Below are 72,089 nucleotides of genomic sequence, written 5' to 3'. Positions count from 1 at the left end.
AATGCTATCGTGGAGTTTCACCTCTTAGTGAGACAGTGCACTGTTCTTGTATTTTCAGTTACACAATTGCATCAACCCACTGGTGTTTGCGTCATTGTTACTCATTGCATCTCAACAGTTCCTCACTTTGTGTTAGCATGTTGCCACCATTATATTAAACTCCTACATAGCAATATAGCGTTCCCACCTTAGACTAACACACCATTACACAATCCCACACCTCTATCTATATTCCTACCCTCACATTCATACATCCATGCAAAGCTGCACACATATACATCACAAAATGTGCAGACCCACACTTTCCTTTTTTCTGCAACAGCTGCTACAGAATGCCTAGCAAAAAGGAACTCTATAGAAAACAACGCAGGCACAGACCAGCTGTACCTAAAAGCATAGAAAGTAACCATCCACCTCTAGCAGATTTTGTAGTGAAAGTTGAAAGGGGAAAGCTAATGCAGTCACAAACGAAAACTAAAGCACCTACCAGCAAGGAGAATGTAATTCCTCTCTGAAAATGTACACATAAAAGAAAGTTAGTAAAAAGAATGCAACTGTCACTACTGTTAATAGAGTATGTACAAATACTAATGTCACCACAATGAAGCATGTCAAAAAAGTAGTTTTACAAGAAATGTTCCTCCACACAGTCCTTTACCCTTATAAGTAGAGGGCTAAAATGACGCTCTGCCCTTAAACCTTACCGCAGAACAGTAATCCTGGAAGCTCTGGTAGACAGTGCAATGCTCTAGAAATGAAAAATGTTTCTATTAATTGTAAACAAAATGAAACCACTGCCAAAATTAATTTGTAAACTACAACCACTACTTTGAATCAGACGCAACAGCAGTACAGGTGAGTACAGTCACACCACCAGCATACAGCTATACTTCAATGAAGAATCATAGAAACAAGAGCAAAGGAAACAAATGGTCATACATAGCACTGTACGAGGGTATGAAAAGGAAGACAATAGCATAATGGGACAAACAACACTCCTTTCACAAATATCCCCATCACACTTAAATGCCACGGTTGATGGTACAGAACCAATATGGCCCATCTACAAATGGCCTTACACATCAATGTGTAACGTTCGCCACACCTCTATCAAGTCATCCCAGCAGTTCCTCGACTACCATGTGAAAGGCAAGGAGAAAGGAAAAATGAAAATACTACAAACTATGAACTTGTGTCCATTGCGCAAATACACAGGAGTACCAGGACATTTGTTAACCTGCATTTCTGGACCTGCTTGCAAAAGTACCTTCCACCATATGAAAATGTTAGCACCACACCATTTCAGTGTAAAAAATCTTGTTTACAAAGTGTACTAAGCAAAGGGTACTCAGACACAAAACTGCCAGTTCCATTTAAATTGTCCAATACAAGTGGTGTAAATTACTGTGCAAATGTAGCAATCAATTATGTTTTACAAATGCCACCAATTGTTGAAAACATTTATGAAAACGGGTCACACCAGCTGTGCTTACAAATGATAGTCCTGCACACAAATGCTGCAAACAATCCTAGAAACAGTTACAGAGTGTCAGCAATAAAACAGAAATCGCGCTACTGTGCTAGAATGGTAAATGCACGTTAAACAGAAAAGGAGATCCACAGGAAGTTGTAATGTAGTTAGTACAGGTATTGGAAAGCAAAAACATACCCACAAATGAAATCTTTCACACTTTCTACATGTGGAAATATACATGCACTCTCTACAATCATGTCATTCAGGAAAATGTCCTTAACAAACGCTTTCTCTATGTACCTATACCTAACTGTGATTCCATTCCATTTTAGCAAGATGTACAAAATGCAAAGCATAGCATATTGTGTAGGCCTTGCAATTCTGATAATTGTTCCACCTTACATATAAAATCAAATAGGCAATACGTAATATGAATGATTTCAACATACAATGCAGATGGAAACAAAAATTAGTGCAAGCTTACATCCTTCACACACTGACAGGTATCACTTGCCAACAAAACCTTCCCACCAGTGGCCATAATCTACCACACAAGCGGCACAACCAGTTCAGGCCACTATACTGCATACATTGGAAAGGACTTACAATCTTTGAATGAGTTGTAAAGTAATTTGTTTCCTTTCATGAACAAGAGGGCCAAAAATCTCCTTGCCAAAAGGTACTAAAGTCCCTAAAATGGCCATGCCACCCACGTATGCACAGCCACCGCACACACAGTCTGCCAAAATACACAGTTGATTTGTAAGACACTGCATATATAAATAGTAGATGGGGCCTGTCAATGTACATTTATATATTGTGGCTGCTGTACATTCATTGCACCATGTGTAAGGTAGTAGCATGTCTCCATGTACGTAAAAGTAAGTTCTATGTAACTGCAACTATATGTGGGTGGCTGTGTACATTCTCCATATTTTTAATGTGTGATGCCGAGCAATTCCTTTCATGTCGCAGTAGCTTACTGCACTTCCTAAACAAAGGGTGTCTTCAGGGGCTAACCATAGCAAACACAAGTGGTGGCATGTTGCTTCCTAATGTGGAACAAGTGCTATAACCTACACTATATGGAAGTGTACGCATAACAGCTCACTTCTCGTGTTCTACCAAGTGTAAAATGTCCTTCACAACCATTCTATCTCCTTGCTAAAAGGCACTAACATGCGCAAGATGGCCATGCTACCCAAGTATGCGCAGCCATCGCACACACAGTCTGCCAACATACACTATTGATTTGTAAGGCACTACACATATAAATAGTAGATAGGGCCCATAAATGTACATTTAAATATTGTGGCAGCTGTACATTCAGTGTACCATGTGTAAGGTAGTAGCATGTCTCCATGTGCGTATAAGTACGTTCTACGTAACTGCAACTATATGTGGGTGGCTGTGTACATTCTCCATATTTTAAATGTGTGATGCCGAGCAATTCATTTCATGTCGCAATGCTTACTGCACTTCCTAAACAAAGGGTGTCTTCAGGGGCTAACCATAGCAATTGCAAGTGTTGACATGTTGCTCCCTAATGTGGAACAAGTGCTATAACCTACACCATAGGGAAGTGTACGCATGACAGGTCACTTCTTGTGCTCTGCCAAGTGTAAAATGTCCTTCACAACACTTCTGTAAAGCTGACCACCCTCGGAGAGATGCAGAGTTGTAATTGTGTGTGATGCAGCAACATATGGTTATAACAACTTACCCAAAGGAGCGAAGGACAAAAAAAAAAGAGTCCGTAAATATATTTGTGACATCCATATAGCAGTATCACAGTGTTGGTATGCATGGCTGCATTACGCTGCGGTGGATGTGGCCAAGGCCTACCCTCTTGGGGGCATGGCATACGGCCTACGGCACCCAAGAGCCTAGGCCTTGGCCACACCCACTGCAGCGTAATGAAGCCATGCATGCAAGCATGTGGCCAGGTACCAGAACCCACAAACGTAACACAGCCACCAGCAGTCCTACACTACCCCCACAACATAATACAGCCATGCATGCAAACATATAACCAGTTAGCAGAATCCACAAACATAACACAGCCTCCAGTACCCCTACCCACTTCCGTTCACATACCATTTTACTACTTCCAACCATACCACAAATTCTTCACAACATTGCACCTGCTCCCAACACTCAAAATGCTCATGTCATGTGCTATCCACTCGCCATCTACAATTGAGCCTGCCAGTAGTCACCACAGAAAGAGGTCTCCTCAGGACCTATCGTGCCGTAACAAACGCTACCTGCATTCACCAAACAAGGTACTCGCCTGAGGAGGTACCCGCAAATTGGTGCAGTACGCACAGAGACCGCTGCCACACCACAGTCTTCTTCAACCTAATAAAATACATATTCTAACTGATTACGTTTATGCAGAGAAATGATTGCTCTATTTGAAAGGTGTCACTTACCCTATGCATATGGATCACATGATTTGACTGGACCCTAAAGGAATTACTATAAGAACATACTTGAAGGATAAGTCTACAAATAGAGTACCTTTTCAATTTTTAATTCCTGACTGTTACTGAAGAAAACCATGTGGCCAAGATATTGCAATAAAGGAAAAAAGGGCGAGCCAGACATGTGATGTCATCAGTGATGTCATCAGTGATGTTATCAATGACATTTGCGATGTCATCTTTGATGTCCTGGGTGTTAGCCTTAGCAATGCACGGTGGTGACGCAAGTTATGGTTGCTTAGCTTACCATAACTGGCGAATTTCAGGGGTTTTTCGGTTTTACTTGGAACCATAACGTCCCTTTAACAACGTTTTTTTACTTAATTTCATAGGTTTTTATTAGTGCAACTTTACCATAACGTCCCTTTAACAAAGTTTTTTCATTGAATTTCATAGGTTTTTATCAGTGCAACTTATCCATAACATCCTTTTCAATAGATGAAGACCACTAGCATCCTAGGTCCTCAAAGTGCCAACCCCGGGTGGTATAAAAAAGATGTTTCTTCCCAAACCGGTACGCCTGCGGCGTCCCGGTGTAGGAAGGAAAATCTTTTACAAGATGGCCACCATGGAAAGGGAAGGCGGGGTGTATAAAGAGAACACAACAGGGCATCAGCGGGGGGTGGGGGGAACAAGAGGTCAACAAGGGGCATCATAGGAGGGGGGGACAAGAGGAAGACACGGGGCTTGAGTGGGGGAACAGGAGGAAGACACGGGGCATGAGCGGGGGTGGGGATACAGGAGGGAAACACGGGGCATAAGCGGGGGGTGGGGGGAACAGGAGGGAGACACGGGGAATGAGCGGGGGTGGGGGGTACAGGAGGGAGACACGGGACATGAGCGGGGGTGGGGATACAGGAGGGAAACACGGGGCATAAGCGGGGGGTGGGGGGAACAGGAGGGAGACACGGGGAATGAGCGGGGGTGGGGGGTACAGGAGGGAGACACGGGACATGAGCGGGGGTGGGGGGAACAGGGGAGACACGGGGCATGAACGGGGGTGGGGGGAACAGGAGGGAGACACGGGGCATGAGCAGTGGGTGGGGGGTACAGGAGGGAGACACAGGGCATGAGCGGGGGGTGGGGAGAACGGGAGGTAGACACGGGACATGAACGGGGTGGGGGGTACAGGAGGGAGACATGGGGCATGAGCGGGTGTGGGGGGAACAGGAGGGAGACACGGGCATGAGCGGGGGTGGGGGGAACAGGAGGGAGACACGGGGCATTAGCGGGGGGTGGGGGTACAGGAGGGAGACACGGGGCATGAGCGGCGGGTGGGGGGAATGGGAGGTAGACACGGGCATGAGCAGAGGGTGGGGGGAACGGGAGGTAGACACAGGGCATGAGCGGGGTGGGGGGAACAGGGGAGACACGGGGCATGAGTGGGGGTGGGGGGAACAGGGGAGACATGGGGCATGAGCGGGGGATGGGGGAACAGGGGAGACACGGGGCATGAGCAGGGGGTGGGGGAACAGGGGAGACACGGGCATGAGCGAGGGGTGGGGGGAACGGGAGGGAGACACAGAGCCTGAACAGGGGTGGGGGGAACAGGGGAGACACAGGCATGAACGGGGGTGGGGGGAACATGAGGGAGACACGGGGCATGAGCGGGGGGTGGGGGGAACGGGAGGTAGGCACTGGGCATGAGCGGGGGGTGGGGGGAACAGGAGGGAGACACGGGCATGAGTGGGGGGTGGGGGGGAAGGAGAGAGACGCGGGGGGTGGAGGGGAACAGGGGAGACACGGGCATGAGCAGAGGGTGGGGGGAACGGGAGATAGACACAGGGCATGAGCGGGGTGGGGGGAACAGGGGAGACACGGGGCATGAGTGGGGGTGGGGGGAACAGGGGAGACATGGGGCATGAGCGGGGGATGGGGGAACAGGGGAGACACGGGGCATGAGCAGGGGGTGGGGGAACAGGGGAGACACGGGCATGAGCGAGGGGTGGGGGGAACGGGAGTGAGACACAGAGCCTGAACAGGGGTGGGGGGAACAGGGGAGACACAGGCATGAACGGGGGTGGGGGGAACATGAGGGAGACATGGGGCATGAGCGGGGGGTGGGGGGAACGGGAGGTAGGCACTGGGCATGAGCGGGGGGTGGGGGGAACAGGAGGGAGACACGGGCATGAGTGGGGGGTGGGGGGGAAGGAGAGAGACGCGGGGGGTGGAGGGGAACAGGGGAGACACGGGGCATGAGCGGGGGGTGGGGGAAAAGGAGGGAGATACGGTGCATGAGCGAGGGGTGGGGGGAACATCAGGTAGACACGGGGCATGAGCGGGGGGCGGGGGGGAACAGGGGAGGCATGGGGCATGAGCAGGGGGTGGAGGGTAACGGGAGACAAGGGGCATGAGCGGGGTGGAGGGAACAGGGGAGACACGGGGCATGAGCGGGGGGAACGGGAGGGAGACACGGGGCATGAGCGGGAGGTGGGGAACAGGAGGGAGACACAGGGCATGAGAAGGGGGTGGGGAGAAAAGGAGGGAGACACGGGGCATGAGCGGGGGTAGGGGGAACAGGAGGGAGACACGGGGCATGAGCGGGGGGTGGGGGGGAAAAGGAGGGAGGCAAGGGGCATGACGGGGGGTGGGGGAACGTCGGGTAGACACGGGGCATGAGTGGGGGGTGGGGGGAATAGGGGAGACACGGGCATGAGCGGGGGGTAGGGGGAACGGGAGGGAGACACGGGGCATGAGCGGGGGGTGGGGGGAACAAGAGGAAGACACAGGGCATGAGCAGGGGTTGGGGGGAACAGGGGAGACACGGGCATGAGCGGGGCGTGGCGGAACGGGAGGGAGACACGGGGCATGAGAGGGGGTTGGGGGGAACAGGGGAGACACGGGGCATGAGCAGGGGGTGGGGGGGAACAGGGGAGACACGGGGCATGAGCGGGGGTGGGGAGAACAGGAGGGAGACACGGGGCATGAGCAGGGGGTGGGGGGAAAAGGAGGGAGACACGGGGCATGAGCAGGGGGTGGGGGGAAAAGGAGGGAGACACGGGGCATGAGCGGGGGGTGGGGGGAAAAGGAGGGAGACACGGGGCATGAGCAGGGGGGGAACGTCAGGTAGACACGGGGCATGAGCGGGGCCTGGGGGGGAACAGGGGAGACACGAGGCATGAGCAGGGGGTGGGGGGGAAGAGGAGGGAGACACAGGGCCTGAGCAGGGGGTGGGGGGGGAACAGGGGAGACACGGGGCATGAGCGGGGGGAGGGGGGTAACAGGGGAGACACCGGGCATGAGCGGGGGGTGGGGGGAATGGGAGGGAGACACGGGGCCTGGGTGGGGGGGAACAGGGGAGACTCGGGGCATGAGCGGGGGGTGGGGGGAATGGGAGGGAGACACTGGGCATGACCGGGGGGAGGGGGGTAACAGGGGAGACACAGGGCATGAGCGGGGGGTGGGGGGAACGGGAGGGAGACACGTGGCATGAGCGGGGGGTGGGGAGAACGGGAGGAAGACACGGGGCATGAGAGCGGGGGGTGGGGGAGAACGGGAGGAAGACACGGGGCATGAGCGGGGGGTGGGTGAGAACAGGAGGAAGACACAGGGCATTAGCAGGGGGTAGGGGGTATTGTGAGGGAGACACGGGGCATGAGCGGGGGTGGGGGGAACAGGGGAGACACGGGGCATGAGCGGGGGGTGGGGGAACGGGAGGAAGAAATGGGCATGAGCGGGGGTTGGGGGGAACAGGGGAGACACGGGCATGAGCGGGGGGGTGAGGGGGAAGGAGGGAGACATAGGGCATGAGCGGGGGGTGGGGGGAACAGGGGAGACACGGGACATGAGCGGGGGTGGGGGAATGGGAGGAAGACACAGGCATGAGCAGGGGGTGGGGGGGAAAGGAGGGAGACACGGGGCATGAGCGGGGGGTGGGGGGGAACAGGGGAGACACAGGGCTTGAGCGGGGGGTGGAGGAACGGGGGGACACGGGGCATGAACAGGGGTGGGGGGACAGGAGGGAGACATGGGGCATGAGCAGGGGTGGGGGGACAGGAGGGAGACACGGGGCATGAGCGGGGGTGGGGGGAACAGGAGGAAGACACGGGCATGAGCGGGGGTGGGGGAACAGGGGAGACACGGGGCAGGAGCAGGGGGTGGGGGGGAAAAGGAGGGAGACACGGGGCATGAGCGGGGGTTGGGGGAAAAGGAGGGAGACACTGGGCATGAGCGTGGGGTGGGGGGAACAGGGGAGACACGGGGCATGAGCGGGGTGGGGGGAAAAGGAGGGAGACACGGGGCATGAGCAGGGGATGGGGGAACAGGGGAGACATGGGGCATGAGCGGGGGGTGGGGTGGAACAGGGGAGAGACACGGCCCATGAGCAGGGGGTGGAGGAACAGGGGAGACACGGGCATGTGCAGGGGGTGGGGGGGGAACAGGAGGGAGACACGGGGCATGTGCGGGGGTAGGGGGAACAGGAGGGAGACACTGGGCATGAGCGGGGTGGGGGGACAGGAGGGAGACACGGGGCATGAGCGAGGGGTGGGGGGAACAGGGGAGACACGGGGCATGAGCAGGGGGTAGGGGGGACAAGGGGCATGAGCAGGGGGTGGGGGGAACAGGGGAGACACAGGGCATGAGCAGGGGGTGGGGGACAACAGGGGAGACACGGGGCATGAGGGAGGTGGGGGGAACAGGGGAGACACGGGGTATGAGCGGGCGGTGGGGGGAATGGGAGGGAGACATGGGGCATGAGCGTGGGGTGGGGGGAATGGGAGGGAGACACGGGGCATGAGCGGGGGGTGGGGGGAACAGGGGAGACACAGGGCATGAGCGGGGGGTGGGGGGAATGAGAGGAAGATACGGGCATGAGCGGAGTGGGGGGAACAGGGGAGACATGGGGCATGAGCGGGGGGTGGGGGGGAACAGGAGATAGGGGAGACACGGGGCATGAGCGGGGGGTGGGGGGGAACAGGAGAGACACGGGGCATGAGCAGGGGTGGGGGTAACAGGGGAGACACCGGGCATGAGCGAGGGGTGGGGGGAACAGGGGAGACACGGGGCATGAGCAGGGGGTGGGGGGAACAGGGGAGACACGGGGCATGAGCAGGGGGTGGGGGGAACAGGGGAGACACGGGGCATGAGCAGGGGGTGGGGGGAACAGGGGAGACACGGGGCATGAGCGGGGGTGGGGGAACGGGAGGGAGACACGGGGCATGAGCGGGGGTGGGGGGACAGGAGGGAGACACGGGGCATGAGGGGGAGGTGGCGGGAACAGGGGAGACACGGGCATGAGCGGGGTGGGGGAACGGGAGGAAGACACGGGCATGAGCGGGGGTGAGGGGACAGGACGGAGACACGGGGCATGAGCGGGGGGTTAGGGGAGAACAGGGGAGACACGGGGCATGAGCGGGTGTGGGGAGAACAGGAGGAAGACACGGGCATGAGCGTGGGGTGGGGAGAACGGGAGGAAGACACGGGCATGAGCGGGGGTTGGGGGAACGGGAGGAAGACACGGGGCATGGGCTTACTATGCAGGCGGCAGATCCCGCTCCTCGGCTCTAATGCAAACGATAAACAAAGATGACGGGCGTCTTTCAAAATACGACGCACTGCACGCTTCACCGCAGCCAATGGGAGAGCGCGTCACATGTCCGTGGACATCATGCAAGCCGCTTGCCCAATACCTGTCCTGTCCGCGGAGCGAACAGGGAAGTGTGTCTGCGAAGCGGACAACGATATCACTTATTTTTTTCACTTACATTTTTGACATTTTAAAAAAAACTACTGGACGGATTTACACCAAATAAAAAAAAGCACGCTTTCGGGACCAAACCGTCGCTCCTGCTGCAAATTTGGTGTAAATCCGTCCAGCGGTTTGGGCTGCAGGCGTGAGCAAAGTTTTGCATACAAATTCAGAGTGGGCCATATACTTTTTTTGCAAAGTTTGGTGAGGATTCATCCAGGGGGAGCGAAGTTATAAGCCGTCCAAAAAGTGCTCTACCTATGGAAACAGCAACTTAACCATAACTACATACTACATGGCCACTACGTGGCCATGTAATATTGTATATAATAGTCTATTGCCTTCATTCCATGTTTCATTTTGATCCCTTTCCCTGTCTAGTCATGATCCACCATGATTTCTCGTGTGTAAAGCACGCAACCATAGGTTAGCTTTGCCCTCTGCTTTAATTCGTTCTGATCGAAATAACATGGCGTGAATCAATAGAAAAATGTCAACCTTAAACTGGCCTCCCAAAAGCATTTTACTTGTGGGCAACCGAGTCACTCCTTGAGGATGCAGCTCTGAAACCGGGTGATACAGCACCGTTGAAAAAAACAGGCACCCAGCGGCACAAAGAGTCCCTAAACAGTGTCCACAGTGCTGGACAGCAGCACCAAACTGCTTCATGAGAAATGTCTGCTGGACATGCTCCTCGCCACCCACCAGCATTTTCGATGTTGGTGTCCCACAAGGCTCGGGTGAATCATTGCTTCCCCATGAGCTGCACCTTCATCGTGCTCCTTCATGCATGTGCGCAGAGTCTGTGCACCATGCACAGTCCTCCTTCTCACCAGAGTACTGTCACAAAGTTGAGTAGGCTCAACATGAGGCAGGCACAGAGTAGTATATTTAAACCAGATGTATAAGCAATGCTGCTGCACATGAGAAAGGCAACTTGCATGTTCCAACAATATGAGGGTGGCTTCTCCGTAGAACTCAACAATTCCAATCTCTCAGTCCAGGTTGCCTCGTTGGTAGATGGAAAGTTCACAATTACTCACAGTCCTGGGTTTTTTAAGTGCCCCCCTGCACTTTGTTCTTGTGTGATGGATTTGAGGACCTTTGCCCTCTACATCTCACCTTGCTGATGAGACTCATCCAACAGGTCTCGGAGCCCACATGCACAAGAAGCCTAGCCCTAAACACAGGGTGAATGTAGGACTGGGGAAACAGTTGCCAACCCCCACAGCTTGCAGCAGGAAACCTACACTTACCTCCTACTTTACTTGACTCCTTTCACCACCACCCTATCTCATGGTCCTGGCTCCATTCCCCATAGCCCTGCCATCATCTAACTCCTCAATGATTTGCAACCTCTGATCTCTTCTTTCAGTTCCTCTCCAAACTCCTGTGCCTTCCCCTGTTCCTCCTCAATGCCACACAAAATGCTTATACCTCTACTTCTCCTGAGCTCACCCTGATAATTCTTTTTTTTTTTTTTACATTTGTATAGCGCACTAAACCCTGGGGCAGCAAGGCACATCTGAAATAGAGAGCAAACACCTACATTCAGTGTGGGCTTCAGGTAAAGACGTACGTGGGCAAAGTCGTAATGTTTTATTTGAAGAGCCAAGTTTTTAGTAATTTGCGAAAGACCCAGTATGATTCCGCTCTCATTGCTGGTGGAAGTGAGTAGGCAGTTCTGGTCAGTCTGGTGGACAGGGCTCTTGTGAATTTCTGAGCAAGATGGGAGGGTGGGGCGTCTCGGAGAGGCACCTGTTGGTGATCTACAATGTTTTGTAAGTAATTCATTCTTGTATGGGGAGCCAATGAGCCTCTCTTCTGGCAGTGTAGATATGGTGCCATTTAGGGATGTTTAGTGCTGACCGGATAGTGTTATTTTGGATCACTTGTAGCTTGTGGATATTGCTCTTGGAAGTGCCGGCGAATAGTACATTGCAATAGTTCAGTCTTGCCCCTATGACGGCTCAGGCAATGGTGAGGCAGCTATTTTGAGACAGGTATGGCCTACAGGTGTTAATGAGTTTGATAGTGTGGGCTGCTGAGGAGGAGATTGCATTGACTTGGCAGGTCAGAGAGAGGGAAAAGTCAAGGTAGACTGCCAGGGTTTTTACGACTGGGAGACAGGGATGCTGCAGTCGATGGAAAAGGAGGAGTAGAGCTTGCTGTGGGTTTTGATCACTGTGGGCAGGCCAACGATGTGTAGATCTGTTTTATCATCGATGAAACAGCAGAAGTTGTAGGCCATCCAAGTTTGAATGGTTAGATAGATGGAGTTGAGTTTCTTTGTGTCTCGGTGCTATTTACCTGGGAGGGGAAGTAGAATCTGGGCATCATCCACGTAGTTAATGTAGGAGATACCCATAGATTCAAGGAGGTCGAACACTGGTTTGGTGAAGATTTAGTAAAGTGTGGGGGAGACACAGGAACTCTGGAGGGCGCAGCAGGCAATCGGTGCAGGGGGGCATTAGCATTGTCAGAAAATACTTTAATTTATCTACCTTTCATAAATTAGGCGATCCAGTTGGACGCCTCTGGTGAGAAATTGGCTGCATGAGTCAGATGACAAAGAATCTTGTGGTCCACAAGGTTGAACGCTGCAGAGAGGTCTAGTAGTAGCAGGAGGGCAGCTTTTCCTGAGTCTTTGATTTCATCTAACTGTTTTTTTAGGTTAAGATGGGCAGATTCTTTCCCATGTCCTGGGTGGTACCTTGATTGATGGTTTCCTAGTATGCAGTTAGACTCCAGTACTGCTGAAATTGGATATAGGCTACTCTGTCCAGGATCTTCAGAAGGAAGGGGACATTTGTGATTGGTTAGTAGTTCATGGGGTGGTGGGGTCGAGAGAAGATTTCTTTAGCAGAAGAAGCACCGAGGCTTCCTTCAGGCTGATGGAGACTGTACAGGGTGTGAAGGATGTGTAGATAAAGGTGGTGATGAAAGGGACTAGGGCCTCTGCACAGTCCTTGACAATGGTGGCAGGGCAGACGTCACCTTTGCATCTGGTGGGCTTCGGCCTTTAAGTAAGGAGGTGACTTCATCCTCCGAGCTGGCCTTAAAGCTGAAGAGAGGGCTGTCATGTGAGGCTGGTAGTGACTTGCTTGTCTAAGATTTCTTTGTGTAGTAGGGACATTTTGTCCTTCAGGGCATTTTGGACATCGGTACACCAGGCCACGTCTTTGGAGTAGGGGTTGCAGCTGTTTCAAGTTCTTTGCGGATTGTAAAGATCTCTTTAGTGTCAGACTTAGCATTCATGATTCTTGAGTTGTATGTGTCTGCTTTTGCTTGTAGCATGGCTATTTTATACGTTTTTGCTGAACTGGTGAATGTGCATTTGAGTAAGATAGACAGGGGGCCTCATTACGAATCAGGCGTTAAGGGGTTAACGGCGCCGTAAACGGCGCCGACCCTTAACGCCTGATTCCGAGGTCCCTTTGCGCCATGGTGAGTTTAATACCTGCTTTTTGCAGGCGTTAAAATCCATGGCGCTAAGGGACCATGGTGCTAATTACGCCACCGTAATTTACGGTGGCGTAATTAGCACCTTCCCCACTCCCATTATGCCCTATGGGGCAAAAATGGGAATGGGGAAGGGTAAAATGGGAAATGGGGATTTACCGCCCCACTCACCTTGGAATGGGGCGGTAAATCCGCCATCCACCATGGTGTAAACATAGTTTACACCATGGTGGTAAGGGTACGACCCAGGCGGTAACTTACCGCCTGGGTCGTAATGAGGCCCAGGGTCTTTCTCCATTTGGCCTCAGCCTCTTGTTTCTTTGCACAGACTTTAGTGAAGTTATTCATTAACCAGGAGTTCAGATGTGTGGTGGGTTTGGATTTGTGAGGTGCAAGAGGTGCAACAGAGTTAACTGTATGCAGCAATGTGTTGGAGTACAGGTTGGTGAACATGTCTGATAATGCTTTTGGGCAGCCTTTCACCTTCCAACTCCCTCTTGAGTGTTTTATGTCACCTTCTCGTCACTCTCCTCTCACAGCTGAGTTCTTTCCCTTCCTTCATCCCGACAACCTCCTCTAACCCCCAACCTCTTCCTTGATAATTGCACCTCTCATATTTGGATAGTTTTCTCTGATCTCTTTGTTGATGTTATTCTCTCCAACCTCCTGCACTATACCCTCTCTTCCTTACAATTCCCTTCAACCGATTCACTCTCTCTAATGTTCCTCCTAACCTCCCAGACAATGATCTCTCCACCTTCCTATTCACACCACAAATCTCCTCTCTCCACCTTCCTCTCTCATCCACTTCCTGTCTTCTCCTCAAATGCATCGCCTCTCTCCTGCCATTGCTGCATCCTCTCTCCTCTTGTAGTAATCTTCATGACTATTCCAATAACTCCTCAGACTTACATTCCTACAAAGATACTGGTCCATGGCTTTTGGGGGGGGGGGGTAGCCCCTCCACCTGGACAGTGTGAGTATTCACACCTGTTTGTGCTCAAGTCAAGGTGGTCAAAGAGGGTCCCCTTTATTATGAGGGATTCATCTTGCACACTCCATATTGATGACGGGGATGGCAGAAAACTGGGGTGGTGTTGCAAACCCATATGAATCGAATGTAGTTAATTATATGTTACTTTTAGTGTTACAATCATTTAGAATGTATACATATTAGATGTTCACATACGTAGAAAGATGCGACATGAACACACATCCACTCAATGGAGTGCTTTTCTCCATGGTTAGCTGTTACACATGCATTCTAAGTAGCAGAGATATTCCTGACAGAAAAGAGAATGAGTAAGACCTTCGTACAACCTTCTTACCTAGTAAGAAGGTTGTACGAACAGGGAAAGGTCTACAGTCCCAGCAAGGAAACAGATGTTATCTTGCCCATTGTATTAAAATCTTTACAGGGGTTTAGTCATTTGTTTGGTGGTAATAAATATGAGGCCCAAGGTCAGGGTCCGATGGTTAAGTGTTTTTCCAGGTCATCAGAGGCTGTATGCGGCCGCATAAATTAGAAGGTATTTTTTAGGCACCGGGAGTCTGTGGAATGGAGATTGCAATCTGTAGTTCAAAGAATATCCTGTTTATGCAGACCTTCCTCTATTCGCTAAAATACATCAGCAGGACCATGTGCAATCATACTTAAAGTTAAAGGCGTTAGGCCAGTTATTATATTACTTGCAATGAATTATGTTTTCAATACCAATGTTTAACCATCTACTGACATCATGACCTACTACAACGAATCCCAAGGAGAGGTGTGTTTTTAATATGATCTGAAGATAATGAAGATAAGCCTGGTCAGTGAAAATGGAAGAATTGGGAAAAGATGGGAATTCTTTGAAGACGTTTTGACCAATAATATTTGGGGGTGGATGGTAATAAAGTATCTGTGAGTGTTTTAAATGGTTGCAAAAGGTATATAAGCTGCCAACTGATGTTGTATTGGGTTAGTTTGGTCCTGCAACATCATCTAACTGCTTCCTGGGGCTTTTGTGCAATTACTTGCTTCTTAAGTGGTGGACCTGTCTTGAGTTAAGGTGATTAAAAGCCCATCCCCACATTTGGTGAGCCAGAGTAGGAGGCCAGGCCTTCCCAGATGTTGGGGGTCTTCTGTCCACACCTCTCAGCTATGGCACCTCACGACGGGGACCAGTCTTCCGTGCACAATGAAAAAAAAGGTCTACGGATGCCATATTAGCTAAAGGTCCGGCTGCTCCCCAGAGATGACGTGTCATGGCTTAGCTGTGCAGAATGATTTGATGAAGCACCACATCGGAGCACCTTGGGTTCACGTGAGTACACATTTGGGGGTATAAAACCAGGGGGAAAATGGGGATAAAAAAGGGGTTTCCTTGCTTTAAGTTTTTTTGGGGGGTTTAAAGGTAAACTTGGAGTGTGGATGTAAAATTAGTCCAGGTTGCAGGGTTTTGAAAAGTGGATGTTTTTTTGATAGAGTGGTTGAACTGTTCTGCGTTGTAAGTCCTTTGTATATTTTTTTTAACCGAGTTTGTTATTTTTGAGGTTTGATGGGGTATCTTACCCCACACATCCAGTGTGAAGCTTGTCCTGGTACCCTTTAGTTTGCTTGTCTGGTTGGCGGGAACCCTCACCTGAAGGTGGGGTGGTATTTTAGGATAAGTCCAGCCGTAGATACCTTTTTGAATTAGGCCTTGACATTCTTTTGTATTTGCCGTGCGGGTAGAGCCCCTTACCTCGATTTTCTTGGTTAGTCGACATAGTGAAGGGAAACTTCAGGAAAAGACGGTTTTGTAGTACAGAAAATCATACTAGTAACGAAGAGAGCGGGAGCAGCGGTGCTGTAGTGGAAAGCATTGTGCCCCTCCTATGCTCAAGTGGTGGGGATATCGCTGAAATTTTGGTTGGCAAGTGTTTTTGATAAGATGCTGTCTTCTGTGTATGAGTGAGAAGTATAATTGGAGTCAATTGTGAAGTGAAGTAATTGTGGTATAGGTGAGTAGGGTGAATGAGTGTGGAGTGCGACTAAGAAATTGGGTAAGGGTAAAAAAGGGAGCTCTTGGGTGAACATTGTTTTGTGCTGCAGATTTGGCTTGGTATCGGATTTTTGTGAAGCTAATTTTTGATAACTTGGATTGGAGTATGGAGACTCGGTTGAATCATTTGTGCCATGTGCTGCCCGGCTATAAGGCGAACACTTTAAAATATCATAGGGAATGGTTGCGGAGGAATAAGGGGAAAATTATACATTCTTGGTCTATTGAGGGATCCATAGTTGAGAACCTACATACCTTTTTAACTACAAAGCACAAGGGCTCGAAGTTAGAAAAGTGGTTAAACATCTTGGAATTATGGAGGATGTATGAAAAAAGCAAGAAGGGGCATAATGCTGAAATTGTGGGGGGAGGGCCAAAAAAGAAGGGTGCAGGAATTTCTTCTCCACCACCCCTATATGGGTGCTATCCGTTATTATCCGTAGAGGGGTACACAGACCCTGAGTTCGTACCACTGTTTTACCCAGCAGCTAGTCCAGTGGTCCAAGACGGACACAGGGAACACCTCCATCAGTCACGATCTCTAAGAATTAGGATTTTGAGGAAAGTGGAAGGGTAACTCCTTCAATGGTCAGGGCTGCAGGGTATTACCCGTTTTGATCGAATGTTTTTGATTGCATCCCTCATATGACCTAATTTGCCCTGTACTTTTCTTTTTACCTTTTACCCTTTTGTTTGCACATAATGAACACAAGGAGCGGGGGCTGCAGGGGTGTCCCCCACTCCCCATGTTCCGTATTTTGGGGTTTCGGGAGTACAGGGGTGTCCCCTGTTTCCATAGCATTAGTGGTGGGGGGCAAAAAAAAAATTACAAAACAAATGGGGCCCAAATAGGCTGTGAGCTGTTCGGCCACAAACAAATGCGGCAAGAACAACCAAACCAGATAACCAGATCCGAGCTGCAGTGTGGTTGAAAACAGAGAGTGGGAAGGAGATAACTCCCCCCAACTGCGTGGGTAGCAGATAGATTAAGGGTGGAGGAGCAAGAAAGAGTGAGGCTGATAGATGAGCGCAGGAAGGATTGAAAATGAGAGAGAAAGAAGAGGTTAGGCCTCTTCCTGTGAGGATAGAGGATAGACTGCGAAGAGTGGTAGATGCGCAAGAACAGGAAATGATGAAGAAAGCGTTACTTCTAGTGCAGTAAGAGGTAATGCTTTTACGGCAGTAGAGAGATGAAGAGCGGGAGGAGGTGAGAAGACAGACAGGTAAGGTACATAGAAGGAGGAAGGTGGAGACACGGCAGGTTCTTAGATTGCACAACTCGGTTATCAGAACGGTTGAGGTGGACATGGAGTACAGGGATGCTGCCATGGGTACAGAGGCTCAGTAGGGAGGACGGGAGATGATACCCTATGGTAGTGCTTATTATGCTTCCGTGCCTATAGAAGGGTTAGGGAATGTAGTAGCCGCAGTAGATGATGAAGGAGGAGAGGAACGGGATGTTGAGCAGGGTATAGGCACCCTACCTCCTGCTCCAGTAGCAGTGATAGAAAGCACACCATGGAATCATAGGACATGCCAGGGTATTCGCATGGCTTTAGTAAGATGGGGGAAGCCCCAGTAACAGGTATAACTCAGTTTCCGTTGCTCCAGAAGGGTCTGGGAAGGGTGTATTTTGTCCTGTGGTCCCATAGGGACCGGAATAACTTGATGAAGACATTCCCTTCACTCACTGCATGGGCGGGGAATTGGATCTATGCATTGGAGAAGCACACTACTGGTGTCATATTGGCCATAGGGGACATGAAGACCTTATTCACAGCCCTAATGGTGGGAGCGGTCAGATGAGCTTTGGAAGAGATCACAGTATCCGGGAGTTCAGTTGGATACAAATACCCATGATAGAGCGGTTTTTAATAATCTTAAGGCACAGGTATGGGGGTCCTTGTGGATTATGTTTCCCGATACGCCTGATATCAATTCGATTTTAGCTGAGACAATGACATTGAAAGATGATCCTGCCACACACATCCAGTTAATTCAGGAGATGTGGAGGGCACAATCGGGAGAAGCGTGGGACAAAAAATGTGATGATTTTTTACCACATACTGAAGAATGAACTTTCAAAATAAGTCGAGCACGATTTAGATAAACTAGTAGGGACAGAGGCCAAGAGTTGGCCAGAAATCCAAGCACACATTGTGCATTTTTGCACGAGAAGACAGGAAAAATAGAGGGAGAATGTAGAGCGGGCACAAGAAGCAGAGGCTTAGCTTATTCAAAAGAAATTGGCAAAGATGTATTTAGAAGGGGCATTCATTACAAATTCTATGGAGGGAACGCAGGGGCAACTGGGACAACAGGGACACACTGAACTGTGCAAGACGCAGGGTAGGTTGGATGGGTATGTTCCTGGTCTAAGGCAATGAGAGGGTTTCAGAGGGGCAGAGGATGATTTCCATGGGGAAGTGGGCCATTTGGTAGGTTCAGAAGAATGGGTCCCTGGTTTAATAGGCCAACAGCAAATAATGATGGAGGATTTTATGGCATTCAGTGTTATTTGTGTGGAAGGTTGGGGCAGGTGCAACTGGATTGTCGTGAACGGCTACAGTATTTTAACATGGGAGCTCAGCATATGCAGGCCCTGACCCATATGCAACCTATAAAATAAAGACTCGGTGCTGGAAATTACTATTACTGGAGTCCACATGACATAAGGAGAAATTTATACAGAGAGAACAAATATTCAATTTGCTCTCTTACATTACAAAAGGTCAATTGATAATTTACTAATATTTGAAAAACACTGTACTAATCACAGTTAAAACTATAATTAATTGTTCATGATAAAACTAGCAATTAATAACTTGTACAAATATTTGATACATAAACATAGACAACAATTGTAATCAATCATTAATACACAGTCAAAATATAGGCTCTTGACTGAAAGGACAGGGATGCTGGATGGAGGCATGAATGAGAGGCCTGCATTGTGTGAACTTCTCCGATCAGCATCGTATGGAGTTTCAACTTATCTGAAACTGATGCCGGCAGATGAGAGTGATGTGAGAGCTTGGGATAAGCTTCGCCAGGCCTGGGTGGATGATCTTGGGGTGGACATCTCGGTTCGGGAATGGACGTATTTACTTCATGTGGGAGTACAAGCAAAGATGGACATGCAACTGCGTTATATCAGGCAAAGGATCCTCTTTAGACTATATTGGACTCCGTCCAGGATGGCCAGATTGGGTCTATCGGACACTGATTCATGTTGGGGTTGTGGATGTGGTGTGGGCTCTTTGATGCATATGTTATGGACGTGTCCGAGAGTTTCTGATTTCTGGACTGGGGTATTGGATAGACTGGACCTTGTATTAGAAGAGAATCTTCCTCGCTCTTTCCTTTCAACTATTTTGTTATCCAACAGAGGTAGAGGAGACGGAGCTAGGGATTGTACGGAATGGATCAATAAAGGGTTGGTTTTAGCAATGAAACAAATACTACGGGTCTGGAAGTCAAGGAAGAAGCCGAGTGTGGATGGGTGGTTAACAGATATGCAGGTATTGTCAAACTATGATAAAGTTTTGCTTATTGGACAAGGTAGAGAAAGCCGTTACTCTCGACTTTGGGGACCTTTCAATGATCTATTTGGCTGAAGGTTGGGATCTAAACCCGGGGGGGTAATTCCCTCCTTGAGTTGGGGATGCTTTGATATGTCTGGAGTTGGGAAGCTGTTCCGTTGTGTGTTTGTTATATGTTTTGGTTTCTTGTTGTCTGTCTTAATTGTTGAGTATCAGGAATTTTGGTTCAAATTGTATTTGTTTTTTGCAATTATTATCGAGGTTCATGTGTTCAGCATTATTCTGTTTATTTATTCTAAGTCTCTTTTAAGATTTTGTGATTTGAACATGATGCAATGTACTGGAGATCGTTTTTTCTTTGTTTGTTGTTCGAATCTTTAAATAAAGTGATTAAAAATGAAAAAAAAAAAAAAAAAAAAAATATAGAACAAATACATTATTCCAACTATAAGTATTATTTCGTGCAAAACAGCTTGTCTATTCTCTGGCTAAAATAAAGTGCATAAGGGCCAATCTATCATGTCTACAGCCTTTAAATTAAGACTAGTTGCTACCCTTGCTACCCAACATGTTTCGTTCCTATCAAAAATATTAGTTAAATTATAGGAACTTCTTCGGGGGGGGGGTCTTTCTTTTGGATTCTGTGTCATCGTGATGAACACAACCTCAAAAGGGAAATAGTTGACTCCTTAATAGGCCTGTGGTATCCTGTATTGTGAAATACATAACAGCAACTCTTTGTTAGTAGTTCTTTTTTATTAACTTGGCATGTAATCTGAGGAATATTCTCAGCAATTAATCACTAAGTGCCAAAAATAGTTCACTCACTTATCTAATGTATATTCGTTACATAGGTCATTTCAAGGAGTTTTAATAACTCTCATAACTCTCTTCCTACTACGACACAAGAGTATGGACCAGTCATTAGAGACTTCAGGTGTCAAATGCCTATTGTTACCATTGTATATTTATTTAACCAAGAGTGAATAGTTAGAACAATCACTTACTCGCAAGGTTATGTAGAGTCTAGATACATAGAGTATGGGTGGTTGTCTTCTCAAAAGTAAATGTCAATTTCCTACTGGGAATAAGCACCCAACATCTGCAATATCATTAAAATTAAGCTTTAACTTAGAACACAGTCCTAGTGGTGTCTTGTCAAAATAAAAGGGCCTTTACTAATAAACCTATTGCCAATTCTTACAACTAAATAAACATTGTGTGGGAAAAATGTTTTTGCAGAAGAAAAGTGTTCAAGATATGATATGTCAGGATATTCAAGCCGTTGAATTCCCTTCTCCACGTTTTCAGCACAGGACAAGGCGGCACACTCGAGTTTAGCACAGTCTATGGCTTCTCTAGCACGAGGATGCAGTTCAATACTTCCACATCAGGGCCTTCTGTTCCAAAGTCTCTTTACCATTCAAAGTCTCTTATTTCAGAGGGCCTGATGCAACACGACACACATCAAAGTTCCTTTTTCAAATGGTTTTCACCTGTACAAATTCTGGGGTGATTTTCTGTTCACCCCGGATCCCCCTCCGCCGGGCTCAGACCCACTTTAACACAAAACCTTCAATTGGACTCCCTCTGCCGTGCTTGGACCAAATTCACATGCTTTTCCTAACTTTCTCTATTTCATCAAAATCGAAGACTTTCGACTGTGTGCGGAATTTTGCTTGACCCGTTGCAGGACCACTTTGATTCACATTTATTCATTTTCTTTCAATTGGTCTCCCTCCACCGGGCTTGGACCAAATGTATCTACTGTTTTTACTTCTCAGCTGAATACCTTACAGAGACCTTCGATTGAGCACTCACGTGGTGCCGGACCACTTCGTCAAAGGTATTGTAGCTTGCTTTAGAGTTCAATCACTCATCAGCATTTTAACTTCACTTGAGTCTCTTATCACACGTGTTTTAACAATGTTCATTCCAGTGCTCGTCATACAATGTTGCTGCTTGCAACCTTGGCTTCAACACAGACCGGTCTTGTATCGGTCTTCCCAACTCACCGGCTGTGTTGACTTCAGTGATGCTGCTTTGTTCTTGGAGCCAAGGATGGTACCACAGCAGCTGGTGATTCTCCCCGTCTTGATTGCTAACACGGGAGGGCCCCGGGTATCTCAGACACACAATGCAGGATTCTTCAGCCTAGTTTCCTGGTGCTATGCTTTCTATTCTCGAGGTCTCTGGAAAGTATTGGTTCCTTGTAGAAAGGATCAAGGGAATGTACCTCCTTGCCATCCCCTTCGGTTCTGTCGCCTTTCTCCTCTTGCTCAGCTGCCACCTCGAAACTGCTGTTTCCTCGGGTGCTTTGCCTCACTCAGAGTGTGCTCTCGCTCCTCCTTTTATCCATGTGGGGAAGTGTAATGGAAGTCAGGTGTGAGTGATTGTTGATAATTGTTTGACCTCGCCTGACCATATTATTGGGACATGTCAGGTACACAGCTCGGGTGTTAGTTTTTTCCCCTTATAGTGGGCTGTCCGTGAGAAAGTGTTTGTGTTGTAAAGGGGGGGAGGATAGAGTTCCTAAATAACCTACAGGGTAGGATGGGGTAAAGGTGTTATAGGGACGGGGATACCGTGTCTCATCATCCCTTTTCCCACTCCCCGAAGACCCCTCTTCCAGGTGATCCTCCCACACTGGTCCACCCCCAGTAACTGGACCCAAAAGCGATGAGTGTGTCCTGGCCACCTGGATGACAGATCCCTGGGGACTAGTGGGTGAGACACCTTCTGGTTTCTCACATTCCCTATAACGATAAGTAAAAGCCCAGTGTAGTGCAGCTGAAGGATGTGCTTCACTTGCAGAAAATCAGGACAGGAGGCTAAAACAAAAGCAAAAAGACTAAGGACAGGGGGACTGAATCCACCCCTGGATGAGTCTCATGTTCAGTTTGATTAAACATTCTGGACAACCCATCAGCATTGCTATGTTGGACACCTAGCCTTTGCTCAATAGTGAAGCAAAAGCCTTGGAGGCTAATGGACCACCCGAGCAACTTAGGATTCTCTCCCTTCATTTTCATCAGCCACTTTAAGGGTTTACAGTCAGTACAGTGAAGTGGGCCCCACAGAGGGAGGGCCTCAGCTTCCTTAGGGGCCACACTATAGAAAAAAATATTTTTCTACAGGAGACCACCTGAGCTCTCTGTTCTTAAACTGGTGACTGATGACTCCATGAGGGTGTTCCCTGCCTTTCTCATTTGGCTGCACATATCCCAGAGTCTAAGGCATCTGTCTGCACAATAAAATATTTCTGATTGTCAGGAGCACTGAGAACAGGGGCCTAGCACAAGGAGTCCTTTAAGCCTTGAAAGGCCTTCTCACACACTTCAGACCAAGATACCGTCTTGCATTACTTTGGAGTAGTGAGGGCAGTCAGGGGGGAAACTATGGTACCAAAGTCTGTCATGGAAGTCCTGTAGTACCTAGTGGGGGCCAGGAAAGCTCTCACTTGGGTTTGGGTTGTGGGGTTAGACCAGTCTTGTACTGCTTTTACTTTGCTGGGAAGAGGCTGAATTCTACCTCCACCAACTTCATGGCCAGGGTAGAGCACTGAAACCTGACCAATTGGACACTTGCTGGCCTTTATGGTCATGTGAGCCTTCTGAAGAGCCTGCAACACAATCCCAAGGTCTTTAACATGTTCCTCCCAAGTGGGGCTGAAGAAAGCTATCTCATCCAGATATGCAATACAGAATGCATCCAACCCATTCAAAACATGGTTAACCAACCTCTCGAATGTGGTTGGTGCATTCTTCAATCCAAATGGCATTGCTCTGAACTCGTAAAGCCCTTCTGGAGTAGAAAATTCTGTCAGCGCCTTGGCACTTTCTGTCAGGGATATTTGCCAATACCGTGCAGTGAGATCAAAGGTGCTCAGAAACTTTGCAGCACCTAGCTTCTCTGCCAATTCGTCTGTTCCTGGTAGGGGTGAGCATCCGTCTTGGTGACAGTATTCAGAGCCTTGTAATCCACACAGAACCTCAACTCAGAGGTACCTGCCTTTGGCACCAGAACCACAGCACTGGACAATGGACTACTGGAGTGTTCAATCACCCCATAATCCAACATCTTGATGACATCTGACTTGATGTGGGACCTAACTGACATCCTATAGCTCCTACTCTTGGTAGACACACTATCTCCAGTGTTAATGTCATGTTTGCACCAAGGTGCCAACCAAGGAGTGAGTGAGAACAAGGGGAGAATTGCCTCAGCAAAGTTCTCACCTCACCTTGTTGCTTAGGAGACAGCCGAATGACCAATTTGACACTGTCAATGGAGCCATCTGAAGGACTGCCTTGGTCAGGGAGGGGTTTAGATTCCTCTTCCTCAATGTCCACCCTAGGAATGAATGTCTTCAGTCTATTTACATGGAACATTTTTGGGGCTTAACCAGGCCTTCCAAGGTCGAATAAATAGTTCACCTCATCAAGTTGCTCCCCAACTTTGTAAGGGCCTGACCCCTTATCCTATAGGGCCATAGGCCTTGTGGAATTCATTTTCAGGACTTCTTGACCGGGGGGTTGAGGGAGGGGGAAGTGTACACATGAAGCCTTCTGCTCATACCAATGTATGACCAAGGCCAGACCAGCTTTCAACTTGTCACTGGCCTGAGCCTAAGGCCATTCTCTTTCTCAATCCCAACACATAGTCCACCACATTTGTAGTGATAAGAGGAGTGGGGAGCACCCATCCTTCCATGACTATAGCCAGGGGTACCCTGACAGGGTGACCAAAGAGAATTTCAAAGGAACTAAACCCAACCCCTTGCTGGGGGACCTCTCTGTAGGCAAAGAATAAGCATGGTAAAAGAAGATCCTGTGGGGCCCAAATTCAACCCAAAAGTGACAGAAATTAAAAGGCCATGTAAGGCCACTTTTGCGAGAATAAAGCTGGCTGATGGGTGAGACCCATTGGAACATGTAGGCCAGTTCAAAACATTGTTTTACAACAAGAGGCCTACAAAATGAACGAAAAGGGGCCTCCTTCAACTTTGCCAAAATGGAAAGGCACTCAGCTGAAGGAGACTGTGCCTTAGAGATGGAAACTGCTGAATGTGCCCAATGCATTCCAAAAGACATGTGTTGCTGCAAATTTTGACTCCATAGACTGGGAAAAGGCACAACTTGGCTGAGAAAGACAGTTGGCAGCATGTTACATTGAAGTATGCAATGCAAGACTGCCATCTGGAAATCTAAGTGAAGCAAAGTGACATTTCATTGACATGAATAAAACCACTTACTGTGCAACAAAGAAACTGACATTAAATGGAAAAGCTTATTTGGAGTTTTAAAATGGACATTGGTTTCCCATGTTAAAATGCGGCCTATGTGTGAACAATACAGAAGGGGCTTGTGTCTTTTCAACTATTATATTAAGGAAATACCTTACACATGGACAGAAGGCCCAGGGGCAATGTAAAATGTTACATGAAAAACATTTCGATTTAAAATGCTATTTTTCTCAGAATTATGCATGTGGCTTCGGCTGCAGCTTTCTCCAACTGAACTGCCGGGCTGTGTATCTGGATTTCCGACCTCAGAGACATTTGGCTGAGTCCCACCAGGAACACAGGTCTTTTTCAGGGTAATCCCAACAAATACAACAGTTTTAGATAAAAATTGTGGAAGGGCCAGATAAGGCAGCCAACAAGAACTGACCTTTCAGAACTGTCATGACCCCAATAAACTGCCTCTCAGAGAATCCTAATGGAATTTCAAAAACTGTGTATAAACAGACAACATAGATATGCAGATGTCCGACTTTGGAGGATATGAAACTGTTAGGGGGTGATCTGAATATGAAACTGGAGGCTTCTATGTTAAAGTCTTGCAATTGAAATAACATGGGAAACCTTTTCATTAATAATAGAATGGTACATAGTAATGGGCTCATTCAGGACTCATTTCGCAGAACCCAAAGAGCCCGTCAGTTCTATGTAAATATTACCAATATGAAATGTGCATAATTTGAGTTAGAGATGAAATCCAAACTCAAGGAGTGTGACACTCATATAAATCAGAGAAATCCAAAATTTGGTGAGCTGATAGAAAGTAAAAGTAATATGTATTTTGTGAAGTTTGGTGTTAATAACTATTTCAGCTCCTGAAAAAAACATGAAAAATAATGGCTTCCCCCAGGAAGGTTGTGCCACGATCACATTAGTGTCCCCAGATCCACCATAAACCATAGAATCCAAAAATATATACTTTATTGTAGTTATCTGAAAATTGCAGAAAGTTGTCATGTTGTGACTTTCTGAGAAAACAAAAATGTAACTTAAAGGTCATTTTGAAAGGATGCATTTCTCTCCTCCCCTCATTGTTCATAACCCAGACCTCCTAAACCCCTTGCCCTATCGTCTGGCAGTGGCTGAAATTGTGTGAAGGAAAGGAAAATGAATGTCCAATCCAAACTGTGGGAATATTCAAAATGTGGATGAGTCATGAAACTATATAATAGCAGTTTTCTATCTATGAGAGGGGAACCAAGGAAAACCAGGGGGAAGAAGGAAGACCAAAATGGAGAGAGCCAAAACAGAGAGTGAGAGAGAGAGAGAGAGACAAAAAGACAGAAGGACACAAGAAGAGGGAGAGAAAAGGAGACCCCTAGACACTTGCTGGGGACTTATGCTTGGAACACTGGTAGCCCTATCTGAGAGAGGCCTGTGGCTGGTGGGACCTTGCTGTGAATAGAGGCCTGAGGTGTGAGCTGCCTACCTGTTACCAAAAGAGGGTCCTAATTCTGGCTGGCCTCCTGAGATAAGAACAGAGATCTCCTAAGTAAGTAGATATATCCCAAAGCTATCCATTGTGTGGGGAACTACCTGCCTTAATCATTTCCATTTAATTGGGGAGGTGAAACTGTGTAGATCCTTAGCATATTTAAGTAAAATGAATTCCCCTAGAGAAAAGATCATGGGATGATTCTTGTTAACATTCTAAATTAACAAATCTCATTCCCAGTGTGTTATAGCTACTATAGCCGATACAATAATTCGGTCACCCTATTTTCCTGTAACCTATGATTCCTAGCAGAGGAGGGGTGGCCTTGATTCCAAAATAAGAATCCCCAAAACCCTGTATTTCCTTTGAATGTAGTGTGTTCCAAAACAAATGTTCCATTTTATTATAAAACCAGAATTCCAATGCCCTGCATTTCATTTGAATGTGTGTTACAAAATTAATGTTCCCATTGGTTTGGTTTGGTTTGGTTTGGTTTATTATTTATATAGCGCAAGTAGCCCTGAGGCATCTCAGCACTTAGCATAAGAATGTGGTTACAGTAAGTGAGGTAGAAGACAATTAGATACCTGGTGTACAGAGGCCAGGGAAATGCAGTGGTTACATAAGAAAAGTGATGTATACTTTGTTAAGCTCACCTCGTGTTATGGGGAACTACATCAGTTACATATGAAGTCAAAATAGGCAAAGGTAACAAATATACTTGGGTAAGCTCACCTTGTGTTATGGGGAACTACATCAGGGACATATGCAGTAGAAATAGGCAAAAATATAACAAAATATACTTGGGTAAGCTCACCTCGTGTTATGGGGCGCTACATCAGGTACATATGAAGTCAAGATAGGCAAAGGTAACAAATATACTTGGGTAAGCTCCCCTTGTGTTATGGGGAACTACATCAGGTACATATGCAGTAAAAATAGGCAAAAATATAACAAAATATAATTGGGTAAGCTCACCTCGTGTTATGGGGAGCTACATCAGGTACATAGCCAGTTGCAAGAAATGCAGGAGCTTGTTCATAGAAGCGCTAGCAACTTTCAACACGCATTGTAATAGAGGTCAATCATGACTTGTATTGGGAGAAGGTTTGCATATGAGAAGGGGGTATTGCGGGCGCATAATTTCTGAGCAAGCTGGAACTTATAATGTTCTTTAAGGCGGTAGCGTTGTGTAAAAACAGGTAAATGAAGAAGGGCAATGCAAGTATGGACGGGTATAAGAAGTCATACATCCCGTTTTGCAATGTGAGTACAGAAGAGGATATACAGTCCAAGCGTAGTGCAGGATATTGCTGTCCAGATGAAAGGTAAGGCTGACATAGCAGTATTGCGATGGAAGGGTTCGAATGTTCGTAGATTTAGAGCTAGGTGTTCAGTAATTGTAGCTTGGCCTTGAACCGCAAATCGAATTGCCGCAAAAGATAGTACATGTAGGAACAGTGGAGACATGGAGCCACTTAATAGGTCAGGAAATCGTAAGCCATACGACGCTGTCGGGGAATCAGGAACAGGCAAAGGATAGAAAGTTTACCTGAGATGACAGATTGTACTGGTTTCACATGAGAAAATAAGTCTAGCTAGGTAGGAAACGACTTTCCAGCTCATCATGAGAGAAAGTATAAAGAGTTTAGGCAACTGGGATTGAAAGCAGCGGGTAGCGTCATGGATTAAAACATTTTGCCTGATGTGAATTAAGTAGATGGTGGCGACAGCAGTCGGCGCAAGGGCAGAAGGCAATACAGCCAATTCCATGGCAATGACAGGGCAAAGACAGGAAAACGGCCTTAAGAGCTAGCCTTTAAATGCTGCGCCTGGCTTCACCTCACGGCTCAGCCAGGCCTCAACATTTGTGTTACGCATCGCCAATCAGGTCGCTGCACACGCAAATGTGCTTCTCTCCACACAGCAGCTCAGATCAAGCGAAGTAGCGGCGGCCATCTTGGAAGCTCCAGTAGAATCAGGGGCACATCCTTCCAGGGTGGGGGGCACAGGGCAAATTCAGTTCATTTCCAAAACCTTTTAAAAAAAAGCCAAACGAAATTCCCAATATATTCCTACTCCCTGTACCCTTTAAAACCAGAGGGGTCACATATACTGATTCCTGGGGGAGGGGTGCTGAACGAAAAGAGCATTGTGATAAATAAGCCCATGACTGTGTGTTTTTAAAGTTTTCCTATGTGTTAATGTGCAGAGAGATCCCACATGTGCTCTGATTTGAAATTCAATATGTGTCGTTGCAATTGAATGTATATTATGAAATGCATGTCAGTCTATAAATGCAATTAAATTCCATATGTGAGCATTGTGTTGTGCCATGAAACTATCATCAATTGTGTACATTTAAATAAAAATATATTATTCTTTCAATACACCGGACTGGTTCCTGGCATATTGGTGACACAGGGGGTACAAGGTTGGAAACCTCACCAAGTTTGAATCTGCTAAGTGCTTTGTTGTGTGACACCTTGATTGGGGGGGATTTCATGCGTTAAGTGGCTGTCCAATAAACCGTCACAATTCCACTTTCTCTCCAATCTCCAATCACGCTTTTGAGAGTTCTATTAAACCTCTCAACTAGCCCATGTGTTTGTGGATGATAAGCTGATGAAAACATATAGTAGACCCCACACTCCTTCCACATGACTTGCATGTACTTGGACATGAAGTGGATGCCTCTGTCAGACACAACTTCTTTAGGGAAGCCAACCCTAGTAATTATGCCAAGTAATGCCTTAGCAACTGACCTGGCAGTTTCTGGCTAAAGGATAGCTGGTGGCAGGGTCAACCAACACCAGAATATACCTGATGCCAGAGGAGTTTGTAGGGTCAAGGGGACCAACAATGCCAATCCCTACCCTCTCAAATGGTATACCCACTACTGGTAGTGGTACCAATGGAGCCTGAATTGTTGTGCCACTTTTCCCAGAGATTTGGAAAGTAGCACAACTCCTGCAGTGACCTTCTACTCGGACCCCCATCTTGGGCCAGTAGAAGTGCATGCATAACCTCTCCTTAGTCTTCTTGATACCAAGTTAACCTGCAAGGGGGACCTCATGTGCCAACTGCAAGAGAAAGGGTCTCACTTGAAGGGGGGACCACCAACCTCCTATGGTCTCATTCTGTGGGCTATGTAGGGTCACTATATAGTAGCCCACTTTCCCAATACATTCTATGTTTCCCAGGAGGTTCACCTTCAAGCTGGGAACAGGCCTGTCTCCTAGGGCCTTCCAAAGATGAGCACTCACGTTCACCCTTGCTAATTTCTTCCCGTCCAGTACCACCTTCTGCAAGTAAACTCAGCAATTCAGGATTGTCATGGGGGTCAAATACTTCAGGCAACTCCTCTTCTTCGTCGGGTTCAGGAGCTTGGCCAACTGCCTCCACCTCAGTGGTAGGTGAGTTGGGGGGATATTCTCGTTCCCTCTTTTTAGTTTTTTTACTCCTTTAGCCTTGGGTTTCCCCTTTGGCTCAGCCTTCGACCTGGCCACCTAGTGCAGGGTCTCTCTGTTGTATCTCCCACAAGACCTAAGTCTCTGAGATCATTTGCCAGCAGCACTCTCCCAGGAACTTGCCACTGAACACTTACAGGTATCCTTACTACTGAACCATTTACAGCTAGATGTACAGGCTTAACTGGAAACTTGAGAGGGAGTGATTAGCTAACTTAGTGGGTACCAAAGCGGCTCTGGCTAGCTCCTCTGAGTTTACCAAAGTGGAGTCCACTACAGTTCTGCTGGCCACAGTGTCCCTGATGGTAGAGGTTTCTACACCATCTACCAGGACACTATCCTTGAAGCAAGGCTTGGTATTGTCAGGGATGGAGGCAGGGTTTGAAATTGAGATTCGAGGACCAGGAGCTAAAACCAGCTCCTGGGTGTTCGACATCACCCTGTAGGCAGGAGCTACTGCAGGGGAACCAGGAGCTACCAGTAATTCTGCTTTAACTCTTTGTCTATTTTGTATGAACCAGTGTGTTTAAATATGTATCAGATGTGTTCTAATTCTTCTTGACTAACATTCTCAAATACTCTAAGTTAATGTCACATTTTCATGTTCGGAAGGCACCAGCTGGCCCTAGGAGCCAAAAGTAGCTCTTGTTAGCTGTTGGTTTCAAGCTAACCAGGCTCTACTGTGATAGAAGCAGGAGCTGAATAGCTCCCAGCTCCCCTCAATTTCAAACCCTTTGGAGGCATAGACCTCAGACACTCTAGGTTCCCAGGATCCCAGGGAAACTAAGACTACTTCTGATCCTATCCCACTGGGGAAGGAACCAGAAGAGAAGGATGCCACTGTGATTACGTCTCCCTCCTCATGGTGGAAGACCAGATTCACAGAGTGGACCCCCACATTGTTGACCTTACATCTGTGGTCCCCCTTTGGATGGTAATTTGCTCCACAAGCCACACAAGATCCACTGGGTCTTGGGACATAGGGAGGCTTAACATAACCAGAGCTGTGCTTGGGATGATTAGTCCCACTACCCTGTACATGGTCATGTGACTTACCCATTTCAAAATATTTATGGCCCTGTTGGGATGAAGATTTTTCAGTGGAATCACCCCCTTTCTCGTTCTGCTTCTTCCCAAAAGCAGGCTTATCCTTATGGGACACCCTGTGGGGTACCCTCTGTTCCTTTACATCCCAATTCACAGTACCTCACATCGTTTACATATCGTGGTCAAAGATTCAAACACATGAGGTTGCCCCAGGGGTACTGCAAATCTCAGAGTATTTTTAACAGGGTGGTTCAGATGGATTTGATGAATTTACATGTGTCCCGTACTGTAATTCAATACATAGACAATTTATTAGTCTGCAGCACTTCAGAGGAGCAGTGTTGAGGAGACTTGATAACACTCCTCACCCTGCTTGCAGAGAAGGGGTACAAAGTGGACAAAGAGAAATGTAATACTGTCAGACGGAGGTAATTTACTTGGGCCAAGTATATCACCCACAGGAAGGAAGGTTATGCCAGAGAGAGCCACTGCAATTCAAAATACGCCCCAGCCTGTCACAGTGAACCAAATTCAGCAGTTTATGGGTCTCTGTAAGTGTAGATCATGGATGTGAGTCCCTTATTGCAGGGTCTAAAGTAAGCCCAGAAGGCGAAAAATACAATAGAGTGGTCTGAGAAAATGGGGACTTGCTTTCGGGAACTCAAGGCTGCGATCAGCAATGCTCTGGTCCTGGCGACCCCAAATTACAAAAAGCCAATTTGTTTTCCCATTCAAATGGTCACGTGATAAGAGCAGTCCTGACCCAGCAAACATCACTAGGCCACAAACCTTTAGCGTATTACAATGGACTCCTAGACCAAATGATGCAGGGACAGTTCCCTTGTGAGCAAGCTCTGACTGCAGTGGCTTTTGCAATTCAAAAGTCTTCTACCATTACTATGGGTTGCGCGGTGACATTGTAAGTAGAGAATGCAATATTTGCGATTCCAGAAAAATCTAAATCCACATTGACGACTCGAGAGTGTATCAGGGTATGAGATCATCGTATCAAATTCATCAATTCATCCTGTGCAATGTCACCAGTAAATCCTGTGACATTTGTAGCAGAGCCGGTGCAGCCTAAGGATATTGTTCACAACTATTCCACGTATGAGGGAGAAGAGGAAGAGAGGGTCAATGTGAAAGAGGATTCCCTGGAGAGGGGTGAGGTGATTTTTGTTAATGGGTCTTCGTCCATCAACCAAGAGATGGGTGAGAGGCATACGGACACAGCTGTCGTTGGTCTTGTGGATGGGAGTGCCGGGTCAGACTGAAGAAATGGTTGCCTTCTCATTACTCTGCACAAGCGGCAGTACTGGTGGCACTTATAGAGGTGCTAGAAATTAGTAAGGGGAAGGCAATCACGGTTTATTCTGACTCTGCGTACGTCACCTCCACCATCCATTATGGGTTATCGAGATGGCAAAGAAAAGGGTTTAGGAGGTCTGATGGGTCCCCTGTCCAGCATGCTGCACTGCTATCCTGGCTGATTGAAGCGTTAACCATGCCAACATAGATGGGTCTAGTGAAGTGCGCTGCCCATACTAACCACACTAATTCAATAGCTCTCAGAAATTATGCCGCAGACAAGGTGGTGAAGGAAGCAGCGTATTTTCCTTTCACAGATTCCCAGAAAAAGGATATAATTTCCCAAAAAGCACATTTACCAGCCCCGTACACCGCAGTCCTGGTGCTCCAAATAACAGAAATACAAAGAAAAGCTCCGAGAGAAGAATAGGAGCTCTGGAAGAAGAGACGATGTGTTTGCTCACCCTCAGATTTGTTTTGGAAACAGGAAGTGACAGGGAAAGTAGTAATGTCTGTAGAGCTGCTTCTTTTGGCCCTAGAGCAATTCCATTAACCGTCACATACTTCTCGATGACAAATCGCAGCAGAGCTGTAGGAGGATTGATTTATCCCTAACTTACAAGAACAGGTAAGTAGATTCATAGGGAACTGTGTAGTGTGCAAGGAGTTCAATCCCAGAAATACCATGAGGTCAGTGAGGGGATCTTGCCCAGGCCCTCCTGTCCACTCAAGGAGCTCCATATAAACTCTGTGGACGTCATAATGAGGTGCCAGTCCGTGTATGCATTTATAAGTTATGGTGCAGGCCTTATGATAAATTCTCTGGTACATAGGCAGCCAGTGTAAATTACGCCTGGCTGCAGTGACATGCTGCTGTTTCCCAAGGCCTCCAACTGCCCCATTCTGGATAGTCTGCAATTTTGTTATGTTAGTGGCATCCAGCAAGATATTGCAATAATCACGTTTAGTATTATATATGTTCTCCATAGCGAGATAAGGGCGTATTTACCATAGCAGGCTATTTAGATAGGCACATGAGGAGTGTAGAAGAGTAACATGCTTATTAAATGACAGTTAAGAATCAAATTAAACTCCCACTGTCTTTACATTGGGAAATACTTTCATACGGCACCCAGCTATAGAGAAAAGGCCATATGGTGGGTCAGGTTTCCCAGGCCTGAGAGATGATCCTATGATCTGTAGCTCCCTTAAACCATCATTAAGAGCAAGCCAATTCCTAGCCATCCAAGATTGGATGGCAGAATAGGTATTGATGGCAGGCTGTAGTCACTGGACAATTCCAACAGTACCTGGGTGTCATCTGCATAGTTTGTATAGCAGACCCCTATGCCATCAAGCAGATCAAACAGTGGCTTGGTATATATTTTAAAAAGCATTGGGGAAAGGCAGGGACACCACAGGTAAGTTCCATCGAAGTAGCCTGTACATCCCCAACTGTTACTCTAGCTTTCCGATGACCCAGGAAGGAGTGTATCCAATCTGCAGCAGGTTTGGAACATCTGTTTATTTCCAACATGTCTCTCAATAGGCAGGAAATGCTCTACCAAGTTGAATGCTGCAGGCAAGTCCAGCAGCATCAATAAAGCAGTAAGACCCTGGTCAATTATATTTTCGATGTTAGATCTCAAATCAAGAAGAGCAGTTTCTGTCCCATATCAGGCTCAAAAACCAGATTGACATGCCTCAATCAAGTTGTGATATTTCAGAAAGTCTTGACGTTGATAAAATACTACACTGTCCATATATTTTCAACAGAAAAGGGACATTAGTAATTGGACGATAGTTCCCTACTATCAATGGGTCCAAGCTGTGGTGTAATCCACACCTCCCAGAGCTACAACCAAAAGACCCAGGGCTATAGTCCCGTCAGCCCCCGCTAGCAACATCTCTGAAGGCGTGAGCTTGAGAGATGCTTGGCTGGATGTAATAATCTGCCAATGGACAGAAACATTTCTAACAAACTATTTCCTGACACCAGGCATGCCTCATCTAAATCTCTGACCACTTTTTATTTCCCAGAGTTCAGAGAGAATTATAAAAAACTCTTGTGAATTAGATTTGGCTTCGACCATTCTGCTAATATAGTTTGGTCGTTTAGAAGACAGAATGGCCTGCTCATAAGAGGCCACAGCCTTTTCATAGTCCATGAGTGAAGCAGGACACCGATTATTTCTCCATGTATGTTCTCTCTCCCTTTTCACTTTCCTAAGGGCAACCAAACCGTTGTTAAACCATGTATTTTTGTGTTCCATTTGATTTTTTTAATCCCTACCGGGTCAAGGTTATCAATAGCTTCACTAATTGTTTGCTGATATTGAACAAGACACTCAAAACCAATTATGGGGTGCTAATCCCTCGAAGCGAGTCCCTCAATAGATACTCCACTTACAATCTAAGAAAGACCTGGGCACGCTGCTCACAGGGAGGGTTGCACACACTATGGCAGTCCTGCCAGAAATATTTCAAATAAGTTATAAATGCTTAGAGTACACCGAGTTATTTAAACAGCAAAGAACATAATACTCACATAATATTTCAAGTGATAAAAATAGTGTCCGGATTTAATAAAAAATACAGATGACAAATGGTCAATGCATTTCGGACCTTCATGGTCCTGTTCAGGGTAAAATCTACTTCAGTGCCATAAAAGAGTAATACACATAAAATTCAATTGCAAAGCATTAAGACACGAAAAGTAGAGAAATTAGTAAAGCAATGCATGCCACCAACATATGGTGATCATGTGAAAAATAAGAAACATACGTTTAAACAATGTATGCCAACTACATAAAACATTAACAAACATGCAGCTCCTAACCTGGCCCGCAACAAAAAAAAATATCGCCACAATGATTTATAGAATTACCCCTCATGTGAACCGTCTCAATCCTGAAAAACAAGCAGTAGAAAACACTGCTCGATTACTAACCTGCAAAAACCAATACGCTCGGTCCCAAATAGAACTTACCTCACTGCTCCCAGGGAACTCAAGAGGTCCAGCTCTAGGAAGGAGTTATCTTTTGCCCAATGTAGTGAACCATGCTTAAGGTCAGCTTTCGACATCAGCTTCTCCAGTGAGGAAGACCATAGCCAATCTGGCTCATACTTTGTGGAGAAACCGGTCTTCTCTATAGGGTCGTTAGTAGGGAGATGTGCAGACCCACTACCAGCTGCTAGTCCCTCCCCAGTTTTGAAGGGTGGTTCTGGACATGGCCCACTCCCACCTTTCTGAAGGGCACCAGGGGGATCACACAGACCCGAGAACATGTCCTCTGCAGGGGTTTCTAGCCTGTCATAAACTTAGATCTTCAGAAGTTCTGCTTAGAATGCCCTCTGTGCCAAAAGACCTTTTGCCATGTTGCAGGCAGGGATGCCCCTCCAGCCTTTGCTCCTCTTTGAAGAGCTGTTCACCCAGATAGGCATGGATGTGATGGGACTCCTCCGCCCCGTCCGAGTCAGAGACTGATATTTGTGTGGATACTCTTGCCCTGTAGACCTCTTCTCCTGTGTCCATTCATGTGTTGGCCGCACCTGGCATGTGGGACAGTATCTATTGGGTTTTCTATAGCTCAAACATAGTTGGGAAGCAAAGCAGCACTGTGCAAGAGGATATGGTCATGGGCTATAAGAAGATCGATACAGTTAGAAGGATGTGGAGCTATATTTACAGTTGCTGTGTTCTGTCCATTAGGTACATAAGAGCGGAAGGAAACACTCGATTTTGCATGGAACACCCTATCCCTGCTTTGGAAATCAGAGATCTCTTTTTTGCACAATCCTAGCTCTGAGGGCTGCTGTGGCTCCTCAGTTCATCCTTTCAAATCCCCAAACTACAGGGCATCTGTAGGAAATCCATATCTGCCTGGTGTCCCATATCCTGTTTTTATCATTATTTTTGTTTAGTTGAAATACGGTTTTCACCACTTGGGACTCTTGGTACTATTGCCACAGACAAGTTGGCCCAGTGTTATCTGGCAACAAATGAATGGCAGCTTGCTGCAGCAAAAGGGCTGAGGGCAGATACACACTCATTCATTGAATATAATAAAAAATGACCGAGAACTAACATGGCTCTGCTTTGTAGCACTGAGCTATGAGGCAAGATCCCTGGTCTGGTGAAACATTGTCATGTAGTCGAGGGGCACACAACAATGTGCAGATACAATGAGACTTTATAAAAGAGAAGAAGTGGAAAAACACGTTGTGAAAATGGGCATTCAATGCAATACTTAGAGGCATTACGTGGAGAAAACTGACAGAAGCAGAATGTCCGAACCACATCCTCCAAGCTCTACGCCAACTATACACAACCACCACTCTCCAAGTAAAACTAACTCAAGATGGGCTACTAACAAAAAACATACCAACAGCAAGAGGACTGAAACAAGGATGTGTCTTGGCAGCAACTCTCATCAAATTTTACATCAAAGAAATAAATAAATATATCTATTCTGTTCAAGTTTTTCCTCCTAAACTTGGCGCCCACCCACTTTCACATCTACTATATGCATATGATCTAGTACTATTTTATCAAACGCTAATAGGGCTCCAAAGACAACTTGAAGGTCTAAGGCAATTCACAGAAGAAAACAAACTATCCATCAATATAAGCAAATCAAATATTCTAAGACTACTGCCTAAACATCAACTGAGTAAGTATCAAGCATTCAACTGAACAATTGCGAAATAAAAAGTAGAGATAATCAATTAGCATAAATACCTAGGCATCAACGTGAATAACAACAAAGGAAAACTCCCATATAGAAATACTGTGAAATACAAGATGCAATCACTATATTCCTAAGCAAAATTAAAACATAAAAAATATTGGTCATACTTACCACTAATCAAATACTACAAAGAGAAAGTTATCCCATTGGTAACCTACGGAGCCCACACCAAACTACATGGAAACCACCCGAATTAGAATTACATCGAAGGCCTCTTTTGGAAGTCTATCTTACCAATACCACCTAGCTTTCCAATTCAAATAGTGTGTTACGAACTGGTTCTCCTTTCATTGAAAGGAATCGTAGCATGGAACGCCATAATGCTCTTTAACAAATGCATCAATAAAGACAAATTCCAAGATACCTTGAGACCATACCTAGCTAACCGACTAGGATCAAACCAAACATCTGCTCTGACATTCTAGAAACAATATTGTATAGCGAATATGAATACAGCTAACATTGATCAAACTCTCATCAAAACAAACCCCAATTGAGCGAAACAAAAACGGTGGCTCACAGACTGGAACTTAAATCAAGACAAATGCAATAAATACAAGAACTTCTACACTGGACACTTTACTTTAAAAAGAGCGAACCAAGTACCCACATATTTGGTTAGGTTCCCGGACAAGAATATCATAAACAAATTATGCGACTACGTTTCAATGTGTGGCCTACAAATGCAGTATTGGCATCAAGATGCAAAGATAATTCTAAAAATGCCTGCCGCTTCTGCAAACTGCCTACAGCACCGGAAACAATGGAGTATTTATTTGTAGAATGCAAAGAACTATCCACACTGAGACAACAATATTTCTACAAGTTCTTCATGGACTATCGACTCTTAACTCCACATCAAATATGGATCAAGATCTTCAATGCTGAAAACATATCTTTAAATCTAGCAACAATTAGATATCTAACAATACTAAAGATCCGACTGAAATCCATATCTTGAGCAAAGCCCCTGTCGAACTTACAGGAACTAAGACATAGAAGCCATAATGAGACCTGTCGTGGCACTGTTTTTGATTGATTCAAACTTGTCTAGTTGGTCCAAATTGTAATGATTTCATTATGAAGTATGTCGGACATATACACTAATCATTATTATCTGAATTATTGGACATATGAACTCATCATTATTATTTGGATTCTACTAGAACCGCTCTGAACCAACTGTCTATTATACATGATTGAGCTTGATTACATATATTTTAAAATTGCAATACTTTAAAAGTTAAGAATAATTTTATATTGTATAAAAAGTTGACTATCAACTAAAGCAAATTATTAAAAAAACATTTTTTAAATAAATTATGTAGTTATATTTACTATCACCATTTAAAATGTCGTCAATTTTAACATCAATATTAACTTTTTTTTAAATAAATGTGTTTTTTTTTTCTCTTTGGGCTATTAATCCCATGATATGATTACATAGATGGTAGTAGGGTGGACGAACAGATCATGTGATACAAACACTGTATTCTTTTCAGGCGGGTAATGGGGTCGACGCCCATCAGGTGCGAGACGTTTCTCTAGAAATTGATAGGGTGTTTCTTTCTGGGAACTAAAAAAAAAAGCGTAGTAAGGAATTAAACAAAGGTGTCCTGCCTCATAGAGACTGTTAAGGTGACTTTTGCACAGGCTTCAAGTGAGGGCTGTACAAACACTAACCTTAAACTGGGGCAACAAATCCAGCCCAAAAGCAAAGCCAATCCTCTCTTAAAATTGCAACATTGTGCAGTCAGGCTTAACTCTAGGAAGGGGGTGTAGGCAGCCTATTAGTGCACACACGAGGCAAATGACCAATGGGTACCACAGCTTCTATAGAAAACGTTAATTGTAGTAAAGTGGGTTTGTGAACCATCCGTCACGTGGATGTATAAGGCTGTGGCGTTGACTTTTACAGAGTGTCTTTCAATTCCATCCGGAGAATGCACCTTTTCTACCTGAACTGGCCCTTCTAGGATTGAGGGTTTGGGGGTGGGGGGTGGTGATGTGTAGGTGTACTTTAGGAGTGAATTGTTCATGCATATCTGCTACCACTCGTTTCAACACACGGGGTGTAACGATCTCTTCGTTTTTGTCCTCTGGGTTTTGCCAGGTGTCGACGAAGAAATCCGAAAATGGAGGAGGCACCCCGATAACCCGGGCGGTGTCCTCCTCCTAAATCTCCCTCCCCCTCCTCAAAGGAGGGGAGGAAAGGCAGAGCGCGGCAAAAGCGGGGAAAGCCCGCGGAAATGAGAAGAGCGCGGCAAAGGGGGAGAAAAAGCCCGCGGAAGGGGGACAATGGAAAGGGGCGGAGTTACCCCCCTTTAAAGCAGGCGCGTTCCCACTGCAGGCATCATCCAGCCTTGGCATGGGGCGCCCGCCTGCCACCGAGGACTTCGTTTTTCCACCCACCCACCCTACAAATAAGGACAAGCAGGAGGCCTGATCGTCGACGTCGCAGGACGGCAGGCGGTGTGGCGGTGTTTAGACAACCAAACACAAGAGACAGACTCCGGATGAGCCAGGAGAAAGCGGGAAGGGTCTTTGCCCTTTCCAGACCAGCGCCCCTTGGGAGCCTAAAACGGCAGGGGCGTCTGGGGGGGAACAACAAGGGCTCAGCTTCCCCCAAGGAAACGGCACTCTGCCCGCCCACGGACACCTGCAGGGGCAGGCGAGGCTCAGGCGCAAAGGGTTGGGAGAGTTGGGCCTATCATGGACTTTTGGAAAGCAAGGGGGAAGCAGGTTTTGGACACGGAGCAGTCGCCGCATCTTCCAAAGTATTTCCACTAATGTGTGCAGTATGTTTTATGATTTTGTGGAAAATAAATCTGCGGCCTTTTATGCTAAAAAACTAAGCAAGGCTCATGTCACGCTTTTCTGGGGGGGAAAAGGAGGAATGAGCTATTGCTATGTAAGGGGTCCAAAATGGACGGATGCACGGGTTTTGTCAGTCGCAATGTGAGAATGTGCTGCAGGATAGGGAACGTGCATGTGTGCATGTGTGGCAAAAGACTCAAAAGAGCCACATTGCTGGAGAAAGGTAAATTGATGCAACCTCACAGCCAGGCCAGCTTCAACTGTAGCCTTTAGAATACTCGGCTGCGCCCACACTAGCACTCCAGATGGAATCATGATGACGTATCTCCTTCGTAAGGTACATTCCATCCTGTATTAACTACAACGGTGCGTTTATTTCCCGTGGAAAGGGGGAGCCGCTTACAATTGTGTGAATGCAAACAAACGGCAGGGACCGAAGACGTGTTGGTTTAGACCGGTCTGGCAGAACTCCCAGTGAAGGCAATCTACCATTGATATGCTTTTTAAAATAAATAAAAAAAGTTATTTTCATTTTTGCATAGCAGTACAGTCAACATGTTAAGCAATGCCAGCCAGCAGACTTTAAAAAAAAAAAAACCTACCGTGGAAACATCCGAAGACTAAATGATGACCAGCTGTACTGCTGCTTTCTTGATCACAGAATGTATGGCTAGACAGGAAAGCTGGTGACGAAGGGAATGTCCTGGCCGGAGAGTCATACCCTTAACCATGAAAAGGGCCACGCACTCATAACACTAACCTTCATTGTATAGCAGGGGAAGTGCTGGAAGTTTCCAGCGCGTGAGGTTATCGCTGAGCCGTTCTCCAGGGCGCTTTGGGTATGAGTTCCACCAGCCACACTGGATACATGTTATTAAATCTCCCCTAGAGGAGAGGTGCAGCACGTGCTGGTGTGTGAGAGCTGAGCACGTTAGGGGTACTCGCTGACTGAAGATTAAGCAGAGCACTGTTAGGCTGCCCGGTTCCAGAGTGGTCAGGAACCCGATGCCAGTAAAACAGGAATACCCCTGGAAAGTGGGCTTCCTTTCTTTCTTGCTTATGTTGAGTTGTGCGCTACTGAAGGAGGATGCTTCCCGCCACCGGACGTCCTTCATCACAACACCCCATCAACCCTTAATACATTTTAACAGAAATAAACAAATAACACCACGTTTTTGCCACCCCCCCTATTCTAACACATGTGGGGCCTCATTCCAGGTTTGCCGGTATTCTGGTGGAAAATCGACCAGGATACCGGCGCCAACGCATCCACAATTTCCACCACCTGATATCCCGGTAATATTGGGCTATTACAAGCGGCGGAACCACAGGTAAATCACAACTCCATGGAGTGCTAGGACTGCACGAGGGGATTTGCTGGTATTTTTGGCACCAGTATATGTAAATACCGGCACTTTTTTACCGGACCGGCAGGGTGATAATGAGGCTCATATAATCTCTCCGCTGTACACTTATGTTCCTGCCCTCCCAGCATGGATACCTGCTCGTTATTTTGGGATTTCTGGTAACCTTTAAACCGAGTGATGGAGGATCTTTCCTTCTCCACAGTCACCATCAATGCTTTCCGTGCTGTGACAGTGCACAGGACTGTTTCATGCCGAAGACACGGTTTGTTCGGTGGGTAATTTTTTTGCAAACGAGCACCGTGTCATATATGTCCACAGATGATTCCTGAAGTGCCCTTACTGCCCTTTGCTCATTCTCTTTTTGGTTGCCGTGTAAATGTGCCTGTCGCTCCAGGTCCAGGTCAATCCACTTCCAATCTCTGGATGTGTGTTCAGGTAACATTGATCGCACCTTGCGACGGAGGAGAGCTTTTGCCCTGGCCCTCCACCCATTGTGATGTAAAGCGTGGTCCAATGAGCCATTAGGTAGGACGCTAAAGCCTACTCCAGGGGTTGGCCCTTGTCACGGGCGATATGGAATGCCTTATTGAGAACCCTCATGAATCGTTCAACGTCCCCAGCAGCAGGTAGTGATACGCTTGTCTCCATTAAACTGAAGGAAGTGTTCAAATTCCTTTCCCTGGAAAGGTGGTCCGTTGTTACAAAAGAGAGTCTGGTATGCCATTGGTTGCAAACAGCTCTTCCAGTATGGGGATTACCTCTTCCATGGTTGTGGAAGCTACGGACCGGACCATCGGGTATCTAGAATACTCATCCAGTATTAGTAAAAAATGCCGGGTACGTTGCATTGTTCCAAAGTCCATGTTCAACACCTAGCCGAGTGTGCTTGCTCTCTGGTGCTGCAATCATTGGTGGCCGTGACAGCTCCACTGCTGCATGACACAACATGCTCCTGCTCAATAGCTTGTCCACCATGGACTCCAGCAGCTCTGGGAAGCCACACCTTTTCCTGAGGTCTGACTTTTGTTTTGTTAGCGCCCTGATGTCCATCCAGCATTGGCAAGTTGGATAACCTGGTCAGTCAGTTCTGGGGGGCGGGGTCACCAGCCAAGGCCCTCTCAGCAGCACTCCTTCTGCTCCAGCGGGCTGCTCCACTCTGACCCTCCACAATCCTTTAAGGAAAGCTTGAGTGTTGGCTCTTTGGTGTTGAGTGACAGCCAGGACTGTGTCTCCAGTGTCCCGACTGCAACTGAGCCATATGTTGCTGCATCCTGTCCTGGAGGACCATGACGTCAGTAAGGTCCTGAAGTGACATGGATGTGTTGACGCTGCTCTTGTAATCATATAAATGAGAGCTTCCGGCCATGATAGTCTTCCGCCTCCTGTAGGGCCATGGTGAGGGGATGACACAACAGCCAATCGGCGGGATTGCTCTCACTAGCCCAAAATTGTAATGTTTGTTTGTTTTATTTATTTATAAAGCGCACCACACCCTGGGGTATCTGGGCGCATTACAAGACAGCTTAGGATCAAGGTATAGGTACATATATACATTTTAGCATAAGCAAAGCAATGGAAGATGGGAGAAAAAACGATACAAACTGAGAGGAGGCAAAGGACAATAACAAAGAGACGTAAATCGCATGGTTGAGGGAAGTACTTAACATAATACTGAATTGGTCAAGAGACAAGTGCATGATAGAGTAAGCTGGGTCGATAGGCATCTCTACTCTAGGGGTCTAGGTATTCCTAGGCGTGGTGTTGTTCGCATATAGCCATTTCTTTCTGTTAGATCTGACACCTTAGTCTTGGATCTGTTGGAGTCATCCCTTCAGCCAAATGGGGAGGGGGGCCTTGAGCAGACCCTGGCATGAAGGGGATCAAGGGCTTTTGGTCGTTCCGTACAGTGACCGGGTGACCGAAAATGCGCAGGAGAAGGTCAGCAGCCCCAGAGAACCGCATGCGACGTCCTTCGCCACAACAAGCACCACACATGATGCAAGTGTGTGTGTGTGTCGTGCTGCTGGATTGCCGTGCCAAAATGTACGCAGTAGGAGCAAAGACAGAGCTGAACACCAGAGTGAGGTATGCAAAAGACGTGATCATTAAGGGAAGGGTTCTAGTACCCAGAGGCTTTTACACTCAATTTCAACAGCACTCGGAACAGTATCGTAGCTTTTTCTTTTATGAATGTTTTTCTGTATTTTACCTCCGTGGTTGTCCTCAAGAAATATTGAGGGACCAGGTTCATAATGTATGTCAGACATGTTAGAATACAAATAACAATGCAATCGATGAAACATGTATGCACCTCTACAACCTGGCGGCTTAGTGAATGATTCAAGAAAGCACTGGAGGGGCTATTGAAGTAGAGGATAGCAATGGGCAGAATTGGGATTTTGTAACTGTGGGTTTTCTGTGGTGTAAGGAAATCCCCACACGCACATACTGCAGGTACCCATTTAATTCGGTCTATGGCAGGAGCCCATGAGGTTTCCTGAAAGTGCTCGCGGAAAACAGGGAAGAGCAGAACACAGCTGCGCGTGTTCAAATGACTCAAGGAAGCATGAGACCGGTAGAAAGTACCCTGGAGCGAACTCTACTGTGGGTTCCAGACAGACAGAACAACATCCACAATCAAACTGCTGGTCTCAGAACATGTAAAGCCAGGCATCAAGTTCGGAGTTTATTTCCAACATGTGTGGGGGGTCGCCCATAGGGGGTGCTAAGGTACAGCCTTCCCATCATTTTTGGAACACTCCCACCCTCTTTAGATAACCAAAAACAAGAAAATGCATTGGCATTGTGAAGCAATTGGTTTTAACTGGCTCCATAATAATGCAAATGTAGTATTTGAATAATTTGCTAAGAATCTGAATCATGTACATTCTTTGTAAATGCCAAGACTGGTTGTATCCCTTTTGCGCTACACAGCACTTTACATGGGTGAGGGCCGCCAAATAAAGCGCCCATTCCATCACCCACGTAAAGCTCTGGGAAAGACATTAAGGAGACTGTAGGTGACGTCACAATGCTTCGGGGGCGCAGACAAATCTGGCGCATAAAGCACCCTTAAGGCCTCTCACACCCAACCTCTGCCTGTCTGTCTGAGGGGGGGGGTCAGAATGTTGACCCTGCCCTCTGCCTAATCTAAGAATAGGCAGGAGGAGAGGCGAAGGACGTCTCCTAACCACTGATCAACTTCCTCCAATGTGATGACGTCTGGAGTAAGAGTGAGAAGGCCCAGCCAACGAGAGAAGAGCACCGCTGAGGCCCACTTAGATATGCATTTAAAATAAAAAGAAAAGAAATGTGTGTTGGTGTGAGTGTGTGTGTGTCAGAGAGGGATTTTATTTTTAAAGGGCGTGCGTGTGTGTGTGTGAGTGGCTGGGTGTAACTGTGTGAATAGGTGTTCTGATGGGTATTATCTAAATTATTTTAAAAAGCACTGTATGAGTGGGTGGCTGCTTGTGTGAATGTGTTTATGAATGTGTGTGTCTGCATGAATAAGTGGCCTCATTCTGAGCTCCATGTAAAATAAGTAGTGTAATTCCGTGATGTACCTTTCGTGTTTGCTTCTTATTCTGTGCCCATATTTATACAGGTAGAGAACATAGAGCAAATACAAAAAGTGTTGTTCCGTGAAGGATTGGCACTTTTCTTATTCTGCTTGAAGCTCACACTCAGGACCTGAATGTGTGTGTCTGTGTAAGTGGCCTCATTCTGAGTTCCATGTAAAATAAGTAGTGTAATTCCGTGATGTACCTTTCGTGTTTGCTTCTTATTCTGTGCCCATATTTATACAGACAGAGAACATAGAGCAAATACAAAAAGTGTTGTTCCATGAAGGATTGGCACTTTTCTTATTCTGCATGAAGCTCACACTCAGGACCTGAATGAGTGTGTCTGTGTGAGTAAGTGGCCTCATTCTGAGTTCCATGTAAAATAACTAGTGTAATTCCGTGATGTACCTTTCGTGTTTGCTTCTTATTCTGTGCCCATATTTGTACAGGTAGAGAACATAGAGCAAATACAAAAAGTGTTGTTCCGTGAAGGATTGGCACTTTTTTTATTCTGCATGAAGCTCACACTCAGGACCTGAATGTGTGTGTCTGTGTGAGTAAGTGTTCTGGTGGGTGCTGTGTGAATGTTTTGAGAGAAGCTGCATGAGTGCCTGTATGAATAGTGTGAGTGATTGTGTGAATGTGTATATGAATGTGTGTAGATGAATGCATACTATGCATATATCTTCATGTGTATATGAATGGTGTGACTGTGCATATGAATGTGTGTATCTGAGTGAGCAAGAGGTCTTGTTGATGCCATGTGAATGATTAAGAGAAGCTGTATGGGTGTGTGACTGCTTGTGTGACTGGTGTGGATGTGTATATGAATGGTGTGAATCACAATGTGGATATGAATGTGTGTATCTTGGTGAGAATGTGTTCTGGTGGATGCCATGTGAATGATTAAGAGAAGCTGTATGGGTGTGTGACTGCTTGTGTGAATGGTGTGGATGTGTATATGAATGGTGTGAATCAGAATATGGATATGAATGAGTGTATCATAGTGACAAGTGTTCTGGTGGATGCCATGTGAATGATTGAGAGATGGGCGCATGTGTCTGTGTGTCTGTGAAGGCTGGGGCTTAGAGGGGTCATTTAGAAAATGGATTTTCACACCTTCTATGACGATACCTTTCTTAATTCTAAAAAAAACCAAACATTGTTAATGCAAATTGTAATTTGAAGTATAATTATTTTTATCTCGTTTTTATACGTTGTAAAAGTTAGCTTTTTGTCAAACTAAATACAATTAAAAAAATAATTAAAAAAGAGGGGGCATTGGTACAGTGCAATACCAATGTAAGAACATATGTTCTTCCTTGGTACATGCACAAAGTCAGTAAGAACATGTTTTCTGACTGGTATGGCATTTCTTCTGGGTATCTATGAGAAAACAAACATGGTAAAATTCTATTATGTGGCTAGACGGGCATACGTTGGTGCAGTCTAGCTATGATTTCTTACTGTGACATGCCATTATTTATTGAGCATCTATGATAAAGCAAATATGATAAAGTGCTATTATGTGGCTAGGCTGGCATATTTTGGTGCAGTCTAGCTATCACTTCGTACTGTGGTATGGCATTTTTTACTGGGCATACATTGTAAAGCAAGCATGGTAAGTTTTATTACATGCCTAGACTGGCTTACTTTCATGCAAAAATGTTGACTTTTTTTGCATGTCATTTTTTAATGGCAAAGCCAGCAGTAGTATGTTCTTATGAGGGGAAACTGATATTCTGTGCAATTCAACCATGAGTATGTTCATATATGGGAATACTGACATATACTGCTGCCTCCAATAAGTTACGAGGGTAATCCAGACGTGGAACTGCTCACTGTTCTTAGAGAGGCACAGTTCCACCTCACTGATGAGGCCCAACCAGGCCAAAACACGTGTCTGGGGTTGCTGTTGGCACTCTTGTTCAGAAGAGAATTCCCAGGCATTTTGGTGCTGGACTGCCCTTGAGCAGGACAAAGACTGATATGTAGTGGACATTTCTCTTCTGTGAAAGGATGGTGAGCTAAAGACTCTGGTTGAGACTCTAACGCGGGATATAGGCTGGTAGTAGAGAAACTCCCAGAACCCCCATTGTTTTTGCATATTAAGTAGCTTTGGGTTTTCACCCTAAATGACAAGGGTAATCCAGACGTGGAACCCTTGCTCACTGTTCTTAGAGAGGTACAGCTGCACCTCGCTGACGAGGCCCAACCAGGCCGAAACACGTGTCTGTGGTTGCTGTTGGCACTCTTGTTCAGAAGAGAATTTCCAGACATTTCGGTGCTGGACTGCCATTGGGCAGGACAAAGACTGACATGTAGTGGAAATTTCTCTTCTGTGAAACAATGGTGAGCTAAAGACTCTGGTTGAGACTCTAACCTGGGATATAGGCCGGTAGTAGAGAAACTCCCAGAACCCCCCTTGTTTTTGTAAACCCATATCCACCTTGGCCCATCGGGGCAGATTATTCGCCTGTGATGCACCCATTGCTTCCTGCATTTCCAATCCATCTCTGCTTGTCAATACCGCCCCTTCTATGGCAAATTTTGTCATTTTTTTCTGAACTAATTTGGCTTCCTCTATTTTTCTATTCTCATCCTTTTTGTTTTTCTCTAGTAATAACCGACAATGGTCAGCTTTATCTCAGCCCATGGCTTCGCTTCCATCCCTACTTGTTTATTCATCTGCCTCTGTACTGGCTCAGGCAACCCCTGACATAAAATGTGGTAAAGTAATGCCACTGTCTTTTCCCATGGCTCGAGAATTTCAAATTGCCATTTCTCCTGAATATCCTGAATATAAGCAATAGGGCCTTCATCTTCCTTCAGCTTACGTGTCATAATTGCACCCATATCTGATGTGTCAGGATACTGTACCCTGAGTGCCCTCCAAACATCTGCTCTACAATTATTAAACGTCGCCCCATCATACGTTGTGTTTTGTGCAGTCACACTTGAATATCCTGCTCTCCTCCATATGTCATAAGCCCCTCTCTCAAAGAATGGCTGCCAGGAGAACTTTTATGTCCCCTATGACCAACGTATTTCCTCCTATCATTTTCGCTAATTCGTATATCCATTTTCCGTCGCCCAAAGTCAAACTAGGGAGCTTGCATATTAAGTTATCCTTGTCCATCTGTGGCCATGGAATATACTGCAGTCTTGCTCTCCCTTTTTATAACAAGGATAACTGCGTAGACCCTGCCCCATAGTTGGATCCCACTATTAGTCTATCCATGGCAGGGATAATCATCGCTGTCTGTCTCCATGTGGGTAATGACCGTAACCTGCTTACATATGGTGGCGACTCTCCCTTCTCACTATGTGATCGTCCTCGGGGACGCTCAGGATATGTTATGGGATCTGGTGTTCTATCTAGGTTGTTCCAAATGTGACCATCTCACGTCCTTATCAATTTGCAGACTTCCTTCAGGGGCGCACACGCTCCATCGTTCTGCCCCATAACCAGACTATCTTTCCTCGTTTGACATTTCCAGTCCATAATTAGTGTGACTATCATCCCCTTCAACCTTAACCAGTTCAGTCTGCTCAAAGACAATGCTCAACGTTCATAATTGAACAGGTTTTCCTCCTTACTTCGGTATTGAGGTACTACGGATCGATCAGCATTCCCTCGAGTTCCATACTTGCTACTTCGCCTCAACTGTTGATAGACCTTATCAATCCTTTCTCCAATGCTTTCTGCATCAAATATTTCTTCTTCTAATGCTACTCTAGATACTGATGGCGTTACTTCCTTTATCGGAAGAATCTCTTCCACTCTGTCCCACCGTATTTCTGGGCTCTGCCTTCTTTGTTCTTTACGAATGAGACTGGCGTTGAGACCTCGCTGTCTCCTTTTCTGTTCTATTTCTTCATCTACTTCTCTTTGCTTTCTCGCATCCCTTGTAATTCTTTCTTCCTCTTGCCTTTGTTCTTCTCCTCTCCTTAATCCTTCCCTTCTTTCCACTTCTTCCCTTTGTCTCTGGAATCTTGTGTCCCTTAATGTTTGTGCTTCTTCCCCTCTCTCTTTCTTTCTTTTCTATACCTTTCTTCTATTATTCTGTCTGTTGTTGTACTTTCTTTGTTCTTCTGCCTGTTCTTCTATTTTCTCTTGCTCCTACTGATATATCTGCTCACTTTGCTCCCTTTTCTTACTTTTCTGCTCATCTTCTTTCAATCTATTCTCTCGTTCTTTATCTTTTCTTTCTTGTTAGTCCTTATCTTCTCTTTGCCTAGCTTCCTCAATACTTTTCCCATCTATCTTAAGTAATATCTGTCCTCCCATCGATTTGTTTTATCCTTCTCTCCTTTCCATCTCTTAATCTCCCTGTCTATTTCTCTTGACAAATTTGACAGCTCACTCTTTTCTTCCTTGTCTTGTATGATTTTATAAAGCTCTTCCTTTCTCTTATTCTCCTCCAGACTATCGTCACTACTATAAGTGGGGGGGTTCATATATCGGATTACTATACCCCGTTGCTGCTCTCAATTCCTTTAAAGGATACACACCGCTGTTTCTTCTGTAGCAACAACCTTTGCTTCAGGTGAGGTAAGGGGAGCTGAGGCTCGACGCCTTCCTCCTTATGCTGATTAGGCATCCATTCCTCAGGTGGAGGGTCTTCTCTTTCCTCTTGATACATCTTCCAGAGCTCTAAAATTGCTAATCTTTTCTCTAATTTCTTCCCTGTGTATTCAGCGTGCAATTATGTGGTCATGTGTTGCAATACCGCTCTTTTATTTTCTTCATCTTTTATTTTTTGTTTTTTTCCACAATACCAATTACAAATCAAAACAATGTGTAACTTGATACTCCATCCCCCCACCCCCATCCTCTCGCCCTCCCCTGTGACCTGGACAGTAATGTTCCCGGCAGACACGCAGTTACACTCCAATCTGTGGTTAGCAATCAAAAGGTAGTCTAGAATTGAAGAGAAGTAAGGAATATCTCACCCGGATTTAGTCCGATGATGTTATCAAGTGATTAACATAGGGTCCCCATATATCCGGAAGTCGTGCATGGAGGGGTAGCGATCTGATGAAAGCTTTCTCCATATCATGACAATATGTTATATCTTGGAGCCATAGCCTTGTTGTTGCTGGGCGACCTTTCCCCCATGTTATTGCTATGCATCTACGTGCAAGTACTAGCAGTAGTCCAGCCAGCCCCCTCACCGAGGGACGTAGATCTTTGGTGTACCCTAGCATTGCCACTCTTGGGATTTGCTCCACAATACCGCTCTTGACAATGATCCCCCTTGTGGCCACGCCATGAACATTTTATCGGCCGTGCCTTTTACCCATTCCGCACTATACTGTTTGAGCTTGGGCATATGCTTTGGGAGTGTCTTGCATAGGTGCATGATAGGAGTATTTGTCAAGATCCGAGTCCACCTCCCCTTTCTCCTCACCTGACTCCTCCGAGGTAAATTTGTAAGGATCCGTCTTGGTCTTGCTGGGTTTCTCTTTAGCTCTTGGTCCCTTGCCTTTCTGAGTTCTGGTCTTCTTTTCGTGAAGGTAAGGTCTGGCCCCTCCGGAGGCCACCCTGACAGAGGAGTAGGCCTGTCACAGGGGAACCCCAGGGGGCCAGCCTCAGCTCTAGGGAAAAAGCCGGTAGGCAGAAAAAACCCTAGTCCGTAGGTGGGTTCCGAAGATGGGGTCTTTAGATGGTACAAATCCTTAAGGTTGAATTTCCTGGATATTAGGTAAAAGGACGTACTCAGTGCTACTGAAGAAAAATGTCAAGACACAGAGTGGAAGGGTCTTAAACCCGGAGCGAGAGATAGGTAAGGAAAGGAGGATCAAGTATAGTCTATGAAGGTTAGCTGAGAATATGAGAAAAATATATCTTGTCAAGTCAGGAAGAGGAAGGTAGGTATGTTCTGAGTAGCCCAAAACAGCGTAGTGCAATATGACTACGGCGGAGAAGGAAGGAAGAACCCCGCCGGGAAGCAGCACGCCGAGAAGGCAGGGAGGTAGGAGTAAGAGCCCGAAACCGCGTAGTGCAATATAACCACAGCGGAGAAGGAAGGAAGAACCCCGCCGGGAAGCAGCACGCCGAGACGGCAAGGAGGTAGAAATAGGTAAATAGGTAACGCAGAAGCGGCAAAGCGCAGCGCTTCTGCGCTCGTTAGAGACAGAATATACAAGACTGAAGGGCTGAGAGTGCAGCCGATAGCGGAACCAGCTAGGAAGCTCCTGTTAAAGGACGCGGAGACCCGTGCAAGAAGCACCTCCGTGGCCGGAAAAGGAGGAAGACCAGGCAGCGGTAATGTTAAAATAAAAGAAAGTTAGAGCGAAGGGAGGAGTGCGAGGAGGAGAGGCACCGTACCAGAGACAGCGGAGGTGACCTCGAACTAAAGTAGAAAGCTAGCGAACACAGGAAAAAAAGGGCAACAGACAGAGATATTAACATACAGGGAAGGAACAGAAGGTATAATATCAAGGGAGTAAACACAGGATGGCAGTAGTCCAAAGTCGGAGCGTTGAGAAAGTAAACAAGCCACAGATACAACGCGCCGAAAAGTGGGCGGAGCCTGGTTATAAAGACTCCGGCACCATGTTGGGTGAGGACTAGACCGTTCACCGTCGGAACCGCCAGCGGTTCCAATGTTTCCAATCCTGGATCCTGACAGTATACCCCCTTCCTCTCGGGGCGCCCCCTGGCTTACCCGGATGAAGGTGATGAAATCTTCTTAGGAGCCTAGGGGCATGAACGTGGCTTACCGGTTCCCAAGACCTTTCTTCCACAGGATAGCCTTTCCAGTGAACCAGGTATTGGAGCCGACCTCTGTGGTATCTGGAGTCCACCAGGTATGCCACTTCGTATTCTTCTGGAACAGAATGTACCTGGGCTCGGCTCTTACAGATGGGTCTGAGGAATGGGTCTACCTTGTATTCCTTGAGCAAGGAAACGTGAAAAACCGGGTGAACCCTTTTTAGATAGTCAGGGAGTCTGTGTCGAAAGGCAACCGGGTTGACCTGTTGGAGGACGGGAAATGGTCCAAGATAACGGGGGGAGAACTTTCCAGCGTGACCCCATCTAGGAAGAAATCTGGTCGACAAACAGACTAGTTCTCCTGGTCCCCATGTTGGATTGGAAGCCCTATTCCTATCAGCCCATCTCTTCTGTGATTGTTGGCTGAGTTGATGTGCCTTCTTGGCGAGTTTGTGTACTTCCTGGAGTTCTTGTAAAACGCTGTCCAAAGCGGGAATCTTAGTGGCTAGGGAGCCAAACCCAGGTAAATGTTGGGGATGAAAACCATAGGTGCACAAAAAAGGACTCATTTGGATGGTGGTATGCAGGGTATTGTTATAAGCGAACTCTGCTTGGGAAAGGAAACGGTACCATCTCTCTTGTTGTGAACTGCAGAAACACCTCAAGTACTGCTCCAGGCTCGCGTTTAACCTCTCGGTTTGTCCGTTACTCTGGGGGTGGTAACCCGAAGAAAGGGCTCTGTTGATACCCAGGGTTTGGCAAAGCGAAGCCCAGAATTTGGATGTGAACTGAGGTCCACGGTCAGATACTATGGTCTGGGGTAGACCATGTAGACGAACGATGTCTCGGAGAAAGGTTTCAGCAGTCTCCGAAGCAGATGGTATTTGTTTAAAGGCTGAGAAATGGGCCAGTTCGCTGAAGGAATCAATCGTGACCATGATCACCGTCATACCCTCCGAGGGAGGAAGATCGACGATGAAATCTGTAGATATATGTTCCCATGGTCGTGATGGTAGAGAATGTTGTTGTAAGAGTCCGAGTGGTTTACCTGTTCTGTATTTGTTAGAGGCACAGACTGAGCAAGAGGTGACGTACTGATGTACATCGCTCTTCAATTTAGGCCACCAAAAGCCTCTTTGCAAGAGTTCATAGGTCTTTCTGATGCCGGGGTGACCTGACAAGGGAGCATCATGGCACCACGAAAGGACAAGCTTCTGGAGATCCTTGGTTGGAATGAAAAGGGCGTTTTCATGATAATACAGTCCATCCTTGCCTTGGATGACCGTGGCGGGTAGTTCTGTACCGGACTGGTAACGAGGTATCAGCTCCCGGAAAAAAGAGACAGTGGAGGCTAAGACTTTGAGATTGGGGAAAAGGCGGTCATGTCCATCGTAGGTTCCTGAGCTGTTCCCGATGCTTCGTGATAAGGCATCTGCCTTTTTGTTTTCTGTGTCTGGGATGTAGGTTATCATGAAATCAAACTGCAGGAAGAAATATGCCCACCGAGCATGTCGGGCATTGGTGCACTCCATTTGTTGTAGCACTCTGAGGTTGCGGTGGTCCGTTCTGATCACAAAGGGATGGGTTGCGCCCTGTAGGAGATGCCGCCATTCTTTGCAGGCTAACTTGATGGCCAGAAGTTCCCTCTCCAAAACTGAGTAGTTCCGCTCACTACTGGTGAGGGTTTTAGAGAAATATGCCACCGGGTGTTCGTAGCTATCAGCTGTCTTCTGAAGTAGGATGGCACCTACTGCTCCTATCGAAGCATCTGTTTCCAGGATGTATGGTTTGGTCTGGTCCGGCTGTACCAAAATGGGAGCGGAGGAGAAGCTTTCCTTAAGGGTCTGGATAGCTCTCTTTTGTTCGTCCCCAAAGGCAAACTTGACTCCCTTCTTGAGCAAGGACGTGAGGGGAAGCACTAAGTTGGAAAATGTGGGTATAAATCTTCTATAAAAGTTGGCTAACCCTAAGAAGCTTTGTAACTCCTTGATAGTGCTGGGTTCTCTCCACTCCGTGATGGCCTTGACCTTAGAGGGGTCCATCTCTATGCCTTCGCTGGATAGAATGAACCCCAGGTAGGATACTGAAGTGGTCTCGAATGAACATTTCTCTGGTTTTACCAAAAGCTGGTGTTCAAGAAGACGTTGAAGTACCCTCCTCACCAGTGACCTGTGTTCGGTTAACGACCGAGAGAACACCAAGATATCATCCAGATACACCACAACTGAGACAAACAACATATCTGCAAACACCTTGTCCATATACCTCTGAAAGATGGCTGGGGCCTTGACCAGACCGAACGGCATCACCCGGTATTCAAATAGTCCGAACGGGGTGCGGAACGCGGTCTTCCACTCGTCACCTTGTCTTATTCTTAGGAGATGGTAGGCACCTCTTAAATCCAGTTTGGTAAAATATACGGCTCCTTGCACCGCCTCCAAGATGTCTCGGATCAACAGCATAGGATACCGGTCTCTGATCGTCACCTTATTCAGCCCTCTGTAGTCTATGCATGGACGCAATTCAGCACTGTCTTTCTTAGGTATGAAAAACAAGGAGGCTCCACAAGCTGATCTTGATTCCTGAATGAGTCTGTTCTGGAGATTGGAGTCCAGGTATTCTCTCAAGACCTTCCTTTCTGGGAGTGATAAAGGGTACATCCGCCCGAATGGAATTACGGCTTCTGGTACTATGTCGATACCACAGTCTTCTGGTCTGTGGGGAGGAAGTTCACGTGGTTGAATGTCTACGAATACCTCAGAGAACTCGAGATATTGAGTTGGTACTGAGGCTATGATTGTCGGACCCAGTATAGGAAGTGGTTCTGCTACTGGGAGAGTGGAGGAAACTATGCTGTCCATACAAGTTGATTTACAAAAGAGTGAGTCGAAGCTTACTCTATTTGCCTTCCAATCGATGTGGGGATTGTGTTTCCTTAGCCACGGAATACCTATGACCAGAGGGAAATGAGCCGCTCTGATGAGATCGAACACCAGGTATTCCGAGTGGTGGCTCATCTCCATCCTTAGCGGTATTGATTCTGTGGTGATAGGTCCGGAAGATAATGGTCTACCATCAACACCCTCAACCGGAATGGAAGTCGTCTTGTGTTTGGTGGATACGTGGTGTTCTCTTGCCCAGTCCGCATCCATGAAGTTACCTGCAGCACCACAGTCCAGCATGGCAAGTACCTCAATTGGATTCGAAGGTGATAACCATAACCTGACCTGGAACACCATCAGGCTGTTTTCCTCAAGGTTGTTCATGGTTCTTGAGTGGTTGCAAGGGTACTTGGCACTTCCCCCGAGACTTCCCTTGCTGTAGATCGGGGGTTGAAGTTTTCCTTCCTCCTGGGTGGTACTTCCGGGCAGTTTCTCAACAGGTGTTTGGAGGAACCGCAATACATACATAACCCGGACTCTCTTCTTCATTTACGCTCTTACGGTGTTAGGGGTCCTCGTGTAGTTCCGACTTGCATGGGTTCTTCAGACCAGACATTAGTCCTGGTTGTAGGAGAAGGGTTCGGTAGACTGATAGTAGGAGGATTGCTCCTAAATCGTCTTCTTTCTTGCCGCCTTTCAGTTAGCCGGAACTCGATCTGTAACGACAAAGTCATCAGCTCTTGACAAGACACTGGTCGGGCTACTCGCGCCAGTTCGTCCTTGAGCTTGTCGTGAAGGCCTCTCCGGAATATTGTTTGTTGGGCTGAGTCGGGCCAATCTGCCTTAGCCGCTAATCTCTGGAAGCAGGAAATGTAGGTTTGGACGTCTGTGTTCCCTTGTTTGACGTCCAGGATAGCTTCTAAAGAAGAGAAGAACACCTCAGGTCTGTCGAATCTTTCCTTGAAGCCCTCTACGAAACGATCATAATCAGTCAAAGAGGGGTCATTTCTGGCCACAAGAGGAGTGGCCCAAGCCAGAGCGTTTCCTGTGAGATTGGCAATGATGAATCCAACCCTAGCTCTTGCCGATTCATAGGCATGGGTACGAAAGGCAAAATAGACACCACAGGCATCAAGGAATTCTTTCATTCCTCCCGGATGACCGTCGAACTTGCCGAAGGAAAGGGGCATCGCTGGTAGATCACCACAGTCGTCTCCATGTAGGACCACCTGCTGTCGGAGTGCTATATTCTCTGTCCTCAAAGCCTGGACTTCGACTGTGAGGTTCTGCATCGCCGCCACCAGTTCGTGGTATTGTTCCAAGGAAGCCATGTTAGGGTTTGGGCGTTGTATGCTGTCAAGATCCAAGTCCACCTCCCCTTTCTCCTCACCTGACTCCTCCGAGGTAAATTTGTAAGGATCCGTCTTGGTCTTGCTGGGTTTCTCTTTAGCCTTTCTAGTCCCTTTTTTTTTTAGTCCCTTGCCTTTCTGAGTTCTGGTCTTCTTTTCGTGAAGGTAAGGTCTGGCCCCTCCGGAGGCCACCCTGACAGAGGAGTAGGCCTGTCACAGGGGAACCCCAGGGGGCCAGCCTCAGCTCTAGGGAAAAAGCCCGTAGGCAGAAAAAACTCTAGTCCGTAGGTGGGTTCCGAAGATGGGGTCTTTAGATGGTACAAATCCTTAAGGTTGAATTTCCTGGATATTAGGTAAAAGGACGTACTCAGTGCTACTGAAGAAAAATGTCAAGACACAGAGTGGAAGGGTCTTAAACCCGGAGCGAGAGATAGGTAAGGAAAGGAGGATCAAGTATAGTCTATGAAGGTTAGCTGAGAATATGAGAAAAATATATCTTGTCAAGTCAGGAAGAGGAAGGTAGGTATGTTCTGAGTAGCCCAAAACAGCGTAGTGCAATATGACTACGGCGGAGAAGGAAGGAAGAACCCCGCCGGGAAGCAGCATGCCGAGAAGGCAGCGAGGTAGGAGTAAGAGCCCGAAACCGCGTAGTGCAATATAACCACGGCGGAGAAGGAAGGAAGAACCCCGCCGGGAAGCAGCACGCCGAGACGGCAAGGAGGTAGAAATAGGTAACGCAGAAGCGGCAAAGCGCAGCGCTTCTGCGCTCGTAAGAGACAGAATATACAAGACTGAAGGGCTGAGAGTGCTGCCGATAGCGGAACCAGCTAGGAAGCTCCTGTTAAAGGACGCGGAGACCCGTGCAAGAAGCACCTCCGTGGCCGGAAAAGGAGGAAGACCAGGCAGCAGTAATGTTAAAATAAAAGAAAGTTAGAGCGAAGGGAGGAGTGCGAGGAGGAGAGGCACCGTACCAGAGACAGCGGCGGTGACCTCGAACTAAAGTAGAAAGCTAGCGAACACAGGAAAAAAAAGGGCAACAGACAGAGATATTAACATACAGGGAAGGAACAGAAGGTATAATATCAAGGGAGTAAACACAGGATGGCAGTAGTCCAAAGTCAGAGCGTTGAGAAAGTAAACAAGCCACAGATACAACGTGCTGAAAAGTGGGCAGAGCCTGGTTATAAAGACTCCGGCGCCATGTTGGGTGAGGACTAGACCGTTCACCGTCGGAACCGCCAGCGGTTCCAATGTTTCCAATCCTGGATCCTGACAGTATTCGCCATAATGACAAGTCTCGCTTGACTGTTGATACTTACTAGATTGTTAAATAAACCTTATACTTTGGCTTAAATCACCACTTTTTTTTAAGCAACAAATATGAGCAAGCACCATCAATCACCGCTCAAGCCTCTTATTTCAATAGTGTGTCTATTCTCTTGATTGGAGCCAATCACTTTGCTATACTCAATCACTGTTGCTCCTCAACTTTTAAAATGTTTTCACAATCTCTATCGCTCTTTGATATTTTTACTCAACAAACAACATTCAGACTAGTCAAACATTTACACATCATAAACACTGTGATCACATTTTCCCTCGCATTTACTTTATACCCTACATAGGGATTGAGACATCACCTTACGTAATCCTGATTTCGCATTTTATATTTCGCTCTACCCCCATTGGGATTTGAGATGTCTCCTTCTAACTCCCTTGAGTCAGGGCTTCTATGCGCTATGTCTTCTCTTCCCAATATTTCCCATTACTCAAAAATGATCACAATCCCGTCCCCTTATTTGCCATTCCCCTTAGTCTACTCACCATTCGTCAATCAACTCGAGGCCTTCGGTATCGACTCCTCCTCTGATCCGACCACGTCGCCTTCCTTCCGCAGAGCGCCCGTGGAAACCGGGCAGGGATTTCATCAAAGTGGGACCTGTCCACCATCTTGGTTCTTCTTGCAAGTTTATTTCTATTCAGCCGCTCTTCCAGCTAACGCCAGAGGATGCCCGATCGTCTGGAAATCTGGAGACAAACTAATTTGGATCTTTTGGAACCATCCGCACCGCTACCACGTGAGCTTGTGGCCCTTTAGTAACATGCATACAATGGATGGGTTCACAGAATAACTCTGAGTCCAAATAACTGAACAAACGCAGGAAGATGGCAAAGTACTGTTTTATTAACAATTATCTAAAAGAGGGAGTTACAACGAACATCAACTGGCATGCACTCGATTTCTCTCAACGCCTTTTTCACACAACATAGACTTTATACTAATAATACGTCAGAGGTGATGTCATTCTACGTGGCAAATAATAAAAAAACCTATGGGGGATCGGGATAGGCGTAAGTGGAACATCTAAGTACACATTATATAGGAATGAGGATTGCGATTGGCTGCCCACTGTCAGGTGGGTAAAACATGCCTACATCTAAAACATGTCATCTTCAAAAACATTAGGTATACGGTTTCTTATTGGTCTTCAAACTATAAGGTCCTTTGTTATATGGACCACTACAATTGGTTGGCATGCTTGTGCCATGTCTGGAACATTCGGTTCATTTAGCAGCACGTAAGCCCATTCCCAGGTGCAAGAAGATGGGCCTGACTCTATCTTCCCCACACAATAGCCCAACATCTCTCATCACCCAAGCCTTCTGCCAGGAAGATTGCCTTTGAATTTGGCCTTGCAAAGTATCCTTTTGTCTGGGAATACATGGGAGTGCGGGCATTCACTATCGTTGTTCTAGGACTCCAAGTTCGACTCTATTTTCATCCTTGGCTCACGTGACAGGAGACCACGATTTGGCCCATTTTGCACATCTCTAATGCTTTAAATTAATAAAAGCTAGCACTATTGGTGTTCTTTCTCTGCACCTTAACAAGCGATGATTCATCCTTTGCATGTTAACTCCTTTCCAGAATAAAGAGCCGACCTTGGCTGCTTCAGTCTTGAATCCAAACCAAACAACCTCGCCATGCAGCTCCACGATTTCAGCTTATTCTTGCTACGACACAATTCTCCCTTCCTTCTTCATGGGTCTTGGCTTACTAAAATGTATGATACCGATGTCCAGCTCCTGTACAATGGCGGCTCTGCCTGCATTCTATTCACTACATATAGCCAGCTTCTATGATGACTTAGTCTACCTTGAGTTTCAGCGTCTGTACTATTATTGAACGGTTGATTCTCTTCAGTACTTCGTGCACATGTAATCTTTTTCATAGTAAAAAGTTCATTTGACTCTTTACTTCGTCATTAGTTTCTGTAGGATCCATGCATCCTCTTTAGCCACTATCCTGAGACGTCATTCATACTCTCTTATGACGCCACAGACTTCTGTCTTTGCTCTTTTTCATATTCCTTCAGGGAGTTGCTCCATCAGATTATCGTCCTTTCGGGGATACATTCGATAGGGTTGTCTCAACGGGTAGTAGTATTGGCACAACTGCTGGTGTCAAACATGGCACGATCTCAACCTTCCAACATATGGGAGGTAGGGGACGGGATTTCCTGCAGAGGCATGCAGCTGCTTCTCCACACTCCAATGCTCAGTGACCGGTTTTTCCAAACTGATGCTGCCAACAGCACATCAAATCTCTCTTGCTCTTTTCCTGCCCAATCTGAATGACCAACCCTGCCACCCTGTTGCATTGCAGATCTGCCAGAGCGCCAACAAACCACGCAGGTGGCAATAGTGAGCAGTATAAGAACCTTTAACATAAAATAGCATAACATTTCATGTGCTCTACACTCGTTCCTCTGCCGCATTTATTCTAGTAGCCGGTCCTGGAACACGGCAAGCGTGGCTCTGGTTAGGGCCTGAAGGTGGGCATTATAACTAGGCGTTATAGATTGGGTATGTTACTCATCTGTGACAACTTCAGTACTAGTAACGCATAGTGTCCTTCCATCACCAACCCCCCTCTAGTCCCGGGTGGTGCGAGAGACCACTGCGGTGGGAATGGGGCCATGTAAATGACCATATTTCCTTGTGTGGAACTGTGCACGTGCTCAATTTTATGCTGTTCATAAACAAATGAGGCTGGCTGTGCTCCGGTCCAACCGCAAACAGGCCACACTTGGAGGCGCTCTGTCTTTTAGCACGAGATATGCTGCCGAAGTTAAGCCTCTCAAAGTTCTTTGTTTGTGAGGCGTCTGCCATGGGCTACGCCTGCGTCATATTTGAGGGACCACTTATAGATTCTGACACTTTCTTCGGAATGACGCAGTCGCAGACATTGGAGCCCCACTCATAAAACTCTATACAGGGATTTTGCGTGCCTACCTAATGGAAAACCGTGACCCAACAAACTCTCACCGCCCGTCCCCTGCTCCCGACACTCAGTGGAAGGATTCGCGCGTTAGGTCGAGTGTTTACGTTATTTCGTTCCTAACTGGGTATGTTTTTTAAATATATATTTCTGACCGAGCAGAAACGCGATGGGACTATATATCATTGAAGAAGCAAAGGCGTGGACCACAAGCAGGGAAAGCGAGGAGTACACCTGCTGGGCGGCGACCTTTTCCTGCAGAGCATTGCGGCCAGCTTAACCACACCCTGGCAGAAATGATGCCTCAAGGCCCTTCCTAGAAAATCATGTTTTAAGGAGGATTAGAGCGAGGGAAAGAGGAGTGGCAGGTGTGTGCACTGTACAGATAGCAGCGAAACGAGACCCGTCCTGCCCACGTAGCGGCCCAGGCCGCAGGGACTTGGCGCCTGCATACGCAGGCAGCTACAGACAGACACCGGCCAGGCTTGCTGGGACTCGCCCACGACTTTGCTGGCCCTGGAAAATGGGTCTGCGAACCGCAGCTGAGCTTTAAGGTGCATCGGCAGTGAAGTGTGTGGGAAAGGGGAAGGGAGACGAGTGGGTGGGGGTAGTCCCAGTGCCGAATTAGAAGAGCATCTTGAGTTGAGGTCAGTGCTATAAACCGGTAAAGAAATGTCTCAGAGCCCCTAGCGTGCTGCAAACAACATTCTGGAGACGGTGCATAATTAGTGCCTGGCATGGAACAATTCGGGTGGGCCTAAGTGCATGGTGTGGAATAATGGGGCTCTGTGCCTAATAAATATCTGGGGGCGCGATTACATGCCATAGTTGCCAACATGACCCATTTGAACCTATAGGTGCTTATCCAGTCCTGTTTTTTTTCTTTGCATTCTGGCACTTGTAGTTAGAGTTTTAGAATGGGAAAGGTGGAACTACAAGTCCCACAATGCAAAGAAAAAAAAACAGGACTGGCTAAACGCCTACAGAAATGGAATGGCTCATGTTGGCAACTATGCCAATCACAGCAGGTAAGGGACCTCCTTAAGACGTGTGGCCCAAATAACTAAAGGAGCGAGCGGTCACATTTTAAAGTAAAAGATCTGTTACAAAAGATGTACTACATCTAACAAGCAGCAGTAAAAAAAAATCAGCTCAAAGAATAGTATAAAGAAATACCAAAAATAGGCTAGTGCAGGTTCCAATCCTTCTGTTCTTGTGAAGGAAATCAGTTATTCTTATGCATTCAATTCATAAAAAGGTTGTAATGCAAGACTTCCAATCGAGTAGTTCACTCCAGAAATCAATGTATTGTCTACGTTTAATTTTCGCTTAAGTAGATTCACAAAAGAGAAAATCAAACGGAAGGGCATCACAAGCAACTGTGAGCCTGATGCAGATACAATAACAAATACAAAACTGCAGGAACACCTAACCGTAAACCAACACAGGTCTCCACAGGGAGGCTGTCACTATTGTGAACCTAATACAACTAACCACACAAATGTAGTCCCTTAGCAACAAAGTTAGCCACCAAACAGCCAGGCTTAGTCCCTGATAGTCAGGGTTCGCCTTAGAGAGGCGAGCGCCCGACAGCCAGGGTTGAATTGAATTGATATTTTATTTCTATCGCGCTCGTACACAAGCGTTTCAGACCACGACAAGGCAAGGGAGGGGAACAGGGGAGAACAAAACAACGATCTTGAGAACGTGCAAGTGCATGGAAGAAGGAGAGGGGAAAAGTGCATGGAAGGGGGGAGAAGTGTAAAGTGCGTAGCAAAGGAGAAACAGATAAATAATAAATAAATATAAAGGCAACAAACGGTGGTAGTGCAGCCAGCATGTGGCAAGTGCTGTGTTTAAGGCAGCAGACAGGGTAGGTCTGATAAGTGCAGGAAGAAAAAAGGGGGGACTGTATGGGGTAAGATACAGCCCCAGTGCAAGGGGTGGCCCAGAGGCAGTGCAGGAGGGTACCAGGGTGAGCAGGTACCTGGGCGCAGTGGACAGAGGGTGGCCAGGTGCACAGTGCCGAGAGATAAGCAGGGGACGGGGGGGGGGGGCGAAGCCAAGATTGAAGGTCTTCAGGTGCTTCTGGACCCGGAGATGTTTCTCCTCAAGTTTTAGAGTGGCAGGGAGGGTGTTCCAGGGGGGGCACCAGCCGAAGACAGAGATCTACCCCCAGCTTGTTTGTTTGAAAAACGACTGACCTTGTGGGAGTTAGAGGTAGAGGAGCAAAGAGCTTGAGAGCGGAGGTATTTGCAGAGGGATAGCTGAATGTATTTTGGACCCAGGCCCCAGAAAGCCTTGTGGACAATGCAGAGGGTTTTGAATTTAATCCTTGCATCCACTGAGAGCCAACAGAGAGATTTCAGAGCTGGAGAGATAGGAACCCAGGGCTTGAGGCCAAGGACAAGTCTCGTAGTCCTGTTCTGTATTAGTTGCAGAAGGCGGAGAGTAGAGGCAGGTAGATTTAGAAAGAGGCTGTAACAATAGTCCAACCTAGAGTGAACCAGAGCTTGGGAAACTTTTTAAAACATTTTTTTTATTTTTTTTAATTTTGATACATCTGAAATCCAATCAACTTTTCAAAATTACATAATTGCAAGCATAAGAAGATAACAATTACAATTAGGAACATAACGAGAGACAAAGGAGCAATTTAAAAAAAGAAAACAATAAAAGAAAAAAAACATATACATATAAACAATCCATAAAAAGCCTGAGAACTAATCAAATAATTTCCCATGTAGATAGCAACAGATATTTACAAATAGAATCATGGTTCTAATTGATTATAAATAGATTATAAATAGATTTCAGTAGGTAAAATGGTTTCCAAAAAATGCACCAGGGCCTTTATGACCGAAAATCTCGTGCTATTAAATAAAATGCTCCATGTCTCAATTTCATCCCGTTCCATGTACAAATTCAACAAGTTTGTAAAGTATTTAGCTCGAATGTCCTTCTACTTAGGACACGATAATATCACATGTTGCAACGTTTCCCTCACACTATGTGATTCACAGAACTGACAAAAGTTTACATCAGAAGGAAACATTTTACGCCTCACCAGGACTTCCCTCGTAGGCCATAAGTTCATCCTTAAACGTAAGAGTTGATTCCGAATTTTTGCCGAAGGACATTTCAAAAGATAGTCAGCCACTTGACCCATACGCTTGATACCAGAAATTCTAGTGTTAAAATCTCTATAATTTGAGCAACGATCATAGTTCTGAATCCAGTCCCATTGATAATATTTTGCTTTAGCACTTAATGGGTTATCAATTAGAAACTGTAGGGAGATGTCAGCTTCCACTAAAGTATTTAGGACAAGACTTCGCCATTTTGAAGGGAAGGCCAAAGTGGAGGAGGACAAGTAGCGGGCAACCGTACTCAGTATATTGTTATTAGTCACACCAAGCAAACATTTACAAAAAAAGGAGCACATTCTCCATTTAACCCTGCTCGATAAAGAGTTCAAACCCAATTCGAAGCGCAGTATTAGCATGGGCAGACAGTTTGGTAGATGTAACACCTTTCTCCAAAAAGCAGCCTCCAGTTTATCCCATGATTGATCATTAGAATACAACTTTGATTCGGCACCATATAGAAGAATAGGGATCACTTTTTGTTCATAAAACATGAACAGATGCTTTAAAGTAAATTTACCATACTTACAAACAAGTATTTTGGCCTGAGACATCAAAGTCAAAAGTTTTGACCGCAACATAATCGAGTATTTAGAGTTACCAACACTATTTTGAATAAATAGACCCAAGTATTTATATTCTGAGACTATTTCCATTGGTTCTTGTTGCAGACGCCAAACTGCATTTTGAATCTTGGATCTCCCTCTGGGTCTACAAACCAGGATCTGAGATTTTTCCAGATTTACTATTAGTTGATTCTCCAAGGCATAATCAGACAAGGCAGAAAACAGATTCTGGAGACCCTTTGGAGTTTGGGATACCAATACAAGGTTGTCAGCGTAGAGCAACCATGGTATACGCTGGCCACCCAATTCAGGGGCATCCGACAATATACGATGAAAAGAGAGGCCCATATCAAAAATAAACAGATTGAACAATGTTGACGCCAGAATACACCCCTGTTTAAGTCCCAAAAATGTGGCGAACGATGATGATAAAAGGCCTTCAAAAGAGAGCCTAACACGCATGGAAGTCTCCGTGTGTAACTGGATAATTAATGACAGCAACGAGGAAGGGCAACCAAGAGACTTTAATTTGTGGAGTAACAGATTACGATTTATGGAGTCGAAAGCTGAACAAAAATCAATAAAAGCAAAATATGAGGATTTTTTCCTGGCCGCATATTGTGACTTGAGGATGTTTAGTGTGATCATGTTAGGGAGTGTTCCAAGGCCACACACAAAGCCTGATTGTAGAGGATCTGTCTTAGAGTATTTTTTTGACCACTTTTTCAACTGTCTCAAAATTAGACGAGAGTAAATCTTCCCAGGCACATCAAGGAGGGAGATGGGACGATAACTGGCTGGATTGGCCTGATCACCCTTCTTGTAGATAGGGATGACAATGGACTGTTTCCAGGACATCGGGATCCTCTGAGAAACTTTAATAGACTCAAATATAAGGCAAAGTATATCCGCCCAGATGTCCGGGAATTGTTAAAGATGTATATTGGCCAAGCCATCCGGCCCAGGTGCTCTAGAATTACTTGCTTGTTTTATGAAGTACAAAATATCATCTCTGTCAAAACATATATGGAAAGGAGGCAGAGACTCTGACATAAATAAACTTAAACGTGACGGGGGTGCTGCAAATAATGCGGAATAATGCTGGATCCACATCGCCTCCGTCACGTCATTCGTTTGAACAGCCACCTGATGACCTGCTGTTACTTGGTTTATGATATTCCAAGACTGAGCTGTGTTCTTAGAGGCCAAGGAATTTAACATAATATTACCATCAGTTTGATAAAGTTTGGCCCTCATGCCTCTTACCCCGTTTCTGTACTTGGTTTTAATATGAGAGAGAGCGGCTGCTCGCATATCTTGTGGGAGCTTAAGAGCAGCCCTCCTGTCTGCCCGAAGCGTGGCTTTTCTGGATCTGATTTCATGATCGAATATATGCAAATGAGGTATTTGCTTCTGTTTTTGTACAATTGAACCTGGTTGGAACAGTTGCATTAAATCATGGTATACTACATCCGCAGGGCAAAGGCCCTCTTTTCCACTATTCAATTACGCATAATAGCAATTCCTGAAGGCTGCCAGGGATGTCTCAGTCCATCTTAATCTGTTCCTGGCAGGATTTACCTTAAAGGAGCCCATAATAGAAATGGGTTTTACTTGGGCAACAAAAGAGTTTGAGGACCAGATCATATGTAACATATTATGGTCAGTCACTTCTGTGTCAATTATTTTAAATGCTGTGACATTGTTTAACATGTGTGCATTGACATACATAAAATCAATAGTTCCTTCGCTCCTACCACGATGCCAGGTAGATCTAGATGGAATATCCTGAGGAAATGCTCCATTTAACATGAACAGGTTTCGAGACTCGACGAAATTTGTCCACTTCTGAATGCAAATTCTTTCAGATTGACATGGAGGACCCAAACAGTGCAAATTTAAGTCACCAGCTAGGAGGATGAAATCAGTATGGTCCTCAAGCATAACAATATCAAAGGCCTTGGTCACAGACTCGAGGAAACAATCATCAGAGATATCCAAAGGATTCCAATAGATATTTATAGCAGCACAAGAGAATTTTTCCCCTAAGATTTTTGTCATTTGTAAAAAGGCACTTGGGGAATACCATGGTTCGATTTTTAGGGATGAAGACTGCTTAACAGCCATCAACAAACCAGATGTAGGGCGCCCCCAAGAACCTTTCACTGCTGGTGTCAAGAGGACATCATAGTTGTTTCATGATGGGACACTAATAAACCAGGATTCTTGCAACATAATGACATCAGGATCCAGTAGCAGCACATTCCTATTATTCAGCAACTGATGAAAGACCAAGCACATTTTACAGATTCATGATGCTAACATTGACTACTTTTGGGATCACAAATGCATGTATGGGAGATCGATTCTTGTTTTTTATTTATTGGTTGATTTAGGTGAGAACCCTGTTGACAATTTACTAAAGAGTCTGATGGCTCAGACATAGTGTGGAGGGTGAAACCCAATTCAGAAAGTTGTGATTTTACAGCCCAAATTGTGTTTACCACAATTCTCAAATTGATCCACAGATTTACAGAAGTGCGATTTGACTGATTAATGAATTCCACAAGCTCGATATCAATTGTGCCAATGTCATCGAGTTCAGGAATCTCACCAAAAATTGCGAGAACAGAGGCACGATTGAGATTATATTGTTTGGCTGGAGCAGGCATGCAACTAAGTGTCAATGCATGAACCGCTGGGCGCTTAATGTCTACAGTCACATGTTTTTGGTTTGCTGACAGAGGCGGAGCTTTTGAGGTTTGCTGATCTACCGAACATGCTTTAGATTTAGAAAAGGCAGAATTCTCGAAAAACTTGGTCAATGAGGACTGGATCAGTCTTTCCATGTCTCCAGTGGCAACAGTCTCAGAAGCGGATACAGTTGACTAAATCTGAGCAGGCGCCTGGGGGACAGTTTGAGGAGGCACAGCCTTGGCAAGATTTTGTGAAGATATTTGCAATGGCTGTGCAAGAGGCGTAAAGGATTTGAGCATGGGCGCTGATTCTCTCGGCGCAAAAGTCAAGTTTTTGGGAACAGATTTAGTTACCATATATTCATCGATGGCTTGCCTTAATTCTTTTAGTCGCATTTCTTTGTCTACAGCACCCAGCGATAAGGCTGATTTGAATGAGAAACCATTGGATGTCTGATTTTTGAGTGTATTTTTAGACATGTCAGTCGCCACAAGTCATTTAAAGGACTGTGATCTACAACCGGTGCTACTGGCGCCGGCATTAACCTTGCTTTCCCTGTCTGTGACTGTGAGGAGTATTTATTTGCAATCACTTTGGCCGCAACAACTGAGGTCGCAGCAGGTATGGAAAGATTTTTGACAAAAGATTTGGTTTGTGTGGAGCGTTTGGCCACAGATTTAATGTTTTTTGATTTTTTTGGAGGGGGCGGCCTTTTTGAACCCTCGCCTAACAACATCAAATGGGTTCATATTAACATCAATCGGTATGTTGGTTTCTTTTGCTGAACTGGAGGAATGTCATGTGCGCCACTCATAAGATCTATCATGGGATTTGGGAAACACGGAATAGGCTGATATACTTGTGAAGGAGATACAGGCTGGAAATGAGTCTGAGAAGCTGCAGGCCTCCTACTGCTAGGTGGAATGTCAAATTGTCTCAGACTTTCCAATTTATTGGCAAGCGTGAGATGCTCCGCCAAAAGCTGGTTAAGTTGGTTAGAGTGCAGATCAACCTTTGTAACTAAGACCTCAAACAACTTAGCTAGAGCTAAGATAGCAGTGTTCATTGAAGTAAGGGCTATCCCAGTATTTACACTATGAGTTTCAGCCAGGCCAGACTCAGGAATACTGTGGGTCGTCATTTTAAGCAGAGTTGGAGCAATGAATGTCAAATTAGCTACAGAATTAGCAGCACTGATATTTGTAAACAAAATGGGAGATTTAGACAGATTTTCAGAAAGAGTATGAGTGGAAAAAGCAGTGGCTTATAGATATGACAAGGCTGTCAGGAGATTCAACAGGGGGCACATCAGGACCAGTCAACACGTTATTTAACAGAATACTGTCTGTAAGAGACACATTTTCTTTAGCAAAAGTAACTGTAGCAGCGGCCAAAGGGCCGGATTTTACCGCCTCTTCAGTTATACCCTCCTCCGTTGCACTCCTGACTGGATGTCCATAAACTGAGTCCTTTTTTAAAGCAGTAGATGTTTGATCCTTTTTTAAAGCAGTAGCTGTTTGATCCACACGGCCAAGTGCTGTTGGTGTGTTGTTTCCTTTGTTAGGTTCAAGAGGGTTCACAAGGCTTGATTCACAGCAAAATGGTCGAATGTCCATCTCTAAAAGAATTTCTGCTCTTGTTTTAGGCTTTGTTTTCAAGTTGGAAGCAAATGTGAGCGGGCACCACAGGGGTATTAAACTGTTTGGTATCCTTAAAGGTCTCTGATGAGATGAGTCTTTTTTTAGAAATTAGATCCTATGTACAGGAGCTGGCTGAAAAAAGGCCTGGAGACACCCAAGCCCAAAAACAGTAGAAGCAAAAGATTAGGTAAAATACCCAATCATACAGCCACTCTCTGGAATCCCAAACCGGGTTTTATGTTAGTTGTAATTTACTGTATGCAGTTCATGTGAACAATACAGCTGATTCCTGGAAAAATTCAAAGTTGTGATAGTTTTTCAATGTTGATTTTATCCATCAAACCAAGGTTTTTTTATGAAAAAAGTTACAAATAATCACTAATAGTATTCTTAGTGAGGAAGAGTTTGCCACAAGTCACTCTATCCATAGACTTATGTTGTGCCGATGCATTTCGGAATAAAACAATTCCTTCATCAGGGCAAGTCTGATCCATTTAAACATAACATTTACATGTAATTGTGCCAGCCATAGCATGGTTAATATCCATATATAATCAATCCCATATTCGAAAGGACATATGTGTGTAAACCTGAACATGAACAGTCATCATCCAAATGGTTAAATAAAATAATAAATGAAAGATTACACATACCCAGTAATGTAGTGTGCAGAAACAGTAGGCAGGTCGGAAACAAGAGAAACAAATCAGATCAGTACCAAGGTGAGTTAAGATGTCATATACCCAATTAGGAGGGAATCGGGTCCATTACCTGATGTAGGTGAATGAATAGTGGTGAATTCTGTGCTTCAAAAACCGCACTACTGCACCGGGCTCGGCGAGCAGTAACTATGAACAAGAAGGTATGTATAAAGGGTCTATCCAAGCGTGGCTAAACACAACGAGTTAAAACAACCGTGGATAGTAGCTTACCGTTTGTAGAAAATGGAGCGGAGCAGTTATCTCCGCGTCTGCCGAAAGCAGACTGTCCTCGTTGCATCGGCACGTTGCCGAGCAACCTGGTTTTATAAGACACGTGATCGCGGCTGCACGAAGGAGGACGCGAGTCACGATCCGTGTCTGCAAACAAGCCAATGGGCTTGAAAATGATGAAAATAAGTAATTATAGGACGTCCTAGGATAGTTATGGGAAAGGTCATCGAATAAAATGGAAAAAGAAATTGAAAATCCGTAACCCATGGACATAGAAAAAATACTAGAAGTGGAAAATCAATGGGGATAGATATATCTCAAGTGGATGGCAGTAATGGCTGTTCCATGAACACCTATCTAGAGGCTATGTTATAACTATATATGTACCTTAATGTGATTATACAATAAACAGCTCCTTGGAAACAAACCTTGTGGCTATATCATGCACTATATGTGTGTGCCTTAATGCCGCTAGTGGTGTCGTCCTGGCAGACGGCACCTGGGCTCCTGGATGAAGCTTCAGAATGCGCAGCATGCAGGTCACTATGTTGAGAACATTTTCTATTCATATAAATGTATATAATTAAATCAATTCCAAGTGACCATCGACATTCAGGTCATGTGTGTAATGGTGCCATGCGCACCTAGGTGCTAATCCAAACAGAAAAATGCAACACACAATTAGAGAAAACAATGCAAATTGATCTCCTCATTTAGTCCATTTGGTACCAAACTGCCAAGTCTGTCAATCCAGTATGTCTCTCTGCGATTCAAACGTTGGCATAAATCCTCATGAGGGCTATTCTTGGTTAAAACTTCCAGAATCACAAATCTTATTTGTGACACGTTGTGTCCATTGGCCATCCAATGACGTGCCACGGCTGAATTAGTGTTCGCATTGCGAATACAGGATCGGTGTTCACCCCACCTCAACCTGGCTGTTCGTGTTGACTGTCCAACATAGAATTTCCCACAAGGGCATTTAATGCCATAGATGATGTTACTGCTGTCACAAGTGCCAAAAGTCTTAAGCATAATCTTCTGCCCTGTCCTTGGATGGTTAATGATGTTCGCACAAACACTTCCCAAGGGAGCAGCAACCTTCTCCACCACGTTTAAGGCAGAAAGGCAGCCGTCCGCGTTGAGATCCCAACTCGGCAGCATGAATTCCACGAGATGTCCTCAAGAAACCTTGCGCATCAGCCCTGCGGGGTCGCGCGTGTTGCTGGTATGCCCATCTAGCCCTGTTCGTCCACCCCGCCGCCCCCACAGCACACTCCAGACACGGGTTCACTGCCCGGCTCCACGGTCGCACTGGCGATCACAGGACTGCCCTGTTTGTTCCGCACATGCGGCAGCGTTACATCACTCTGCCGCGTATGTGCCCTTACAGATACAGGCACCACAAAGGTGGAAGTCAGTGACAGTAGGATTGGCTCACAGACGGGTGGAAGCAGTGGACGCCAGATCAAACTGGGGAAGTAGAGGAGGGGACAAGCTGAGAGTTGGGATGAAAGGCGTGACGGACTAAACACCTTTGGCGGGAATACGTGCGACATAAGGGGCATGGAAAGGCTGAGATGCGGGGGGTGACAGGCAGTGTGAAAGAGGATGCATGATAGCGAGGCTGGGGAGTGAAAAGAACTGCTGAGAAAGGGTGGTATCCAGTGATATTACCGAACACGTAATATTGAGAAGAAAATGTATTGAATCAGTTTTACCAAAAACTTTTTTTACAATACATATATGGGGGGTGGGTTAAGGGGTTAAAACGGGTGGGGAAGGGATTGGGGTGGGGTTATAAACAAAGGGAAAGGTGGGTTTGGGGGCCTCTAAGTTAAACAAAATTATAATTCTGTATTTTTCTGGTAAACATGTTTCGATAAAAATGTTTACATTATTTATTAATTCATTAACCAAAAGGGTGTTTGAGAGGATTATGATAGACGGAATGGTGGGTGATGGGTGAGACAATGGGGGACGGGCCACAGACAGTGATGGAGTGCAGGTATTGCGCCAAGCTGAGGGTTGGGCTGCAGAAGCCATAGGATGAATGGGGCGACAGGCTGAGAGGGGGCGCATAAGAGATAAGAGATAAGATGAGTTTGAGGAAGAGGTATACATGCCAGCATGCCCTATTACATTCGGGAGATGGTAGTCCAACCCTGTTTTCTTACTTTGCATTGTGGGACTTGTAGTACAGGATTTCCCCAACTATAAATGTAGGTCCTCAAGACCCTCAACGTAAAGGGCAAAAACGCAACCAATCTACTTTATCCCAAATGAAATGGGGGGCGGGCATTAATGACAGGCTTAAGGAGGTCAAAAGGCTAAGGGGTGAAACTAAGGCTCAGAGGGAGATGTTGATAGGCCAAGAGGTGGAGGGGGTGCAGTGAGATGACAGGAATTAAAAGAGGTGTACATTGTGGGGGAAGTCTGAGAATGGAAATTTAGGAGCCTGATACAGGGTGAATTCTTTTTTTTATTGTGACACGGTTTACAAAAAACCTTACACAAAACAATGAAAAATTAAAGTTGCATCCTCATTATGCAAACATACAAAGAAAAGAAGAAAGCACAAAATTATGAAGACAATAATAAAACTTCAGTTAAGAAACGACCAAGGACGATGACCAATGACAGATTTTCACCCCACATTAGTCTTGACTCCAAAAGATTCTTCAAGAAAACATGGTTAAAACTGTCCACTTCCTTATCAAATGCAGTTGTTCTTAAAGTGACAAGTGCTTGACAATCTAACACCCGATGTTGTAAAGTTTCCACAAAGCCTGTCGATTGACAGAAACGACATGATTTACAAGACTCGGCAATCTCTGAAATTTTCCAGTCATAATTTTTTCTCTGGTATGTAATTGATTAAGCTTGAAGCGCATCTACAAGCCGTGCAATTTATTACAGGGAAAGCATTATAAGTAAGGCGAGAGTTGGTCTTTCTTACATGGAAACTTGGCATATTCAATATGGTGGAGTATGTTGGAAGCAAATCAAGACTGAACCTTCAATCATCTCTAAATAATTTGCGTTTGACAGCATCGGGATGATCCATTAGCTCTTTGTTGCGAAGAGTCAATGGATGTAAGCAAAGTATACATTTGGTTTTTAAAGACATTTATG

Source organism: Ambystoma mexicanum, chromosome 2p (genome assembly GCF_040938575.1).
Source record: "Ambystoma mexicanum isolate Mex_15411 chromosome 2p, UKY_AmexF1_1, whole genome shotgun sequence".
In the NCBI taxonomy this organism is placed as follows: Eukaryota; Metazoa; Chordata; class Amphibia; order Caudata; family Ambystomatidae; genus Ambystoma; species Ambystoma mexicanum.
The sequence above is the reverse complement of the archived record's forward strand: the minus strand, read 5'-3'. Positions refer to the sequence as shown.